Source organism: Erinaceus europaeus, chromosome 13 (genome assembly GCF_950295315.1).
Source record: "Erinaceus europaeus chromosome 13, mEriEur2.1, whole genome shotgun sequence".
NCBI classification, from domain to species: Eukaryota; Metazoa; Chordata; class Mammalia; order Eulipotyphla; family Erinaceidae; genus Erinaceus; species Erinaceus europaeus.
In genome coordinates this window covers 57693290-57765378 of record NC_080174.1, presented here as the reverse complement: position 1 = coordinate 57765378, position 72089 = coordinate 57693290, and the positions used below count along the sequence as shown (strand labels likewise).

Below are 72089 nucleotides of genomic sequence, written 5' to 3'. Positions count from 1 at the left end.
AAAATATGAAAAAGAGGTACTGGGTGGTGGCTCATCTGAAAAAACACGGGCTATTATGTTCAAGGACCCAGGTTTGAGCCCCTGTCATCACCTTTAGAGGAAACTTCACTAGTGGTGAAACAGTGCTACAGCTGTCTCTTTTTCTCTCTCCCTTTCTAACCCTATTTCTTTCTGTCTCTATCATCAGGTTTAAAGGAATAATGGAGAATTCCTCATGCTGGCACTGATCCCCAGCAGTAACACTGGTAGAAAAAGAAAAGAAAAAGAAATATAGTTATAGTTTCTTCATATTTCAGCTTTAAACTCATAAGGACATTTGGTATCTACTGTTTCCCCTTCAACCTTACCTACTACACTCAGGTTCATGGTGGCTATACCATCAAAGTCATTTGCTTTAAATGAACAAAGGTATATTCCATTATCAGGAACACTGGTATTATGAATCCTAAGAGTTACTTTGCCTTTCCCAATGGCCTCTTTCAAAAACTCTGTGCGACCCACATATTCTGGAGCAGCTTCTTCATTCACCGTCTGGCCACCTCTGTATAGGAGAACAAGCTTGGAATTGTCTTTTCTGAACCATTGCACCTCCATGTGCTCTGCATTTTGTGGAGGGGACAACTGGCAGCTGAGTTCAGCTTTTCCTTCTGCTGTAGCCACCAAGTGTCCTGTGGAAATGGTCACTGTCTGCTTTTCTGTGAAGGAAGATTTAAAAATAGATAAATCTGAAATTATCAACATCGATGTTTCTAGATATTGAAAAATACACTGAATTCTTCTTATCTGATCTGATCAAGTTAAATGTCTGTCCTCTTTGTAAAACTTCTTCAGCTTAAATCAGTAATTTATTTTTTAAATGATACTGCTACATTATTCATTTAAAAAATAAGTTCACATGAAGGATTGTGGGGAGATGAAAGAGTTAAAAATCACCAAGAATATGTCTCTCCTCTTCAGAAGCAATTTGATTATAGAATCTATCTGGTGTGGGGGGTTGGGCGGTAGTGCAGCAGGTTAAGCACAGAGTAAGAATCCTGATTTTAGCTCCCCGATCCCACCTGCAAGGGGGTCGCTTCACAAGTGGTGAAGGAGATCTGCAGGTGTCTATATTTCTTTCCCCCTTACTGTCTCCCCCCTGAATTTCTCTCTGTTCTGCCCAACTATAACAACAGCAATAACAACAACAGTAACAACCACAACAATAACAAAAATATTTTTAAAAATCTATCTTGTGTAATTATTTTGTACTCTAGAATCTGTCAAGGCTTCCAGCTTCAGGAGGGAGCCTTGGATAGTAAATTACATTTATTTTAGCTCTTAATATAGTGATGTCTGTCCCAGTTACATGGTAGGCTGTTGGCATACAGCCCTTAGCTATTATCACACAATTTATAGGGGACAGAGTAAGAAAAATGGACCCTGTCCTCCAAATATTGGAAGTTGATGGTCTGGTCAGTGAATGTTGCTCTGGTCACAAATGTGTAAACAAAGAGGTCATTGTGTGACACTCCCCTGTTGTTAGAAGGTTCTTCCCTTCTAGGTACAATAACCATCATAGATTGAAAAGGCCAATATCATTTCACTCTTCCTTTCATCTTTCCTTTTTCCCCTCATTTACAGATAGACATAAAAGTTTGGGACATTCTAAATCAACTAAATAGATAGCTAAAATTAGACAGTGACCATATATATCCAAGAAAAGATTAACATTTACACTTCAGGCTTATGTCCTCACATAGTCTACAATGTGAAAACAAATACATAATAAGAAAATAGCAAATCCTTGAGAAGGAGGGAAAATCATTTTTGAGTTAATACATTGTTATATTTAAATGTCTAGTTTTAGGTAAAAAAAAAGTCAGAAAGCATATAAACAAAATTAAAAAGTACAACTTCTTCAAACAGTTACATCAAAAGAAACGGTTTCTGAAAGTACTGAATAGCAGATCTGCAATAAAAATTTTAAAATAAATGTTTTAAAGATACTTGGTTAAAAGAAGATGTAGAGAAATCAATAAAATGTCGTATGGGCAAAATTAAGTAATAATGAAAAGATGGAAAAACCTAATAAAAAGTCAAAAATTCTGTAGTTGTAAAGCACAACAACTGTTTTTGAAAAACTATACTAGGAGTTTCCAAAGGAATACTTGAACAGGTAGAAAAGCAAGGGTACAAGACAGTATAAATTATGAAATCTGTGAAATACAAGCTCTAAAAAGTGAATAGAACCAAAGGAATCTGTGTGATACTGTTAAATAATAGATCAACATAGGAATTGTGAGAGTTGTAGGAGAAAGATAGAAAGGAACAGAGGCAATATTTGAAGATACAGTGTCTGGAAATTCATCAAATTCTATATAAAAAAACCTATTTGAGGGCTAGGGACATAGCATGGGGTGATGCAAAAGGTTATCATGCTGTAGCCTCTGAGGTCCTAGGTTCAATCCCCAAAACTACCATAAGCCAGAGCTGAGCAGTTCTCTGATTAAATAAATATTAGAAATATCTAGGAGTTCAATAAATTCTGAAGATAAATTCAAAGAAACTAGACACATAATAGTCAAACTTCTGAAAATATTTTGAGACAAAGAAGTAATTCATTACGTATGAGGACCTTCAATAAGATTATAAATTTATAGTGCATCAAAGACATTGGAGGCCAGAAGTTAGTGAATAGATATACTCTAAGTGCTAAGAGAAAGAGAGGGAAAAAACAAAACTACCCTACCAATAATGATATATTTGGCAAATGGTATTTTAGAAATAAAGCAAAAAATTAAGGAATTTCCACATAAAAACTGAGTAAAGGCTTTTACTACTGATAACATCTGTCAGTCAATATCTAAGAGAGGTTTGTAAAAAGAACAAAAAATGCATGGGACAGCAATTTGAAACTTTATGAAAATGTAAAGTATTCAATGGAAGTGAGAGATTTTTTGCAAAACAAGCTTTAGTTTTTATAAAAGTTTTCATAAATGCATTTTCTATTGGGTATGCATGGTGCTATAACAAAGTAACTAAAAATAATTAGAGCTAAAATATTTTTATTCATATTGAAAAAGTAATATTTTTTATTATAGTGACAATAATTTACAAGACAGTTGTCACATGAGTACACATGCTACAATGTACAAGGACTTGGGTTCAAGTCCCCAGCCTCCACCTCCAGGGGGGAAGTTTTACAAGTGGTAAGGTAGTGCTGCAGGTGTCTCTCTGTCCCTCCCTTTCCATCTCCCACTTGCCTTGATTTCTGTCTCTATCAATCAATAAATAAGCATGTAAATCTTTTTTTTTAAAGGTATAGGGGGAGAAGAGGTATTCCATGTCTTGGACATGAATTTTACCAGTGCTTCTAAGTTGGAGCACAGTGTGTAGAGGGAGTTGGAGTTGAATATTTCCCTACCCACAGGTCACCCAGGCTCTGATCATATATTGTGGGTTAGAATCTAGCCAAAATAAAATAAAATAATTTCTTGAGAGTGGACCTTGTTAAGAAGAGAAAGTTTCAGTGGTGGTTCTTTTCTTCCTCCCTGCCAAATAAGATGGGGAAACTTTCCAATATATTCACTATTAGAACCTAGAAATATTCTGAAGGCACTACTCATAAAATTGAGTTCTCCTATGACTGATTCCTGTTGGAATTTTCAGATTTTGTGCTTATCCTCACTGAGCCTAAAATTCAAAAATTACAACCTATTGGATAGAATTTTGTACTCTAGTACTGGTTCCCTCAGAGGTTTCTGGTTTGAGAAGTTGTGAGCCTCTAGTTCTGCTTGTCTCTTTATTACCTGATTTACTTATTTTTACCAGAGCACTGCTCAATGCTGACTTATGGCAGTGCAGAGGATTGAACCTGAGACTTTAGAGCCTCTGGAATAAAAATCTCTTTGCATAACTAGTATACTATCTTTCCTGCCTATACTATCTTTCCTGATTTATCTGTTGAGCCAAAGTAGAATTGTTGTTGTTGTTTTTTAGCTTTTTAAAAAAATATTTATTATTTTTATTTATTCCCTTTTGTTGCCCTTGTTGATTTTTTATTGTTGTAGTTATTATTGTTGCTGTCGTTGGATAGGACAGAGAGAAATGGAGAGAGGAGGGGAAGACAGAGAGGAGGAGAGAAAGATAGACACCTGCAGACCTGCTTCACCGCCTGTGAAGCAACTCCCCTGCAGGTGGGGAGCCGGGGTTGGAACCGGGATCCTTATGCCGGTCCTTGTGCTTTGTGCCACCTGCGCTTAACCCGCTGCGCTACAGCCCGACTCCCCCTTTTTTTTTTAGCTTTTTACTAGAAGTTGTGGAAGCCTGTGTTAAGTAATTTTGCTAACTCTGACTCAGCAAGAAAAAAAAGGGAATGTTTTTACCTGAATTTGATCTCATTATTTGTGGAAGAATAATGGTCACACAGTATCCATAAAAATAAGAGTTTTTCAATATCATCATGCCTGTAATGAAGGTATGAACAAAATCATAGGCTACTATGATGTAAGATATCAATTATCAAGATACACAAATTAAGCAAATACTACTAGAGTCTTGAAACTATTTTCTGTCACTCTATCTCCCCTCAGTGATCAACAAAATTAAGAATGTTCCTACACATTACTCCACTCAAGAGAAGCCTTCTTAGTCCTCCTTTCCACAGATTCATACTCTGAAGCCACTCACTTTCTGAACTTACTAAATAGCAAGTGGAGAGAGGGAACAAAAATTGGCAATGAAAAAACAGGAGTGTCTAAAATGTTCATAGTCAAATACAGAATATTTCTTTTTGTATTTATGTGCTTATGCAATTAAGATGAGACTGAATTGTGTTGATATCAAAATATATTGATAATCTTGCATAATGTTTGGGAAACAAAAATGAACTGGAATAGTTTAAATATTAAATCATATTTATTATATTTTTATTTAAAAATATAGGAACAATTTTATGACCTCTGTTTAGAACAGTAAAGCTGGAAACAATGAAACTCTCTTACAACAAAATAAACCTGGATAAATTGCAAATGCATGACTTTTTTGAACATATCAAGGAACTAATTTCAAAAGGCAAGCATTTAACTTGAAAGTGGGAAATAAGTCTAGCCAAGATGTGGTAACCTTTCAGAGGCACTGAAGAATGTCACCTAGATTGCAATAAGATTAACCTGGAATCTTGAAGCAAATTGCTAAAGGTTGCATATGTCCTGATGAATGAATGTGAAAACTTGGAGACAACAGATAACAGAATTTTTTTCATTCTCTTTGAGATTTTTCCTCCAGAAATTTCAATAGACACCAAGAGAGACAATTGGAGAAAATACTGAACAGTTTTTCTCTTATTACTGTTGGTACTCTACCTAGAGCCATCTCTTCTATCTTTTCCACAAGACTAAAGCCTTAAGATCTGGGGAAGAGCCACAAAAGCTGCAGTTTTCACACTTGGAAAAGCCTACTGGACAGAGGAAGAGAAAGATCTCTCCCTCTTGGGAAAATAAGTGTATGCTGAGCTCAGCATGACATCTTCAAGGAGAGCAAGAACTGTATCCCTAAAACACAACATTTGCCTAAAACTGAAACTTAAACAGCTAGTCTCTTAAACTTAAACAGCTATACTCTCCTACCTCTCCCACCTTCTCAATATTATTCATAAAAATGAAATACTGAGAGGTAACTTCAAAAGATACATACTCTGGATATCAGAGCACAATGAAAAAATTGAAATGCATCAGGAGATTTAATCCTTAGAAATGAAATAGGATCCTCTCATGGTAATATGGATCCTCTACCAGGTGAGTCACCACCCAACTGCTGATCCACTAGCCAAGGTAGCCATGGTGATCACTATGCTTCTGTGTCTCATGGAGACAAGTCCTGTTAGTTTTCAAAGTTATATATTTTGAGGTTCCATCTCAGGTGAAAATTCTAAAAGTTGAGGTGCCTAGTGTGGGGTCTAAGCCTTTTACTTCTCAGGGAAAGCTCTCGTTTTTCTCAAAAAATGAGTCACTACCTCCTGGTGTTAAGTCCATAGTAACATTGTGTCTCAGTCTATTCTGTGTACTTCAATGCATTTTTTTTTCATTTGCCATATGTCAGTTACTAGTTTTTGGTCATTTTTTTAAGAGGGAATCAACTATATATGCAACCGTAGATTTATTGTATCCATGGGACATGAGTTCAGTACATTGCCTTATTGAACTCGACACTCTAGTAAGCATTCTATGATTATCAATAAAAGTTATTTAAGACCTTTCATGATTAGCAAAAAAAAAAAAAAAAAAAAACATAATTCTCCAAAGCCCCAGGTTCAATCCTTGGCACCAGTATAAGCCAAAGTTGAACAGTGCTCTTTCTCTCTCTCTCTCTCTTTCTCTCTCTCTCTCTTGCTTTCTCCTTCTCTCTCTCTTTAGAGTTAAATAAATATTTTTAAAAGAAAAACAACAAACTCAGAGGACTTATATTTTTAGTTTCAAAACATACTGTAAAAAATAAAGTAACCAAGATAGTACAGTATTGCCAAGAGTAGACAAATAAGAAGAGCATAATACTGGGTCCATACAAATATAGATAATTCATTTTAATTTATTTTATTGTAAAATTAATGGTTTACAATAAAAAGTTGCTGGAATATGAGTACAGTTTCCCATCTCACTAAGATATTTGTCTGCAAAACGATGTCACCCACAACTTAGGTACTTTTTCCTCAACATGTACCAGGTCCTCAACACAGCTGACTCCTCTCTCTTCCTCCAGGGTCCTCCTTCCCCAGGGTCCTTTGTTTTAGTACAGTACACCAAACTTACACAAAACCATTCCCAGGTTTACTTTGTGTTTTCTCTTTCTGTCCTTGTTTCTTAAATTCTGTCCATGAGTGAAATTATCCCATGTTCATTCTTCTCTTCCTGGCTTATCTCACTTAATATGATCCCTTCAAGTCTCATCCAAGATGAAGTTAAGAAGGTGAATTCATCATTTTAATAGCTGAGTGTATAGTAGCATCATATGTTGGAGAGGTTGTTAGGGTAAAAGAACCCTTTTACGCTGCTGTTGGAATTATACACCATCTAGAGAACTCTCAGATGGCTAAAAATAGACCTACCCAATGACCTGACAATTTCTCTGCTGAAGATATATCCTAAGGTAACAAAAGCTCCCATACAAAAAGATCTGTGTATACTTATGTTCTTAGCAGCACAATTTGTAACAGTCCAAACTGAGAAGCAGCCTTGGTGTCCAACAACAGATGAGTGGCTAAAACAGCTGAGGTATAATACATAATGGAATACTAAACAGAGATATTTTCATATACAAAAGCTATTAAATTGATAAAGAATAGTCTTTTGAAAATATGAGTGTAGAACAATTAAGTTTCATACACAAAAATTGAAACTCAACACAAACCTTGCAATTTATAAACTACCACCAAATTAACAGATTAAACAAATTAAACACATACATGTAACATTTAAATCTATTTCAAGAATAACATAAAATAAAATATGCATGGGGGGCCTGGCAGTGGTGCACTTAGTTGTGCACACACATTACCATGCTCAGGGATCCAGGTTCAAGCTCTTGCTCCCCACCTACAAGGGGATGATTCAAAGTGGTAAAGCAAGTATGTGGGTCTCTATTTTACTCTCTCCTTCTCAATCTCCCAGTCCTCTCAATTTCTGTTGTATCAATTTCTATTTTATCAGTCCCCTCTCAATTTCTGTCTTATCAGACAAAGAAGGATAGGCAGAGGGAGAGGGAAAGGGAAAGCAGAGGGAGAGGGAGAAGGAAGGGGGAGGGAGAGGGAGAGGGAGAGGGAGAGAGAGAAGAAGGAGGAGGAGGGAGAGGGAGGAGAGGAGGGAGAGAGAGAAAGGAAGGGAGAAAGAAAGGAGAAAAGGATTTTTTTAAAAAAGAAAAAAACTGGCCATCTGGAGTGGTAGATTTGTAGTGCTGGCACTGAGCCCCATTGATAACTCTGGTGGAAATTTAAAACAAAAAAACAAAGAAGATGAAGAAGAAGAAGAGAAGGAGGAAGAGGAGGAGAAGAGAAGGAGAGGAGGAGGAAGAGGAGAAGGAGGAGGAGGAATAAGGAAAGAATGAAAAGAAAATATGCATGAATTGTGAGTAAGCAAGAAGCTTCTGTCCCCACCTACAGGGGGGAAGCTTCACAAGTAGTACAGTATCGCTTCAGGTCTCTCTTTTTCCCTCTTTCACTCTTCTTATTTCTCCTTGCCCTCTCAATTTCTTTTTATCCAAATGGAAAAAAAAAAATCTTCTGAACATGTTACCAAGCGAGTAACCATAATTTTGTGAAGATAAACTAAAATATCCAAAAAAATCTAATAGTTCACTGTGTAAAAGACACTGTGGAGAAAAGAAAAAAATAAGCTGCAACTATAGAAAGTATGTGCAAATCACAAATTTCATAAGTGGCTTCTTCTATCTAGAATACATTATTAAGAACTCTTTAAACTAAAACAGGGTCCACATTTTAGATATGGGGCAAAAAAAAAGTTAAATAGGCACTTCATCAAAGGGGATATGGATTTACCAATAAGCATGGGGGTGATCCAAAGTACAAGTCATAAAAGAAAATCAGATTGAAATCATACTGTGATAATCCTCCATACCTGTTAGATGGGTGAAAATAATAAAGTACTGGCAGTGACGACTGATCAACTGATGGAAACAGTGTAAATCCAACAGAAATTTCATGCAGTGTTGATAAGAATGTAAAATAGTATAGTCATTCCTCAAATAAACGAACAGTTTCCTTTAGTTTATTTTTAATTAATTAATTAATTAATTAATAATTACTTACTATAACACTGCTCAGCTCTGCTTCAGTGTGGTATGGGGGATTGAACCTGAGGCATTGGGGACTCGGGCATGAAAGTCCTTTTGCATAACCATTATTCTGTCTCCCCTACCCCTAGCTGCTGCTGCTGCTTGTCCTCTTCCTCATCCTCCTCCTTCTCATCCTCTTCCTTCTTTTTCTTTTCCTTCTTATTCCTCTTCTTCTTTTTCTTCTTCATTTGAGATATTGTAATTTTTAAAACATTTTATTAGTGATTTAATACAGATATATAAAATTATAAGATAACAGGGGTACAATTCCACACCTTTTCCACCACCAGAGTTCTGAGTTCCCATTCCTTCCATTGGAACTTGCATTAGTTCTGCCAAGAAGCAATCTCTTTTAAAGTACTGGAATTTTGGTGTTGGTGCTGAAAATCATGTGTGTGTGTGTGTGTGTGTGTGTGTGTGTGTGTGTGACTGTCCACCAAAATGTATAGTTCTATAAATAAATGTTAAGTATAATAAATAAAATATGCACTTACTTTCATCAATATATTATCTAGAAAAATGGAAACAGGTTCACACATAAATTTTTGCATATATCTAAAAAACAGAACAGTTAGATAAAGTGGACAAATTTTTAAAAGTAACAAATTACCAAACTGATTCAATAACTAGGAGCTTCAATAGAACGATATAATAGGCAAATATTAAAATAACAACCAGAAACATCTAATGACGAGGTCCCAATATATGGTTTCACTGGCGAATTTTATCCAACATTTAAGAATACCAATTATTGAAATTATCTCACAATTTTATACACAGATGAATGAACAAAATAGTTGTGGTATGTTCTTATAATGTAACATAATTAGTAATTTTTTCTTACATAGAGTTATGCTTGTTTTTATGTCAAAAATTGGTTCACATGGTATGACTTCATGTATATGGAGTTTAATAAAATGCAAATACTTAATTTAATTTAATTTTATCTTATTTTGAGAGAGAGAGAGTGAGACAACAGCACCAAAACTTCCTTTTATGCAATGGAGGCTGGTCTCAAAGCTGGGTGGTACACACCATCCAAGTGAATTGATGATTGTCTGTGGATGGGAAGAGGAGGAGGAAGAACCCAGTGTATAAGGACATTTTTTTTTCTGAGAGATAAATGTGTTTATTATATTAAAACAAGGGTAGATAAATATGTTTATACATATATGAAACAATAAATTATCCAACACACACACATATATTACAATTTAAAATACCAGTTATAATCTTTTAAGGAATTGTATTTCACAAATGTATTATATGCATTTCAAAAGAGATACTGGATATTTTCATCACTGGGACACTTCCTATTGCAACCAACTCTATTATCTACTAAGTCTAAATCATTGCCATCATTACTAGTTTTCCCTGGGTTTTGAAAAAGAGACTTGGGACATGCTACCATTTCTGGAGCATAGGGCATATAAGTTCAAATCTTAATTAACAGCAACCCAACACTGAAATTTTAAAGCAGAACCTCTCTTTCAAAAAGTATTCTTTTTCACATAATGTTATATAAAAAGACTTTAGTGCCTGAGATTCTGAGGTCCCAGGTTCAGTCCTTAGCACTATCATAAGTCAGAGCTGAGCAGTGCTCTAGTAAAAAGAAATGAATAAGATTCCTTATTGTCTGTCCAAATTCTAAATACTAATTTATTATTATTCAGTGGAGAAAGCATTTGGTACAACATAAAAAAAGAGACTGGAATCCCTAAATCCAGACTATGGAGATAGAAGCCCTGTCCCCAGTTGCCATTCACAGTTTGATCACTTACTTGAGCTCAGATATCCAGAGAAAATAACTTTCAGGTCCTTCAGAAAGTTGCTTTGTTAACACAGCCAACAGGTTTTTTTTTTAATTTTTAATTTATTTTTATTTTGTATTTATTTTCCCTTCTGTTGCCCTTGTTGTTTAACATTGTTGTAGTTATTGATGTCATTGTTGTTGGATAGGACAGAGAGAAATGGAGAGAGGAGGGGAAGACAGAGAGGGGGAGAGAAAGATAGACACCTGTAGACCTGCTTCACCGCCTGTGAAGCAACTCCCCTGCAGGTGGGGAGCCGGGGACTCAAACCGGGTCCTTCCGCTGGTCCTTGCGCTTTGCACCGTGTGCTTAACCAGCTGCGCCACCGCCCAACTCCCAAACAGTTGTTAAGGAGTACATTGCAGTTAGGTGGATACTCTAATCATCATGATGTTCATTTTTTCTCTGCAACATCAATTTGTTTTCTGGGCTAGTTTGAAATGAGTAGTCCCTTCAAAGAGGAAAGCCAACACAACGTCTGTCTTGCACATTATAAAATCTCAATTCCATTTGCAGCTGGGCGTTGTGTCACCTGAAAAGACTCTATTATATTTGCAATAGACGTGCTCCAACATGACATGACTTGGCCTCAGATGCTATCTGAATGAAATAAGAAGTCTTTATATTCCCATGAATCTCTCCTTGACATAATGAGAATCCTCGGGAAATTTCAAGGAGATGGTTTACTTCTATTAACAGTTAGGTGGTCTTCAAATTATCTTAGCAAATACAACTTAGAGTCTCATTGTATTCATCTAACTTTACACAATACCATTTTTCCCAGATTTTATTTTTATGTGTGAGTGAGAGAGAGAAACTAGAGCCTCTCTCTGTCACATGATGAGAGATATCTGCAGCAAGCCGATTTTTCGAACACATGGATACTTTTCTTTTTACTTCTCCATAACAATTCCATTTTCTTCCTGAAAACCATATTAAATTTGGAGGTACGGGACCGGTACTTGGAAACTGCCTTTGAAAGTATTTTTATTGATCAAACAATGGAGTTTAAAATTGTAAAGAACCTAGCTGCAGTTTAGGTAGTCCTACAGATTATCTAATGCAGAGAAGATTTTCAATGGTTGTGCTTTTAAAAGGGTAACATAGTTAAATAATAATCATGTTAAAAAGTAGATGAGACTTATGGACGAAAGGATGTACAAGCTGATAAATAGAGGATCTTAGACCAAACACTGAATTCTCCTTAATCCCCAGAGGCTATGTTTAGGGTAGGTATAACTAAATTACAAGTATCATGACCTGTTCAACAGAATGAAGTCCACTCCTCTTGGAGTGCATTCGAAGCTGGATGGTGCTTATAACCTTCCTGAGTACACATATTACCACGTACGAGGATTCAGGTTTAAGCCCTGAGCTCTAACCTGCAGTAGGAAAGCTTTATGGATGGTGAAGCAGGCCTGCAGGTGTCTTTCTCCTTATCTCTTCCTTCCCTCTCAATTTCTGTTTCTCTGATCAAATTTTAAAAATAATAACTTGATAAAATAAATATTTTAAAAAAGAATTTATTTAACAGGTGACAAGTAAGATGATTTATGTATGGGCCAGTGAGATAAGCAACTTGGATGGTGTGCTGCTTTGCCTTCTGTGCAGGACCCTGGTTCAAGCCAAGCCCCAGTGCACTGAGGGAAGCTTCAGTGCTGTGGTCTCCTCATTCTCTCTCTGATATCAAAAAAGTCATTATAAAAAATGTTCAAGCCCAAGGGTCTAAAGTCCCAGGTTCAGTCCTTCTCAGTACCATAAGTCAGAGCTGAGCAGTGCTCTAGTAAAAATAAATAGAAAATAACAAGTATGTAACTTGTATGATTATGAATTAAAACTAGATTTCAGAGTATAAAAGTGGCACTACTTTTAGCTTGAACTTCTGTTGAACTAACTCAGACCTTCAGCTTTCTCTTTGCTGAAGCACACAAGTAGAGACTTGAAATGAGATCCCAGGGCCACATAGATTTCTTTTTTCTTTTCTTTTTTCTTTTGGCATTATATTTATTTATTTATTGGACAGAGACAGAGACAGCCAGAAATCAAGAGGTAAAGGGGTGAGAGGGAGAAGGACAGAGAGACACCTGTAGCACTGCTTCACCACTCACAAAGTTTCCCCCTGCAGATGCAGATAGGGGACTCGAACCCAGGTCATTGTACATGGTAACATGTGTGCTCAACCAGGTGTGGCCTTACCCAGTCCCAGCCATCTAGAATTTTTTCCCAGTGTTTCTTTAACACTTGAAAGATTAGTAATTATTTCTTTCTATTGTAAATCACTTCCTGGGTAAAAAATAGAAGATTGTTTGGGACATGACTCAATTCTGTGATAAGGAAAGAGAGCTGGAAAGTGGAGTGTGGAGGCAGAGAAGACCCCAAGTATAACAGCACCAGGTGCAGGTTGTGGATCTTCCTAAGAGAAATAAACAACTAATTTCTTTCTTTCTTATTAGATGTGACAAAAAAATGAGAGGGAGTGGAAGATAGGTAGATAGATAGATAGATAGAGAGAGAGAGAGAGAGAGAGAGAGAGAGAGAGAGAAACAAGAGATGCCTACAGACTTGCTTCACTGCTAGTGGACTTCTCCCCCCCACACACCCTATAGGTAGAGAGCAGGAGTTCAAACAAGGGTCCTTAAGAATAGTAACCTGTGCTTTATTGGGTGTGCCAACACTGACCCCTCACTAATTTATAAACATGATTTCTTTATAAAAACTCATAACATTCCAATAAAATGTAAACTATTATTAATGATAATTTATGGACACAAACATAGTCCAGAGGAAGTTAAAATACTTTCAAATCACATAGATGAAACTGTCAAAGTAGAAATTCAAATTTAGAATGTTCTGGCTCCATACATTATGCTTTCAATCACAGGTAGTTTTTAAAAAAGATTAGAGATTACATATAGTTTAAAGTCACATAAAATGTAAAAAACATGAGTTACACGGTAGTAATTTGAGTTAAATTGTATTTTTTTAGGACACTTTGAGAGGACGTGTTTATTTTTAAGTCACTCATTCACTGATACTACGATTCTCAAATGAGGGTTAACTCACACAGAACATAGTCACAGGAGGGTAGATGACTTCTTAAAACAGGGTGGAAATTTTCTTACCTCCCTCAGTTTCATCACACCCAAGAAAACCACTTCTCTCCCCCACCTACTCATTGACCTCACACCAGTGGCAGATTTCCAGTCATGATTCAAAAGTAGAATCCACCCTTATTCTATTCCAAGAAATTAATATGGAAGATGAACATCACATACTTTTCCAGAAGCAAAACATAGCAAGGGGTCAAGATGGTGGCACACCCAGTTGAACACATACATCACCATGTTCAAGAGGGGAAGCTTCACAATCAATGAAGCAGGGCTGCACACATCTCCCCCAACTTTCTGTCTCCCCCCCCATCTCTACTCTTCCTTCAATTTCCCTCTGTCTCTATTGACAAAACACATACACACTACCACCATCACCACTCCTACCATTACCATCACCACCATGAAGATATTTCACTTGAGAAATGAAAATTCATTCATTCATTAAAAAATTATCTTTATTTATTAGATAGAGACAGAAATTGAGAGAGTGGAAGGAAATAGAGAAGAAAAGAGACAGAGAGACAGAGAGACACCTGCTGTACTACTTCACCACGCTCAGAAATTTCCTTCTGCAGATGGGGACCCAGGACTTGAATCTAGGTCCTTGTGCATTGTGCACTCAACCAGGTATGCCACCAACTAGCCCTGAAAATTCATTTATTCTTTTAGTACTTAGATATTTACTGTGTCTAACATTATACTGGTGATAATATGATGAGCAATATCAGATTATTCCCTAATCGCTTAAGAGTATGGGAAGAACTTGAATCTATGAAAGCAGATAGCAAGGGCTTGATCCTATGGTGGAGGGAGATGATAATTTGACAGAAGGCGTGGTGTGCTGAAACATACAATGGGGAGATTTGAAGCTATATCCCTGTGACAAGAGCATTCTTATAAATCAACATTTCCCCCAACAGATACTAAAAAAAAGAAAGGACTTGGTGAAGGAGAATATATATATATATATATATATATATGCAAATGCCCTACAGTGATAAGGAGCACAGCCTATTACCAAGAGATGAACGATCCCAGTGAGTGGTATGTAGAGTGCAAAAAGAAGAAAACTTCGAGGCAAGATGGATCTATAAGGACAGATCATGTAGGAATAAGTTAGCTCTACTAAGAAATCCCAGACACATTCAGCTATCACCAAGAAACCACTGAAAGGTAATTTTATTGAGGCAGTACTGTTTTATATGACTGCTTGTATTTTATGGGTGCAACTGCACGTCTCTGCAAAATATGTTAAACACCCAAATGCCAGTCCTTCTCTACTGTAGACAATTAGATATCAAAACAGAGCATAAGATTTCAGAGTGATATGCTCAGATTTATAGTTGAAAAGTTTTCTCTGGCTTCAGTGTGAAGAACATATGGAGACAGGGTAGGAAAAGCTAGGATGTCAGTGAAGCTACAGACCTTTCATCAGTTAAGAGAGGCTCCCTCTGTCCTGCTATTTGCTGAGAGCACTTGACCTCCCAAAGCATCTCACTGTTGCCTTTCACTTATTCTGCCTCTGTACACAGATATTTTGGGAGATAATCCTTTCTTCTCTCTTCAAATCTCCAAGGCTGGGCAGAGAAGTAGATAGCATAATGGTGATATGCAGGTGGGTCCAAGTTACTGTCTGGAAAGAGGATGTCATGGCTGGAAAAAGGACCAGAAATCTGGATCAGGGAAGGGAGTAGCTCCAAAATATGGGAAAGGTGACTGTAAACCCCATAGATTTGATCTGATCCAGGTCCCATATTCAGCTTAGGAACCTTCCAAGCTATCCCAATTTCAGGACATATCTTCCTCAGGTGGAACATAGAGGTATATATATATATTGTATATATATAATCTCAACTAATCTTTATTTAAAATCCTTTTCACAAAAGAAAATTCAGACTAACATTGGTTTATTCTTTATATTGTAAGTCAATATAGTTTCTGTAGACACATTTCTCTATCATGTCCCAAGAGATTTGGAAAAGGTCTCTTTAAAAACCAAGAAAGAGAAACTAGGTATATTGTGCCCACCACATAAGTAGTCATGTATGGTTAACTGTTCCTGTTTTAGACAGAACAAGCACAGAGCATTTCTGTCAATGCAGAAAATTTGACTGGATTATAATGAATACATGTGAAATGATTTTCAGCTGGTTAAGCAATCTGATTCAAAGATAAACACAGTAGGAAGATAAGACCACAGTGCCTGAAGTGCCATTAACTTTTTGTTTTTAATTTTATTAGAGTTAATTGTTTACAGTACAGTTGTTGATACATGTGTAAAATTTCTCATATCAGCATAATAGCTGTCTGAAAAACACTCTCACTCCTAACTTAAGTCTTTTTCTACCATCATATATCAAGACATACTCCCCCCCCCCCCACACACACACACACAATGCCCTCTCTGGTCTCCTTTTCCAGAGTTCTTGCCTTGGCATAATACACAAAACCCAGTCCACGTTTTACTTTGTGTTTCCCTTTTATGTTGCTGTTGTTTAAGTTCTGCCTATGAGTGAGATCATTCACTCATGTGAAAATGTCATACATCATTAAGGACAGTAACAAAAATTGTTGGAGAGGTTGTGGAGGTAAAGGAAGACTATACTATTGATGTTAATGTAAATTGGTGGTCCAACCCCTGTAACTGAAGTCTGGAGAATTCTCAGAAGACTAGTCTATGATATGTGTCCTGGGTATATAGCATAAGAAAATAAACACATCCATCTGGAGACACTCACCTACCCCTGTGATCACTGAGTATTTTACTCATCTACAGATGAGATGATGTTGAAATCTGTCAATTCCTCCACCTTGTGTTCAACTCTTGGTATTGCACACTCAAAGTCCATAACTTCTACCAAAGACCCTCCACCTATTTATAACTTAACATCATAAGAAGGCAGAAAAAGAACAAAGCTCAAAGTTAGTCAAAGAAAAAAATAGCAAATATTATACAGAAATAAATGAGAGACTAGAAAATAATATCAATAATCACTGACAAGACTAAATCAAAATAAAATTAAAATTCAGAGAATTTAATGACAAGTAAGAACATTAAACTGATAGTCAAAAATCTTCCAACCTAGGAAAAATTTAGAACTAGAGGATGCCACTGATGAACCTTATATATTATTCAAGTAATTAATATCAAACCTCCTCAAACTCTGGAGAGCAGAGAACATTTTCATTTCCAAACTCATTTTTTACTAAGTCAGCATTTATTACTTGGAAGTTAGATACATTATAAGAAAATATAACATTGGGATAATATTCCTGATGAATACAAATGCAAAAAATCTTCCACACAAATATTAGCAAATTTAAGTTAGTACTACATTAAAAAGATCACACATCATGATTCAGTAGGGTTTATTCCATAATACAAAAATATTTCAATATGTCTAAGTCAATACATTTGATATATTCTAGTGACAGAATTAGAAATAAAAATCATGGATTATCTATTTGTCCACAATAGATGTGGACAAATATGTGTTAAATATTGACCTGGCAATTTAATCTAGAGGAGGGCCTACCCTATGACCCTGCAGTTCTTCTCCTGGGAATATAGCCTAAAGAACCAAACACACCCATCCAAAAAGATCTGTGTATACCTATGTCCATAGCAGCACAATTTGTAATAGCCAAAACCTGGAAGCAACCCAGGTCTCTAACAACAGATGAGTGATTCAGAAAGTTGTAGTATATAGACACAATGGACTACTACTTAGATATTAAAAATGGTGAATTTACATTCCTCACCTCATCTTGGATGGAACGAAGGAATCATATTAAGTGAGATAAGCAAGAAAGAGAAAGATGAATATGGGATGATCCCACTCATAGACAGAAGTTGAAAAATAAGAACAGAAGGGAAAACACAAAGCAGAACTTGGACTGGAAATACTGAAGATAAAAGCATAGAAGGAGCTGAAAGAACACCCAGGGCTTATAACTCCAAATGGCCAACAGCACAACACATCACTGTAAGATTTTAAAGAGGGAGAGAGACAGACAGACAGAGAGAAAAGCTAAGAGGCCACTAAAGAATTTGATATACAAAGGCAGAATTATCAGGTTGTCTTTAGATTTCTCACCACAAGCACTAGAAGCAAGAAGAGAGTGGAACGAGACATTTACTATACTAAAGCAAAAGATTACCAGACATGAATTCTCTGTCCATTCAAGCTACCTTTCTTGTTGGGGGGAGAAACTAAAACCTTCCCAAAGATATAGAAACTGAAGGAATTTACCACTACCAATCTTTCCTTGCAAGAATTACTGAAAGGAGTCCTACATGAAAAGAAGCAAACATATTCCAATTTCTAAATGAATTTATCAGTAGCAATATAGAAGTGGAAACAGAAACAACAGAAAAAAATACATCAGAAAAAAAGACAAAGCAATATGAACAAAGTATATGAACAAAGCAATATGAACAAAGTGGGTGAACCAAGGCCAAAAGTCAAAAGGCTACATATAAAATCCCAATAAAAACCCCATTATCTTGCTTGGAACATGAAGGCAAAATGTTGATTGGGAAGAAAGGAAGGAAGGGGGGAATGCCAATTGGGGTGCAGAGTCAAAGAGGGAGACAACATGGTGAAACTTGAACTGGAGGTGCCGCACAGTACCAAAGCAAGGAACTCTGGGAAATGGACAGAAGAGTAGTTGGAGGGGGAAGGCCCCTATTTTGGGGGTGTGAGTGTATTGAAGACACCCATGATATGGAGCTGGGAAATGGAGCCCATGTGTAGACAATTGTGCTATAAACCAATTATCTCCAAATAAAATAAAATAACAACAAAAAATTGAAAAAAGAAACAAATAAGTAGAAATAAATTCTGCTTGTGAAATATAAAAATATTTTACACCTATGTTCATAGCAGCACAATTTATAACAATCCAAACTTGGAAACAACTCAAATGCCCAGTGACAGATGTGTAGCTATTAATGTATGATTATATATATTTCAACTTAAGAAATGATGAAATCTTCTTCACATGTCTTGGATAGAACTTGAAGGAATCATGTTAAATGAGATAAGTCACAAGAAAAAGGTTTTATACCAGATGATCTCACTCCCTTATAGGTAACAAACAAGGACAGTAAGGTTAAATACAGAATGAAGCTTGGATTGGATGTGGTTTATTGCAGCGAAAAAAATTCTAGGGCATCTGGCAGTAGTGTACCGGGTTAAGTGCATGTAGTATAAGGCACAGGTACTTGTGGAAGGATCCCGGTTTGAGCCCCGGCTCCCTACCTGCAGGGATGACTCTTCACAGGTGGTGAAGCAAGTGTCTTTCTCTCCCTCTCTATATTCCCCTCCTCTGTTAATTTCTCTCTGTCTTATCCATAAAATGGGGGAGTCTGTCAGAAGCCATGGATTCTTAGTGCAGTCACCTAGCCCAAGTGAAAACCCTGGAGGCAAAATAAAAATATGAAATAAAAGAATAAAATTCTAGAGGTGGGGGTAGAATGGGTATTGGACACCCTGTGTGCAGCAGTGGTGAAAGTGTAAAGATTTAAGTTGGTGGTGGAATGGTTTGTAGATACTTACTGATGGGAGATAAAAAAATATCTTATCTATGTATCAACAACTAGTTTGTGTACCATTATCTCACCAGTACAAAAAAATAAAATAATATTGTTAAAATACATATATTCTCAAGATGATTTATTGACTAATGGAACTATAAAATTCTTGTGACAGTCTCCACAGAAATAAAAAATAATAATCTTAAAATTAATATGAAATAATTCATAAAATGTCTATAGCAATGTTGAGAAAGAACAAATTTATAGTCCTCATGAACCCTGATTTCAAACAATACAACAAAGCTATAGCAACTACAATAGTAAAATTTTAAAATAGAAGCAAGCACATTGGTCAGTGGAACAGAACACAACTGAATAGAACTGAGAGCCCAGAAAGAAGTTCACATATATACAGTCAAATTAATTTTTTTGTGAGGAGCCGAGAGTGTACAATGGCAAAAGAAAAAGTCCCTTAATTAACAAATGATGTTTAAAAACTACTGGATATCTAAATGTTAACTAGAAAAATTAACTCTTATCTTATGCCACACAGAGAAACCAACTCAAAGTAAATTAAATACTTAAAAACAATATCAAAAACTATACACATATAGAATACATAGGTGAAAGTTTCCTTTATATTAATCTTGGCAATGAATTCTTTCATCTAGTACCAGAAGACCCAAAGGTGACATTCTGGACCTACAATAACATTTCCTTTTTAAAATATTGTACTTATTTATATAGAATAATATAAGAGAAATCAAGAGGGAAAGGAGAGATACAGAGGGAGAGAGTGAGAGAGGAGAAAAAGAGAGAGAGACTTGCAGCACTGTTTCACTACTCATGAGGCTTCCACCTGCAAGTGGGGACTACGTGCTTGATCCCAGGTAATGTGTGTGCTTAACCAAGGGTGCCACATCCTGGCCCCTAAAAATGTTTGATATAACAAAGAAGTTTCTGTGCTACAAACATAAGAACCAACAAGACAAAAAGATAGCCTTCTGAATGAGAGAATATTTGAAACTATTTGCAATGAAGTGAGTGGAAGAGAAATAAATAAAACAAAAGTCACCTCTGATAGCTCTCTACTCAGGTTAGTTGGATGGAAGATGTAGACATTAGTCCTATTCCTCCACCCTGTGGCCATCTCTTGAACTGCACATTCTGAAAAGAGTCAATTGCTCATCACCTCAGAATCCCGGGGTCTGAATTGCCTACTGTCTAAACCAAAGCTTTATAAGGCAAATTAGATATGAGTATCTCCCTTCTCTGAATTTCTGTCTCACTTGATATAGTTATGGTGTATTCTTTTTTAAAAAAATATACTTTTTATTTATAAAATGGAAACACGTACAAGACAATAAGATAACCCATCCCCTCCCTTGATAGCTTTCCTATTCTTTAACCCTCTGGGAATATTGACTCAAAATGAGTTGCAGAAGGTGGAAGGTCTGACTTCTGTAATTGCTTCTCCGCCGAACATGGGCATTGGCAGATCGATCCATACTCCCAGCCTGTCTATGCCTTTCCCTAGTGGGGCAGGATTCTGGGGGAGCAGGGCTCCAGGACACATTGGTGGGGTTGTCTTCCCAGGGAAATCTGGTTGGCATCATCATGGTAGCATCTGGAACCTGGTGGCTGAAAAAGAGTTAAGATATGAAGCTATCCAAATTGTTGAGTAATCATGAACCTAAAGGCAGGAATATTGCAGATGAGATTTGGGGTCTCCATTTTGGAAAATCTACTAAGTAAATCTATTTTAGGTATGTTCCAAGGGGCTCATAACTTTACTAGTTATGGTGTATTCTTTCTACATTTGACAATTACTACCAACAGAGCACTTCCCAGGGATCCAGTAGTGGACAGTTTCTTCTTCAATATTCACACCAATCAAACCAGGTAGCTTCGCACACAGACCCTAAAAGAAGCAACCAAGGTCACACAGCTATGATGTTGTCATTGAAACCAACATCTGTACTTCAAAGTCATCATTCTCCATCTGTTCCTATCTCTACACTCTCCAGCTAAGTGTATACAAAAACAAGGGGGCTATCCAGTTACCACTTTATGTTTTCCAATTGCAAACCAAACACAGTAGAAGTTTAGTGAATAATTATACATATAATTTAGTTGATGCTTAATTGTTTATACTTTATTGTTCAGTCATTAGTTGATCATTACTGATTGTTGCCTGACTGGAAATGGTGAGTAGCTAGGAATTCAACCCAGGTGATAGCAGATAGTTTTCCTTGAACCTATTGGGCCTGGTTAGACCAATGGGCTAGAATACACCTGCGGGGACCTGGCAGCAGAACGTTATGATAACAGACAAGTTATGATAACATAGATGACAGGAATTACAATGGGGAAAATATAAGCAAAGGGTAGTTCCATATAACCTTGGCAAACAGTGGTCTGCCTCATGTCACTTATCCCAGATTCCTCAGAATCCCCTCTGCTGACTACTTGTTTGAGGCAGCAGGGAAATCATAATTACAATCTGTTGATTTTCTTCTCAGTAAGGATGTGTGACTCATTGAAGGATTCTCCAAAGTCTTGCTCAGGTAGCTGAAGAATCCATTTCCTAACAAAGATATATCAAGCAGAGTTGATAATAACTGATGCATGAAGCCACCACTCCTAACACAACTTGAAACCACTCAGAGTTCTGGTATTTGTCCAAACCAAGGAAAACTGCAAGTGACTTGACTATTGTAAGGTAAATGCTTGTGCAGAGCCACACAGAGGTATCTGTGCACATAGGAAGTAACAGCAGCCATTATTACAGTCCTAGTGGTGGAACAGGATGGCTCATGAAAGGGAGCTGGGGTGGTAAGAGGGAGTGCAAGCTGCCCAACATAGACAGCTAATAAGGACTGGGGGCAGGTTTGATTCCTGGGGTTTCTGGTCTTTGGCTTTTGAGCTCTCACCCTCCTCATGTTTATTTTAGTATCAGCTATTTCCCACTTCCACCACAACTCAGAACAGAAAGACTGCAGGGGAACCATTGGAAAAACTACCATATAGCCAGGATATTAGAGCTCTGGGGTCCTTAAAGATGGTTTCAGACATCTCACTTCATATGTGAGAGGACAGGGTTCCACAAAGACATGGAGATATGAGGATTCAAGTGTCAAGGATCACAAAGGTGTCAGAAGCAAAGGTTTTCTGTCTCTTAGGTCTGATCTATTTCCCCCAAGCCTCTGCTGCCTCTTTCACCTGAGATCAGCTATATGATGACTGTGTAGAAGATATCTGATGTTAGGCATTCCGATCATTCCATTCTTTTGACCTTTCTCAGAGTCTTCGAGGAACTTGAAATCTCACAGGGGCCATAGGTCACAAGAACTCTACGTTAGACACCTCTTTCCCTAGTTGGGGATGGAGCAGACTGGCGCCTGTGGAAATAGAATATATGAAAACATGTGCCACAACACAGCTGCTACTCTGTTCTTCTCATTATTAAGAAGGATGTATGTTTTAATATGTGTCACCTTGTTTGTTGCTTTAATATAAAGAGAAGAAGAAGAAGAAGAAGAAGAAGAAGAAGAAGAAGAAGAAGAAGAAGAAGAAGAAGAAGAAGAAGGAGAAGGAGGAGGAGGAGGAGGAGGAGGAGGAGGAGGAGGAGGAGGAGGAGGAGGAGGAGGAGGAGGAGAAGGAGAAGAAGAAGAATGGAGAGAGAGAGAAAGATAGACCAGAGCACCTCTCTGCTCCAACATAAGCCATACCATGTATTGAACCTAAGGCCTCATGCATGCCAGTCCTGTGTTCTACTGTTGAGCTACCTCCCCATTCAGTGTGTACTATGCTTTCATTTGATAGGTGTAGAATTATAGATTACAAGGATTCAATAGTTGGCCTGTTAGAATGTAATGAGTTAGCAGCACAATCAGGACACTATGATACTGATCTCTAGGCCTTGAGAGCTGGAGTGAGATGTCAGGACCCCTCCACATCTCCTTCAAGGGAGGGGCCAAGACCCATCTTATGCCCTGAAACCAGGGCAGAAAGATGGGGCTCCAGGAAGTTCTGCTCTGCCCAGGTTGTTAGCAGTCATGGTACTCCCCAGACCCAACCTCCTGTGATCACCATGGGGGTGTTGGCCTACCAGGAGCTCTGGGAAGAGTCATGCAACCTAGTAACCTTATACTTTGTAGTTTATAAAACGTCTTCATATTCACTATTTTATCTCATCCTCCCAACCATTTGTGAGGAGAGTTATTATCTTCATTTTATAAAAGAGAAGCAGGGGGAGAGGGGAACTAATAAATACTATCTGTTGTCACTCTGTGGTGAGTGGAGGTACCCAAATGACTCTGAGGTTCTCTGCCTTGAAATTCTGTGTATTCATTATCAGTGGTGCACAGCACTTCCTGGGTAAGCTGTTTGCCATGAGATTGTGTGACAGCTACATATTGCTCGAGCCATGGCCCACTGCCAAGACTGGTAGACTTTACCTCCAATACCTAATAGACTCCAAACAAGTCTCAGGTTTCTAGTGTCAGCTCCTCCCTATCCTCCTCAGGTCCTGAGAAACCTGTTTGTCCAGGTGTGTGGGGGGTAAGGCCTGCTTCCTGAGCTAGCAGAGCAGGGATCTTCCAGTTCCCACTGAAGGTCCCTGGGGAACCCAGAACTTGGAACCAGTTCTCATGTCCCCCAGACAACTATTGGTTATAAGGACAAGCATTGTCCTTCTGATCTCAGGGTCCAGTGGGCTGGAGTGACGTTTCAGGGTCTCTCCACACCTTGCTCAAGGGAGGAGCCAGAGCCCATCCCATCCTCAAGGTAAGCTGTCAGAGGTCAGGCAGAGCCACACCAGACTGGAGAGCTGCAGTTTGGAAACCAGGATTGAGACAGGAAGCTCTGTTCAAGACAGGCTGTAAATGAAGGGTCAAGCAGGGTGATTTTCTAGTAATTAAGATTTATCACTTCTTTTTTTTTTTTTCTTTTTTACTGTCTCTTCTTCATCCCTGAGTTTCTGTTGTCAGTTTTATCGGGCTCACCCTTCTATATAACAACCCTTCCCTACTGCATATCAGCATTCAGACTCACCACTTTAGGGCACTCTTTCCCACCTTGATCTTTGAGTGGCCGGGCTTGGGGAGCTGCCTTTCTCCAGTCCTGCACAGTGTGGTTCCTATACCAGTAGAACCTCTTCTCTAGGACCATTCTTAACTAACTTCTCTCCCTCAGTACAGAAATCTCTGCTTTCTCCCATTCCAAGGTACCCTCGTTGTATTGTTGAGAATACTGCCTCTGGAGTTGTGCAGTGGGACAGCTCTGACAGAGTCCAGTACAGAGAGCTGCGTGAGTGACTAGAACTAATTCAAAGGAATTGCATTTGGATTGTATTTGAGAGGAGCATCCGTACATGGGAAAATATTATCAGATCACAACAGGATGAAAACTAGAAGTGGGTAGGGGAGGCTTAGAATACAAATAGATCAGAGGAAGTGAGGGAAAGAAGGGTGTCTGAGGAAAAGGGTAGCAGAACAGAGTACTGGAACTAGACTTCAGACTTCAGTGGGGCATTACCCCCAGAAAAGACATGTTTGTGCCTTACTCAGAGCTCCCTTTAAAGAGTTCATTTCTTTTTTTTTTTCTATAATTTTTATTTATAAAAAGGAAACACTGACAAAAACCACAGGACAAGAGAGGTACAACTCCAGACAATTCCCACCACCAGAACTCCATACCCCATCCCCTCCCCTGATAGCTTTCCTACTCTTTATCCCTCTGGGAGTATGGACCCAAGGTCATTATGGGGTGTAGAAGGTGGAAGGTCTGGCTTCTGTAATTGCTTCCCCACTGAACATAGGCATTCACAGGTCAATCCATACTCCCAGCCTGTCTCTCTCTTTCTCTAGATGGGTGAGATTCTGGGGAAGAGGGGCTTCAGGAAACATTGGTTGGATCATCTGCCCAGGGAAGTCTGGGTGGCATCGCAGTAACATCTGGAACCTGGTGACTGAAAGAAAAGTTAATATATAAAGTCAAATATATTGTTGACCAATCATGAACCTAAAGGCTGGATTAGTGCAGATGAAGATTTGGAGGTCTTCATTTTGTAGATAGATAGTAGGCCTATTTTAGGTATATTTCAAAGGGCCATAACTATACTAGTGTTATGTTGTTGTTGTTGCTTTGAGTCTGACATCTGATATACAGATAGACCCAAGTTATTGTCTGGGGAGATGATGTCATGCCTGGGAAAAGGATCAGAAAGCTAGATCAGGGAAGAAAGTAGCTCCCAAATATGGGAAAGGTATATAACTATCACTGACTATAAATCCCATTGATTTGATCTTATCTGGGGCCCATATTCAGCTTAGGAGCCTATGTGACCTCTGCATCCATGCAGATCTGAGCTCACATTCCGTGGTTATGAGTAGGAACATTCCAAGCTGCCCCAATTTGAGAACCCATCTTCCTTAGGTGGAAGATAAGAGTATGTTGTCCAGCCTCCCTTCAGAGGATGAAACATTCTCTACCGTTGTTGATCCATGTTGAGGGCAAGGTCCTATGGGGGCCCACAAAGGGATCTATTGTATTTTTCCTGATAGAGATGACCAGTGACAATGGAGAGAGGGATTTATTCGAGGTCTAGGCCCATCTTGTCTGTTTGGGAATCTCAGGACTCCCTGACTAGAGCCCCAGCTGATGGGGTGGCCTGATAGTGACTTAAGACTCATCATTAAATTATGCCAGTCTCTTGTCCTTATTCAGCTTTTGCAGTCCTTACATTGGTAAGGTTGGTTTTGGAGTGACTGAGGGAAGTATAGTAGGAGGTAGGTGAGGAGGTTATCTACTTTTTTTTTTATTTAAGAAGGGATTAATTAACAAAACCATAGGGTAGTAGGGGTACAATTCCACACAATTCCCACCACCCAATCTCCATTTCCCACCCCCTCCCCTGATAGCTTTCCCATTCTCTATCCCTCTGGGAGCATGGACCCAGGGTCATTGTGGGTTGCAGAAAGTAGAAGGTCTGGCTTCTGTAATTGCTTCCCCGCTGAACATGGACGTTGACTGGTCGGTCCATACTCCCACTCTGCCTCTCTCTTTCCCTAGTAGGGTGTGTCTCTGGGGAAGCTGAGCTCCAGGACACATTGGTGGGGTCTTCAGCCCAGGGAAGCCTGGCAGGCATCCTGATGACATCTGGAACCTGGTGACTGAAAAGAGAGTTAACATACGAAGCCAAACAATTTGTTGAGCAATCATGGATCCCAAGCTTGGAATAGTGGAGAGGAAGTGTTAGGGAGGTACTCACTGCAAACTCTAGTGTACTTCTGCTTTCAGGTATATATTTTGCAGTAGTTTACAGATACGTGTGAACATATGCTCTCTCTCACAGAAACTGGTGTATATCTAGGTTTTGGGACTTTGTTAGAAAGTGAACCACCTGAGATGAAGTTAGATGAAATTAGACCTTTCCTATGAAAGGAAAGGTCTCACCCAAGTAATGAAGTTGAAGGGTTGTCATTCCACATGTGAAGTCTCTGGACACAGTCTGAAGTGAAGCATGTTGAGGTGGCAATCATTGTGTTGGTTAGGTTGTGATTGGCAGATGCAATATGTACACTCCTAGTAAAATGTAGTCAGTCATATACATCACTAGTTAATTAATACGAGAGGGGGAAAATTAATTGTATGTCTCGAAGTTTTTCAAAACACAAACTGAATCTTTTCAATATATAGGCTGTGTAATTGATATGCAGACTCTCTCAAAAGCCTAGACCAAGTAGATCAGAAGCAACCAATAGCACAGCTATATACAAGATACTGGGTACTGTACAGCAAACCCTAACAAAAGGACTTTTCAAAGTTAACCCAATTACCAAAGAATGTGATGATAACATTAATTATTGATTGTCTTTTTAAACCCTAAGACAGCAGGAACCTCACATCTCCACTATAGCCTCTACTTCCCCCAGTCCTGGAACCATTAAATAGAGGTTATCTACTTCTAAGTAGACACTATTTCATTAGGAACTTTATGGTGTCTTTTTAGGTCTTCCTACTTGCTTGATGCATATACTGACTCACTGCAGACTCCAGTGTACTTTTGCTTTCAAGTATACATTTTACCCTAAATTAGGGATACAAGTGAACACATGCCCTATCTCATGGGACCTGGTCTATATATAGGTTTTGGGACTTTGTTAGGAAGTTAAACACCTGAAATGGAATTAGAGAATCCTATGAAAAGAAAGGTCTCATTCCAGTAATGAGACTGAAGGGTTGGCATTCCACGCCTGACGTCTCTGGTCACAGTCTGAAGTGAAGCTTGCTGATGTGGTATGTGTTGCATTTATTAGGTCGAGATCATCAGATGCAATATCATTTGGTATGAATTGAGAGAAGCATGTAGGAAAGTGAGCCCCACTCTAGAGATTCCTGGACTGGGGGAAATATAGGCTCTATAGAGAAAGCAGGAGGTTCCTGCTGTCTTAAGGTTTAAGAAGGCAATAGATAGTTATTGCTGTAATCAAATTATTTGCCAATTGGGTTAACTTTGAATATCATTTTGTTATAATTTGCTGTATCATACACAACATCACCGTAATTTATGTCCTTTGACATAAATTATGTCCTTATGACATTATTTTTATATAGCTGTGTCTTATAGAGTGATGCCACCAGTTGCTTCTGTTCTTCCTGGTCTAAGCTTTTTAGAGAGTCAACATTTGAAAGACTCAGCCTATGGTCTGTGCATTAAAAAGATTAAGACAATCAATTTTTCCCCTCTCATAATAATTAAATAGTGATTTATATTACTATAAGTTAATAGGAGTGTACATAAACACCATTCCCACCACCAAAAGACTGTGTCCTATCCCATCCCCCTATCTCCACCCCCACGCCAGTGAAGCTGAACTACCACCCTCACTCTCAACCCAGAGAATTTTACTTTGGTGTCCTACTCTACACAGTCAAATTCTGCTTTGAGTTTCCCTTTCTGTCTTCTTTCTCAACTTCTGTTGTGGGATCACCACATATTCATCTTTCTTTTTCTGACTTAGCTCACTTAACATAATTCCTTCTCACTCCATTAAGATAGGTCAGAGAAAGTGGGTTCATTGTTCTTAATAGCTGCATAATACTCCATTGTGTTTATATACCACAGCTTTCTCAGCCATTCATCTGTTGTTGGTAACCTGGGTTGCTTCCAGGTATTAGCTATTATGTATTGTGCTGCTATGAACATAGGTGTACACATATCTTTTTGGTTGGGTGTTATGGAGTCTTTGGTGTATGTCCCTAGGAGATGAATTACTGGGTCATATGGAAGGTAGCCTCATGAGAGTTCTCCAGACTGCTCTCCACAGAGGTTGGACCAATTTACATTTTCACCAGCAGTGCAGCCTCTCCCACATTTGTTGCTGCTGTCCTTTTTGATGTATGCCATTCTCATAGGGGTGAGGTGGTATCTCAATGTTGTCTTTCTCTGATACTCAGTGACCTGGAGCAATTTTCCATGTGTTTGTTAGCCTTTTGAATCTCTTCTGTAGTGAATGTTCTGTTTATATCCTCTGCCCATTTTTGGGTGTGGTCATTTACTCTTTTGTTGCTAAGTTTGCAGAGATCTTTGTATATTTTGGTTATTAGCCTCTTGTCTGATGTATTGCATGTGAAGATCTTCTCCCATTCTGTGAGGGATCTCTTGGTTTGTGTGAGGTTTCTTTGGCTGTGCAGAAGCTTTTCAATTTGATATAATCCCAATTGGTTTGTTTTTGTTTTAGTCTTCCTTACAATTGGGTTTGAATCATCAAAGATGTCCTTGAGGTTTAGGTGGGAAAGTGTTCCATCAATGTTTTACTCTAAGTATTTGATAGTTTCTGGTCTAACAAACAGGTCCTTGATCCATTTGGAGTTGACTTTTGTTTCTAGTGAGATAAAGTGGTTCAGTTTCATTCTTCTGCATGTTTCAACCCACTTTTCCTAGTACCATTTATTTAAGAGATACTCCTTCCTCCATTTAGTACTTATCAAAGACTAGATGTCCATAGGTGTGGGGGTTTAGTTCTGGGCTTTCAGTTCTGTTCCACTGCTCTGTATGTCTATTTTTGTTCCAGTACCAGGCTGTTTGGATGATAATAGCCTTATAATATATTTTAAGATCTGGGAGTGTGATGCCTCCATTTCTGTTTCTTTTCCTCCAGATTGTTTTGGCAATGCTAGGTGTTTTCTGGTTCTATATAATTAATTGTAATCTTTGTTCTATTCTCTTAAATAACTTGGTGGAACTTTGGTGGGTATTGCATTAAAATTGTATAGGCTCTGGGGAGAATATTCATTTTCATGATATTATTTCTTCTCATCCATGAGCATGGGATATCTTTCCATTTATCATTTTTCTATTTCCTTGAATATTGACTCATAGTTTTCAGTATATAAGTCTTTCACTATTTTTTTGTTTGTTTTGCCTCCAGGGTTATTGCTGGGGCTCGGTGCCTGCACTATGAATCCACTGCTCCTAGAGGCTATTTTCCCCATTTTGTTGCCCTTGTTGTTGTGCTTATTGTAGCTGTTACTGTTGTCATAGCTATTGTTGTTGTTGGATAGGACAGAGAGATATGGAGAGAGGAGGGTAAGACAGAGAGGAGGAGAGAAAGATAGACACCTACAGACCTGCTTCACCACTTGCAAAGCGACCTCCTGAAGGTGGGGAGCTGGTGGCTCAAACCAGGATATTTAAGCCAGTCCTTGCACTTTGCACCATGTGCACTTAACCTGCTGCGCTACTGCCTGACTCCCCGGTCTTTCACTTCTTTGGTCAGCTTTATTCCTAGGTATTTTATTTATTTTGCTGCAACAGTGAATGGAAGTGATTTTTGGATATCCTCTTCAGATTTAGTGTTTGCATAAAAATGCCACTGGTTTTTGCACATTGATTTTGTAGCCTGACACCTTGCTATATTGCCTATTAACTTCCTGTAGTTTTCTGCTGGATTCTTTAGGTTTCTCCATGTATACTATCATATCATCTGCAAATAGTGAGAGCTTGACTTCTTTTCCAATCTGTATTCCTTTGATTTCTTTCTCTTGCCTGATTGCTATGGCAAGAACTTCCAATACTATGTTGAAGAGTAATGGTGATAGTGGACAGCCCTGTCTAGTTCCCGATCTTAGGGGGAATGCTTTCAGCTTCTGTCCATTGAGTATAATGTTGTCTGTAGGTTTGCTACATATGGACTCCACTAACTTGAGGAATTTCCCATCTATTCCCATTTTTGTAGTGTTTTGAGCATGAATGGATGTTGGATTTTGACAGAGGCTCTCTCTGCATCTATTGAGATAATCAAGAAGTTTTTGGTTTTGCTTTTATTGATGTGGTGAATTACATTTGTTGACTTACATATATTGAACCAGCTTTACTTTCCTTGGATAAATTCTACTTGGTAGTGATGAACAATCTTTTTGATATACTTATGTATCTGTTTGGCCAGGATTTTGTTGAATATTTTGGCATCTATGTTCATCAGAGATATTGGTCAGTAGTTTTCCCTTTTGTTGTGCTCCTACCCTCTTTTGGTATCAGGATGATGTTGGCTTCACAGAAGGTGGAAGGGAGTGTTTCTGTTTCTTCAATCTTGTGGAAGAGCTTTAGAAGTATAGGTATTCGTGGCACAAAGCACAAGGACTGGCATAAGGATCCCAGTTTGAGCCCCTGGCTCCCCCAACTGCAGGGGAGTCACTACACAGGCAGTGAAGCAGGTCTACAGGTGTCTGTCTTTCTCTCTCCCTCTCTGTTTTCCCCTCTTCTCTTCATTTCTCTCTGTCCTAACAACATCATTAATAACAACAACAGTAACTATAACAACAATGGAAAAACAACAAGGGTAACAAAAGGGAAAATGAATAAATTTTTTTTTTAAAAAAAGTATAGGTATTAACTGTTTTCTAAAGATTTTGTAGAAATCATTTGTAAACCCATCTGGTCCAAGACTTTTGTTGTTGGGAAGACTCTTAATAACTGTTTCAATTTCTTTGTCTGTGATTGGTGCATTTAAATTATTTAGTTCCTCCTGTTTCAGTTTTGGAAAGGTATATGTTTCTAGGAATTCTTCCCTTTCTTCCAGATTCTCTAGCTTGAAGGCATATAGTTCTTCATAGAAGTTTCACATGATTTTCTGGATTTCTGTGCTGTCAGTTGTGATATCTCCTCTATCATTTATAATTCTTTTTTTAATATTTATTTTATTTATTTATTCCCTTTTGTTGCCTTTGTTGTTTTATTGTTGTAGTTATTATTGTTGTTGTCATTGTTGGATAGGACAGAGAGAAATGGAGAGAGGAGGGGAAGACAGAGAGGAGGAGAGAAAGATAGACACCTGCAGACCTGCTTCACTGCCTGTGAAGCGACTCCCCTGCAGGTGGGGAGCCGGGGTTTGAACCGGGATTCTTATGCCGGTCCTTGTGCTTTGCGCCACCTGCGCTTAACCCGCTGCGCTACATCCCGACTCCCCTATCATTTATAATTCTATTTATTTGAGTCTTCTCCTTTTTTTATTGAGCCTGACTAAGGGTTTGTCAACTTTGTTTAATTTTTCAAAGAACCAACATTTGATTTCATTGATCTTTTGTAAGGTTCTCTTATTTTGATGTTGTTTATTTCTGCTCTAATTTTAGTGATTTCCATCCATCTGGTTGCTTTAGGGTTCCTTTGTTCCTCTTCCTCTAAGCCCTTAAGGCATGTAGTAAGGTCGTTTATTTGAGCTTTTTCTTGTTCTCTAATGTGTGCTGTATGGCTATGAGTTTCCTTCTCAGTACTGCTGTAGCTGTGTCCCAAATATTTTGGTAGTTTGTATCTCCATTTTCATTTGTTTACAGGTACATTTGAATTTCTTGCTTGAGTGCATCTTTGACCCAGTGGTTATTAAGCACTATGTTGTTGAGTTTCCAAATTTTGTGACTTTTAGTAATTTTCTGTTTGTTGTTGAATGTTAGCTTTACTCCATTGTGGTCTGAGAAGACAACTGGGATGATTTCAATGCTCTTGAATTTGTTGATACTGTCTTTGTGGCCTAATATATGGTCCATCCTTGAGGATGTAATGTGTGGATTTGAAAAGAATGTGTATTCCAGTTTTGGGGGTGAAGAACTGTTGTTTTCAACGAGTTATGTTGTTTTCGCCGGGCTGGCTTCACGGGCAGGTAACAGACGACCAGGGACTCATGGTTGAGCTGTAGGCAGTATCTCTTTATTCATTCAGGACGCAGCACAATCTAAGACGAGCTAAGCTAAACTCAAGGTACCGTAAAACTCACAATGCTGTCTTTATATATATTTGCCAAGTAGGGTGGAAACAGGATGTGACATAGAGAGGGTGGAGAGAAAAGTGACTGGTGAAAATCAGAGTGTGACAAGGAGGGGATCAGGGTGTGACAAGGAGAGGGGGTGGAGCAAAAACATATTATGAAACAGTGGGGATTGAACCAGTGCCCTGGAGGGAGGGTGGTGCTTGTTAACAGCGGTTATGTAAATAGAATGAAGTGGTTATGTAAATAGAATGCAGTGTTAAGCAGGGGGTATTTAAACCAAATGAAACAGAAGGGGTCTCATGCATACCAACAAAGAACTTTGAAAATTTCCAGGAGGTCTAGTCCGTCCATCTCTTTGTTTACTTCTCTTGTTTCTTCGTACATTCTCTGCTTCATTGATCTGTCTAAGTGTGAGAGTGGGGTGTTAAAGTCTCCCACTATTATTGTATTGCTATTGATGTATTTTTGTAGTTCTTTCAGTAGGTATTTGATGTACTTAGATAGATCTTCATTGGGAGCATAGATGTTAATAATTGTTAAATCTTCTTGGTTGATTGATCCTCTAGTTATTATGTAATGGTTTTGCCTATCTTTTATTCCTTTATTTAATTTAAAGTTTATTGTGTCAGATGAGAATGACTGTTCCTTCCTTTTTTTGTTGTTGTCCATTAGCCTGTGTGATAGTTTTCCATCCTTTCACTTTAAGTCTGTGTTTGTTTTGCTGGATCAGGTGGGATTCTTGCAAGCAGCATATGGTTGGGTTGTGTTTTCTGATCCATCCTCACACTCTGTGCCTTTTAATGGGTGAGTTTAAGCCATTGAAATTTATTGATATTATGGATTTAAGGTATTGCAGTACCATTATTCAATAATTTTTTATTTGGTCTGATATATGCTAAGTATTATGGTGATGTTATTGTTTATAGGAGGTCTTTTAGAACCTCTTTCAGTGCAGGCTTGCTGATGGTTGCTTCCTTTGACTGTTGCCTGTCTGAGAAGGTTTTAATCCCTGCATCTAGTTTGAATGAAAGTCTAGCAGGGTATATTATCCTTGGTTGAAATCCTTTTTCATTGAGGGCCCAATAGATATTCCACCATTCTCTTCTGGCTTTTAGAGTTTGAGTGGAGAAGTCTGATGATAGTCTTATGGGTTTTCCCCTGTATGTGACTTTTTGTTTTTCTCTTGCAGCCTTTAGGACCCTTTCTTTATCATTACTTCTTTTCTTTGTAACTATTAAGTGTCTTGGTGTCTTCAGGTCTGGGTTTATTCTGTTTGAGAATCTCTGGGCCTCTTGAATCTTAATGTCCTTTCTGTTGTTTAGGTCTGGTAAGTTTTCTTCTAGGATTTCCTCTAGGATGTTTTCTTCCCCTTCCTCTCTTTATTCCTCTGGTAGGCCAATTATATGAATGTTACTTCTTTTGATATCATCCCATATGTCTAATTAGCGAATTTCTATCCCACTTAAGAAGGAATACAGCTCAGTGTTCTCTTCTCATAGATACAGTACTAGGATTAAAGGGATGAGCAATGTAGCATTGTTCTAGAGTGAGTCAAGTCTGAATCCCAAACCTAAATAACTCATGGTGATGCTACATCACCTGTGCACCTTTGTTTCCTTATCTGCATATAAGAAAATTAATACCAATTCAAAGAGTTCATATAACAAAGGAAATTATATTTGGATTTTTTTTTTAACCAGAGCACTGTCCAGCTCTTGCATATGTTGATGTGGGTGACTGAACTCGAGACTTTGGAACCCTAGGCATGAGAGTTTCTTTGAATAACCATTATGCTATCTACCCCTTTCTAGGAAACAGGACTTGGGAATGCAATGTTAATGCACCTTCTGGTGACTTTTAGCCCTTGCCCCTCATTGTTTTGAGATAAGTGCTCATCAGGAAGGTCACCCTAGAGTATTTTTTCAGGAAGAAACTGCAAGTTGCCAGGGTGAAGTCAGCCAAGATACACAATTGAACCTGCCCAGATTCTGAGGTTATGAGTTCCCAGGGTAAGGAGAAGAGTCACCTGGGCAGCAGTGTATAGTTTTTTCTTCTTCATGGATTCCACAGGGTAGGTTCATGGGGTCCAAAGGTTGAGGGAGCCACTGTATCATCAGCATTTCACACACACAATTTTACCATTAGTGCTTCTTCTTCTTCAGACACTGCCCAAAGTAATGTCAGTCCATTCAAACAAGACCAAGGCTGATTTGTACTCATGGCTCTACCATGTGGTAGGGCACTCAACATGGAGGGGCATATGCCCTGGAACCCTGTAGTCAGGGCAGGGAGCCCAGGTGGGGCCTACGGTACAGGACACACTAAGAGGATACTCAGGCACAAAGTCACCCAGAAACTCACCCAAGGTCACTTTGGAGTTCAGAGAGATGATCAGCAAGACTTGAAGCCAGGATGCCTGGGTTTGGGGGTTGATAGTCTTTCCTGTACTCAGGGTGTTTTGCATATTCTTTTTCTTTTGGACCCTTCATTTATCATTGTACAAGGAAGGAATATAGACCCAGAAGATTCCAGCTTAGCCTTATAACAGGGGATTGGTTCCATACTATTGCTTAGACATTTTTTTTCTTCTATACCCTCAGTTTCCTACATTGTTAAAATAGAAAATAATTCCTGTATGGTTCGGAAGTGGGAGTACGTGATATGGTGGGTGCTTTCCAGGGGGATTAGCAGACGTTACACCTTTACTTCTTTGGCCTTCTTTCCACTGGCTTACGGAAAACCAAGTAGAGGGATGAGGAGACAGAACACTGATTATGCAAAAAACCTTTCATACCTGAGGCTCCAAGGTTCCAAGCTCATTCCTCAACACCACCATAAGCTTGGAGTTCTCTCTCTCTCTCTCTCTCTGTGTGTGTGTGTGTGTGCGTGTGTGTGTGTGTATCGCCATCTCTCTTTCTCTATATCATTCTCCCTAAAATAAAATATTTTTTAGAAAACCAGGTAGAACTAACTGATAAGAATCCTGGACTCCAGACCCCAGCTCCCTCTTTAATCATCAGTGTGGATTCTCTTGCCATTGCCTCAGTTTCCCTTCCATACAACCTTGACCTCTAAAGTCCAAGACTCATGTTTCTACTCATCATCCAAGCATGTGTTGTATGCGTGTGCATGTGTGTATGTGTGCACAGAAGTGCATATGCCTGTGTGTCTGTATGTATTCATGGTGTATGTGCTGTGTATATGTATGTGTGTACTCACTTGTGAGTGTTCACAAGAGTGTGTATGTTTTGAGAGTGAGTTTGCAATGGAGGCAGGGAAATGGAGTCATGCAGAAGATGCAGGTGGCAGTTACAAGATGGGAGGTAGAAGTGTCTGCCAATTCATCAGAGCTTTCTCAGCAGGTAGTGGCACTTGAGGCTGTTTAATCATTAAAGGAAAGAAGTGAAACCAGGAGAACCTCAAAGTCCAGCCTGGCAGTGACTGACTGACAGAAGAGCCTGGAGCTGACAGAAATGGGGTCCAGAGCTTCAGGAGATGGTGACAGGGAGGGCACAGCCCTGGCCTCAGCACTGGGCTCAGGAGCCAGCCTGCACACCTACGACATCGTGGTCCTGGTCATCTACTTTTTTTTTGTCATCGCTGTGGGGGTGTGGGTGAGTAGACCCAGTGGTCCAGACCCTGCAGGAGAGCCAGAATCAGGCTTTCATGAACTATTGCTCAGGGGAGGTGGAGGGGCTGTTTAAGGAAGGCAGATCAAAGTCAGATAAAAGCCTATAGGACTCATTTTTCCAACCCCAGGTTTATAGATCAAGGAGTCTGTGCTCAGATTCTAACACCAATAGAGCTGCTTAGCTCTGGGAATAAAGGAAGTCTCTCTGAGCCTCCATTTCTCATCAGGACAGTGAAGGTGACAAGGACAATGTTGTACAGTGATAATGGCCATTCAGTAACATGATGATCTCAAATGCCTTCCCCAGTGTCCGGCACACAGCTAGCAGCACATGGCAGATTGAGCCTCAGAGGTATGTAACTTGCCTGAGGTTACACAGTAAGATAGACACAGGCATGGCCCCATCTTACAGTTCTCTCTCTCTCTCTCAATCTCTCTCAATATCTCTCTCTCTCAATCTCTCTCTCTCTCTCCTCATTTTATCTGCCACCTTTGACCCTAGCCATCTAGTGACTTTCTAAAGTCTCAACTCTGCTCTCTTCCCATGCCAAGATTCAAACTCTGAATTTTTAATTCCTGGCCCCTCTGCCACCCACTAATTCACATTTTGGTAAGGAGTGTGTCTGTCAAAAGAGTCCAGGTTCATGTGCCAGAAGAAGGAGCCAAGTAAAGCCAAGGCCCTTCTAGTCTCAGAGCCTTGGTTTTGTGGACAGGGACCAGGCTTATAGATCAAGGAGTCTGTGCTCAGATTCTAATACCTATAGAGCTGCTTAGCTCTGGGAATAAAGGAAGCCTCTCTGAGCCTCCGTTTCTCATCAGGACAGTGAAGGTGACAAGGACAATGTTGTAGAGTGATAATAGCCATTCAGTAACATGATGATCTCAAGTGTCTTCCTCAGTGTCCGGCATACAGCTAGCAGCAATGAATGACTGCTGTTATCACGGCAGCATTCCAGAGAAATGCCAGTACCTTTAGACCCACTTGCCAGGTGGAGGGCGATTTACATCCCAGGTGGTCACATAGTGGGCTATGATCTCAATTGCATTGCCTGTAAAATTGATTCAACAGTCCCACCTCCCAGAGTTGATGTGAGAAAATTGACACAGATGACGGTGTTCTGCTTCCTAGGCAACTTTCAACAAGTTTATTCCTGTCATTGGGCCTCAGTTGCAGATCTATAGTATGAGTTAGTTCAACCAAGGACCAGAGATGATCATAGAAACCAAAGAGAGGCCTCCCAGCCCCTACACACTGATGTTCCCTCTGACTGATTGCTTCTTTTGGGGAAGAGCTTTGTAAAATTCTCCTTTTCTCCTAAGAGGCTACTGACTTCAGAATCTTAATAATTTCCCCAAGTTCATGTTTTCTAGAAATGCTTTCTCTGTCTTTTTTCTTTTTTAGACTTTAAGATGAAAGGCCTTATTAGAGCTAATCATGGAAATTTTATGATAGAAAGGTCTATTAAACAAGAAGAGATACAGTGTCTAACTGAAATATACCAACCAAAAGAGCCTCAAAATATATGAAACTAAAACAGACCTTCTGGAAGACAGAAACAGATAGTACAATAACAGTAGTTAATATTTTAGTGTTATACATGCAATACTGGGTAGAAAAACTAAGATAAAACCAACAAAGGTGGAGAAGACATAAATAATGCTATCAGCCATATCTTCCTAACAGAAATCTATAGAACCCTCTTCCTATTGACAGCAGTATCTATGTATTTTTTTCACGTGGATAAGAAGCACTGTCCAAGAGCTTTCATCTGCACTGCCATTTGATTATTTTGTTCTTGGTGTTGTGCATAGGGCTTCATATTCTGAGTTAAATTTTTCAAATAGCAAGAGAAAGACATAAATAGAGAGCCATAGTGGCAAAGCTTCCTCCAGTGTGGTGAGGAAAGTTCTAACTGACCACTTGCAAATGTTGACAGGTACTGGTTCTAGGGCCCAAAGCAGCCCAAGTAGTGGGTCTGATCAGGCCAAGGCAAAAGAAGCCCTCCCCCCAAACCAGAGCCCCACCTGCTCCCCACATTCCAAATCCTAGTGCTTTTTGCCCTCCCAGGCTTTGGATGGGGGTCCTGAGGAGAGGAAGAGACAAGATGGGTTCCTATAAGCCACTGTCACCCAGGAAAATGATGCTAAATTATTTCCTGGAGCAATATGTGAATGAAGAGCAAGATGGGGAACCAGAACAGGTGACAATAACAATCACAGGAACTTGCACTGCTCTGTCCTGAAGGCTTTTCCTCTCTAAACTCCATATCAGTCCTGGGGGGAACAAGGATCTGAGGGAGAAGACTCCTAATGTCTGACTGTCTCTGTTATCACTTTCAAGTCCCCAGTGAGGACAGGAAGTGAGTCTGGGAGATGCTCAGGAGATCCTCATCTCTCACCATTTCCCTTCTAGTCCTCTGTTCGTGCCAGCAGAGGGACAATTGGCGGCTATTTCCTGGCGGGGAAATCCATGAGCTGGTGGCCAGTAAGTTGACCTTCCTCTCACCACTCTAAACACCATCTTACCTTCTTTCATCTCAGTCAAGGGAATAGTACCCCAGCACACACACACACACACACACACACACACACACACACACACACACACACACACACACTACTTGATTTTGGACTCCTCAGTACACAAAAGCACCACTGAGAGATTCTGCTTACCTACAATAATTTACCAGCCACTTGTTACTAAGTGTAGGCTGTAGGCTAGACACTGTTCTGCAGAGAACTATCTAGAATGTTCCTGCTATAGAGAAACTCAGAGTTAAGTGGGGCACCATAAGATTAAGGCTGAGCTACAGCAGCATGAAAGGAGGGATCCAGGTAGTGGCACACCCGGCTAAGTGCATATTACCAAGGACCCAGATTTGAGCCCCTACTCCCCACCAGCAGAGAGGGTCCACTTCGGGAGCAGTGAAGGTGTCGTTCTAATAAAATGGTGGGTGGGGGGAGAAGGGAATGGGAAAAATGGCCTGTGAGAGCTGTGGATTCATAGTGCCAGTACCTGGAGGCAAAAAGAAGGAAGAGGAAGAAGAGGAGGAGAGGAAGAGGAAGAAGGAGAATAGGAAGAAGAAGAAGCACGAAATAATAGGGGACTAGGTAGGGGGTATTGGGGGTGCTGTACAAGTCTAGAGGAAGTCTCTGCCCCCCCACTCAGTGAGAGTGGGATGAGAGGAGATTTTCCTGTGAAGGTGACATGGAAATTCAATACTGAAGAGCAGTGAAATGAGGGAAATGCTAAGTCAGTGCATATAGAACCATACCTGATACTGGCAATGGTGAATTTTAGTACTTACGTCCACAATTATTTTCTATTACTGCTAATACCTCTTAACTGTGTATGAGCAGTGGGCTGGACTCCAGAAGAAAGCATAACTCTGCCCCTTCAACTCCTCCTTTTTCCTGGCCTTGATTGAGGCCTGCAGAATCTGGAATACAGAAGGCTTCCTGTTCCCATGCCCCAATCATTGTCCTTCTCTCTGAAGACTCCTAGATATATGGTCCCAGAGCAGAGTCATAGCTGCCTTGCATGGTCCCTGCTTCTCCTTGGCTTCCTCTTCTTCATATTATCTCTCTCATTGAACCCCAAGCAGTCAGATACTTCCTTTTTCCTAACATTAATTCCTCCCTATGTAAATTGAAAAGATTAACACATATCCCTCAAAATATCACTGGAGCATAAATGCATTTATGCATGTAAAATGCTTGGTACTGTGCTTGACACACAGTCTGTGCCTAGTCTATGTCAGTTTTGATCCTTTCCTTACTCCCACCCCCCTTCTCAACTCCATTTCAGATTTCCTGAGTTCCTTCTCTCTCTATCTCTACTCCAGCTCTTAAAACTTGTGCTCCTGGGAGTTGGGTGGTAGTACAGTGAGTTAAGTGCAGGTGGCGCAAAGCCGCAAGCACGGCTGTAAGGATATTAGTTTGAGCCTCCAGCTCCCCACCTGCAGGGGAGTCATTTCACAGGCGGTGAAGCAGGTCTGCAGGTGTCTATCTTTCTCTTCCCCTCTCTGTCTTCCCCTCCTCTCTCCATTTCTCTCTGTCCTATCCAATAACAATGACATCAATCATAACTACAACAATAAAACAACAAGGGCAACAAAAGGGAATAAATAATAAATAAATATTTTTTAAAAAGAAAAAAAAACTTGTGGTCCTAAGTCCAGAATGATTGAGATTACAACTGACCTCTGACCCTTGATCCCACTGTATCTTGCAGATTGGAGCATCTCTGATGTCCAGCAATGTGGGCAGTGGCCTATTCATGGGCTTGGCTGGGACAGGTGCTGCTGGAGGACTTGCTGTGGGTGGATTCGAATGGAACGTAAGGAAGTTGGGCTGAGACTTATTGGGGATAATGGAGTCTGAACTCAATCCATTCTACTCTATTCTTAGCACCAAAAGACTCCTCAGAGGTCTTTTGGGGGACAGGTATTTGGGGGGCAGGGGTTGATTGGAAAAGTGAGAATCAGTTTTTGCAGATGAAGAAATCAAAGACCGGGGGCTGGGTGGCAATGTACTGGCTTAAGAATGCAATAGTGTCAAATGCAAGGATCCCAGTTCGAGCCCCCCAGGTCCCCATCTGCAGCGGTGTGTGGGGGGGTTGCTTCACAAGTAGTGAAGCAGGTTGGCACGTATCTATCTTTCCTTCCCCCTCTCTATCTTCCCATCCCCTCTCAATTTCTCTTTGTCTTATCCAAATAGCCTCCAGGAGCAGTGGATTCATAGTGCAGACACTGAGCACCAGTGATAGCCCTAGAGACAAAAATAAATCAAAGATAGGAGGACCAGAGGAACTCATCAGATTTGCTAAGTGACCAGAGGTCACCCAAAGCAACATCAGATTTCAGGTCCCTTAGCTCTCTGCTCAGGGCTCTCTCAGAGCACAGTCATGCCCCTGGGAAGGTAGCTGGCCCTCCACCTGTGTCTAAGACCCCAGTGTCTTCTTTTCTCCTTTCTCCCAGGCAACCTGGCTGCTTCTAGCACTCGGCTGGATCTTTGTCCCAGTGTACATAGCAGCTGGTGTGGTGACAATGCCTCAGTACCTGAAGAAGAGGTTCGGAGGGCAAAGGATTCAGGTGTACATGTCTGTCCTATCTCTCATTCTTTACATCTTCACCAAGATTTCAGTAAGTGCTCATTCAAGTGTGGCTGTCTTTTCTGAAAATTCTGAGTATAAGGCATAGTGTGGTTTGTGGATGGATGGATGGATGGATGGATGGATGGATGGATGGATGGATGAATAGGTGGACTGAAGGAGGATGAGGAGAAGTGAGGGGGAAAGAATGAAGGATAAAAGGAAGTAAATGAGGCAGGGAAGAAGACAAGGAGGAAGGGGAGAAAGAAAGCATAAATCCACATGCTTTCAGTTCCTGCTTCCCTGCTGCAGCAGTGGAGTCATCAAAGAGAAATGATAAATGTGACTGAGTGAATGAGAGTCCCTCTATTCAAAGAGCTCATGATGTCGCACCAGGTAGAATGCATACATTATAATGTGTTGAAGGCCAAGTCAAATTCCTCAGTGCCTATGTTTGGGAAGAAGCTTTATGGGTGGTAGGATATAACTACAGGTCTCTCTCTCTCTGTCTGTCTGTCTGTCTCTCTCTCTCCCTTCCCTTCTCTATTTTTCTATGTCTCCATAAAAAAAAAAAGAAAAAGAAGAAAGAGGGAAAGTAAAGAAAAAAATGGTCCCAAGAAGCAATGGATTCATAGTATAGGCAGGTCTGAGAACATGATGATGGAGGAAGACCTAGGCAGGGAGTTAGAGAGTTATGCAGAAAACTGAGAAATGTTTTTACACATGTACCAATTACTGTATTTTACTGTCAACTGTAAACCATTAATCCCCCCAATAAAGAAAATATAAACAAATAAATAAAACTGTTGCCAGTGGGGCTAGACAATGGCGCACCTGATTAAGTGCCCACATTACAGGGCAGAAGGACCCAAGTTCAAGCTCCTGGTCCTCACCTGTAGAGGGAGAGCTACACGAGTGATGAAGCAAGACTGCAGGTGGTTCTCTGTCTCTTTCTCTCTCTATCTTCCCCTTCCTTCTCAATTTATTTCTGTCTTTATCCAATAATAAATAATTTTTCAAGTCCCCATGCTTCTTTAGCATCAGTGAACTCATATTAACTCATATTTTTCAGCTTGACACTTAAGACTTGTCTTGTTCTTGTCCAAACCAAGAACACTTGGCATTGCTGAGCAAGCAGGTGACATACTCTGGTAGCTATGCCAGGAGCCTTGGGTGAGCTGGGCTTTTGGGTCCTGGCTTTCTACAGACAGACATCTTCTCTGGAGCCCTCTTCATCCAGTTGGCCTTGGGCTGGAACCTCTACCTCTCCACTGTGATCTTGCTGGTGGTGACAGCTGTCTACACCATTGCAGGTAGGGCCAAGGGAAGGACACATAGGATGCAGTACAGAGGCAGAGACTGAAGAACAGGGAGTTGTGACTGTGGGGGCTTCTAGCTGTAGAGACACTGAGGGAAGAACTGGAGGAGGTATAAAGGGTTATAAAGAGGAAACAGCCTGAGAGAGGAGACACAGAAAGAGTGTCATAGAAGCAGAGTCATAGAAGCAGAGAAGTAGGATCAAATGGAAAGACTAGAAGAAAGTAACAGAGAAAAGGGAGAAAGGACAGAAATAGATGCAGAGATAGAGATGGGGCAAGAGACATTTAAAATACTGAAAAGACTGATTTCATAGGAAATAGGGTAGCAGCTAGAGGACTATTAATGTGAGATATTCCAGATAAATGTTATAAACCCACCTTCCATAGTCATGTCTGAAGCACCTCTCATAGGCTTAGAATCACAGGCCTTGGCCCATGGGACTGGGCCCTCAGGAGGATGGCTGGAGTAAAATCAAGCAAGGCTAAGTTAGGCTGGAAAGATGGGGAGGTAGCTCCCCACCTGCATGGGGCAAGCTTCTTGAGTAGTGAATCAGTGCTGCAGATATTTTTATTTGTCTCTCCCTCTCTTATCTCTCCCTCCAACTCAATTTCTTTCTGTTCTATAAAATAAAAAAGAAAATAAAAGGAAAGAAAAGAAGTGAAGAAGAGAAGATAGGAGAGAAAAAGAGAGGAGAGGAGAGGAGAAGAGAGGAGAGGAGAGGAGAGGAGAGGAGAGGAGAGGAGAGGAGAGGAGAGGAGAGGAGAGGAGAGGAGAGGAGAGGAAAGAAGAGGCCCCCAGGAACAGTGTATTTGTAGTACAGGCATCAAACCTCACCAGCCCTGATGGCAAATAATAAATAGCATAAGACAAGAAAAAAAAAAGAAAAGAAAAGAAAAGAAAAGAAAAAGAAACATGATGAGGAGATAACACTGCATGGGAAGGAGAGACCTGTCCTTGAGTTCATAGCAAACTAATTGACTTCGGATACTGAGACAACTGACAACAGCAGAGTGGAAGCTGTAGTCAGAAGCTATTGGAACAGAAAGGTTAAGCTAAATGGCTAGGACTGTAATCAGCCTTGACCCTTCTGAGGCAGGCAGAGGAGATCACTCCTTATGGAGAAAGGCAGGTGGTTGGAGTATACCTACTAAGTGGGCCCTGTGTCTCCTCTGCTCTCCTCAGTGTGGTTAAGCACAGGGCAGGTGGGCACCCCGAGAGGATGCTCCTGTTGAAACTGACTGATGAGTCCTCTCTTGGATTTTCAGGGGGTCTCAAGGCTGTGATCTACACAGATGCCCTACAGACAGTGATCATGGTGGGGGGAGCCCTAGTGCTCATGTTTCTGGGTAAGTTGGAGACCTGAATGTACCCCATTTGTACCCTTAAATTCCCATCTTTATCTATCTTTGTTCCTTTTATGGTGGACTAGACCTTTCCAAAATACAGTCATGTAACCCCCTCCAGACAGAGCTTCTCAAAGAATGGGACTGTCTCTATTCCAGACCAAGGGACTTGAGCTTGGTCCTGAAATCCACTCCCCATTCCCAGTTTGTATTTCAGTTCCAAGCCCAGTGTTCTCACATGGAGATAGAAACCAGCTGTGGGGTGTTGTGACAACTCCATGGGGTCTCTGAGCTCTTTCACTCACTTGTAGTCTCTCTTCACAGGCTTTCAGGAGGTGGGCTGGTATCCAGGCCTGGAGCAGCGGTACAAGCTGGCCATCCCCAATGTTACAGTTCCCAACACCACCTGTCACCTGCCTCGAACGGATGCCTTCCACATTTTCCGGGACCCTGTCAGTGGGGACATTCCTTGGCCAGGCCTCACTTTTGGCCTCACAGTGCTGGCCACTTGGTGCTGGTGTACTGACCAGGTAATCCCCAGCCATGGTTGGCTAGGTTCACTACAAGCAGAGGGACTCTCTGTGGGAAAATCTGACTTCTTGATATAATAGGGGTGCTTCAGAACCATTCTTAGCACTCATTCCAGGCCCTGTGTAAGGGAAGAAGAAGCTGAGTTGAGCTGAGCAGACATGGTCAGAACAACACACCCTACTGCTGCCTTTTCAGGTCATTGTTCAGAGGTCTCTTTCTGCCAAGAGTTTGTCCCATGCTAAGGGAGGCTCAGTGCTGGGGGGCTACCTGAAGATGCTGCCCATGTTCTTCATTGTCATGCCAGGCATGATCAGCCGGGCTCTATACCCAGGTGAGAATCTGTCTACCTCCTGGGTAGTGTTGAGTGGGACTGAGAGCCAGTTTCTATTAAAGTATATTAGACTTTGTGTATCAAACATTCAGTAAGTATTTTCAGTAGAAGAAAGTGTCAGGATGACTGAGTAGCCTAACATGTATGACTGTGTAAAAGAAAACTATATCTGAATGCCATGTTTAAATTCCACTTTCCTTTATGAAACAAGACACATTTCTTTTATTATTAGTATTTATTTTTTATTTTTTACTACTGTACTTATCAGCTCCAGCTTATGGTGGTGCTGGAGTTGAACCTGGGACTTTGGAGCCTCAGGCATGAGAGTCTGTTTGCTATTATGCTATCTACATTCTTTGCTTTCCCTTTTGGGGGGAAAGACTAACTAAGACATTATCTTCTGAGGATATTTTTTTGTTATCAAGATATATCAAGTTCTATTTCGAGAGAGAGAGAGAGAGAGAGAGAGAGAGGAAGAGAGAGAGCACATATTGAGCTGATAAAATAGATAACTTGTATAATGTAATGCTTTACCATGTGCATCCACCAAGTTCAAGCCTGGCCCTCACCACATGGAATTAAGCTTTGGTGCTGTGATCTGTTTCACTCGCTCTGCATCTCTGTTTCTTCTTCTTCTTTTTCTTTTTCTTCTTCTTCTTCTTCTGAGAGAGAGAAAGAATGAGAGAGAGAGAGAGAATGAGAAGGAGAGAGAGAGAGAGAATGAGAGGGAGAGGGAGAGAGAGAGAGAGAGAGAACATACTTTGCCATGCATAAATCCCAGATTATGAACCCAGGACCGTATGGGAGGTGCTATAGAACTAGGGAAAGTTCTGCTGATGCATGTGCATGTGGATGTGTATGTATCAAAGACTTGTATTATTTACCAATTAGGTTTTACAAGTGGCACAAGTTTAAGAAATTAACCAGATAGATTCCTGGTTGCTCCCAGTGTCTACCAACCTCTTGGCCTTATGGATGCCAGTCCCAACTGGTCACTAATGAGCACTGCACTATGTAATCCAAGCAAATAGTGAACCAGCCTTTGAAATTTCTAACTTCTACCACTTTTGTACAGATGAAGTCGGCTGTGTGGATCCTGACATTTGCCAGAGAACCTGTGGGGCTCGAGTGGGATGTTCCAATATTGCCTACCCCAAGCTTATCATAGCTCTCATGCCCATTGGTGAGTCTGTCTCTCCCAGCCACCCTCCACTCCTGCCTCCCACCCTGATCCAGTCCTCACTGCCCAGGAGAGTATGAATATGGATTCAAAAAAAAAAAAAGAGAATTAAGTATCTCACTTTTTTTCATTAGTGATTTCATAATGATTAACAAGATTGCAAGATAACGGGTTCAATTCCATACATTTCCCACCACCAGAGTTCTGTGTCCCATCCCTTACCACTAGAAGCTTCTCTAATGTTTATCCCTCTGGGAGTATAGACCTAAATTCTTTATGAGATGCAAAAGGTGGAAGGTCTGGCTTCTATAGTTGCTTTCCCACTGGACATGGACATTGGCAGGTTGATCAACACCTCCAGCCTGTTCCTATATTTCCCTAGTGGAGTAGGGCTCTAAAGATGTGAGACTTTGGAAAACAGTGAAGTCAATCGCCCAGGGATCAGGATGATGTGATGGTAGCATTGGCAAATTGGCATCTGAAGAACTTCTTCCCTGCTTCCCCAACACACACACACACACACACACACACACACACACCACAAACACATACCATGCACATACACCACATATACATACCACACACACAATCCCATGCCTTTTACAGTTACTCATGAGGTCCCTGCTGTGAGTCCTGGTGATGCAGGGACAAAAGGGAAGTCCTCATCTCCCTAATCCCATGCATTCTCCAAGGAACCCAGGAAGAGAGGAGCCCTAAAAAGACATCTGACCCAGCTTGGGGAGGGGGTATCAGGAGAAAGCTAAGTCTCAAGGACATGGTGGACAGACAAAGGAGGAATAATGTCATTCCAGGGAGGGGTCCTGCATGTGCAAAGTTCTGGGGTTGAAAGAGAAGGAAATGCAAAGTGAAAACAGATGGGTGTGCAGGAAAACACAGAGCACAGCCTTTAATTTCAAGGCAATGACTGGTCCAGACGTGGGACAGTGGGCAGTTTATTAGGCAGGGGCTAGCAGTCCAAGGGAGTGATTTTGGTGGCTTGAGACAAGCTGATGATTTTAGAGAGGAATGGAAGAAGTTTAAAGTTTGAAAGACATTCATGAGGCATAGTTGGAAGAACTCAGTGTCCATTTGCATTTGAAGGACAAGAAAAGCAGAGAGATTAAAGAGGGCTTCTGGGGGCAGAGGGAGAACAGCAGGTTTATGAGAGAAGTTGATGAGAAGAGAAATTGATCAAAGAATATGTGGTTGTGTATGTATGTGGGGCAGGGGGGAACTAGACCAGAGAATCTCAGTGAAGCTGGTTGAGGGAGGCAGGCAGGAAGGCAGGAGGGACACAGAGAAAGGGTACTAACAAAGCTGTGCGTGTCTGGTGTGGAGGCTGAGGGGAATCACACTAAACAAAGGAAGGAACCAAAGGGCCTGGAGGAGGATGGTCAGTTAAATTTGGGACGTCTTGAGTGTCTCAGGCAGACATCCAGAAAGTAGTTATAAATACGTAAATCTGAAGGGGAAAGGTGGCTGAAATGGAGATACGCAGGGTAATCATCTCCCTGGGGGTGACAGTCCTGTTTCTAATCTTTGCTCTTTATACTCATAGAGACCTCAGGTGTCAGTGTTTCCATGAATTCTTGCTGCAGGAGGGAAAATAGAGGAGAGAACTAGTCCAAAGATCACCCAGCAGTTATTTGTAACCAGGAAACAAATCAGGGCTTCTACCTCCCAGGTTGGCTTAACTTGACTTTAACCCCAGTGTCTATGAAAAAAAAAAAGCACAAAAGTCACTGAAACACTTGGCCATTGTTTTAACTGAGATGCACATGTGACTCATTCATTATATTATATATTAGTTTCAGGTGTCCAACATGATTTGGGACCAAAATAGGTCTCGATAACATCCATTCCCTATACATAGTTATACATTTTTCCTTGTGGTGAAGACTTGTAAAATCGATTCTGTTAGTGACTTTCAAATATTTAAAAATGTACCATTAGCTACAGTACTCAGAGTGTGTACTAAATCCTCCTGAGTTAAATACTTTCTAAACAGAAATGTGCTGCCCTGGCACATAACTCTGACTCCTCACCCAGGTGGCAATCAATCTATTCTCTGTATCTGTGAGGTTGGGAGTTTTCTTTGCTTGATTCAGGGGTTGATAGGGCTTTCACACTGAAGAAAATTATGAGGTGTTTGTCTTTCTCTGACTTTTATTGCACTTAACATAATGCTCTCTATTCATTGTCACAAATTGCAAAACTCTTCCCTTCATGTAGCTTTATTTCATTTATGTTGCATGAGACAGAAGAAAAACAAAGCACTTCTCTGGCATGTGAAGCAAAGGGGATTATACTAGGAGCCTCAAGCATGTGAGTTCCAGGTTCTACCAGCTGAGATATACCCCAAGTCACGAGATTTACTTTTTTAAAAATGTCTGAAGTATACTCCATTTCATATATATGTGTGTTCATAGACACATATCTCTATAGTTGCTTTTCATTCTCTTTCTTCATTCACCCTCTAATAGACACTTTGGTTGTTTCTATATCCTGAATATTTTACATAACACTTCAATAAATATGGGGTGCAGGTTATCGTCCTGTTAGTGTGAAGATGCTAAGCTATGAATAACCTCTCTCCCTCCCAAGGACTCACAAATAAGTATCTAGAAGCATTGGATCCCAGACTGAGATGTCAAAGTGGCAGGAGAGTATAAAATATATCCTTCTATAATTAAGTATTATTATTTATAGTTTTATAATGTGTTAAATGTTAGATACAGGAAAAGTGTTCAATGCTATAGGTTTTAGAGCAAGAAGGAGTGCGGAAACTACTCTTCTAAGGATCATTTTGATATTTATAGCATCATTTGTGGGTCATAAATGATCAATTTCAAAATTAACATTATTGCTAGGATAAAAGCTTGGTTGCCTTAGCAGAGCCAGACTTATTCCTGATTTGGGGCATTGAAGAGTCTACTAGTGTGTGCAATTTTATGGAAATGCACAGAAGAAGGATGTATATAATTATAACTGTGCCAATAGTGTGGTGCCACTTTTTTATAAATGTTTTTATTTATTTATTATTGGATAGAGACAAAGAAGAGAGGGGAGGGGGGAACAGAGAGGAAGAGAGACAGAGAGACACCTGCAGCCCTGCTCCACCACTCATGAAGCTTTCCCCCCTGCACCAGGGACTTGAACCTGCAACCTGGCACACTGCAATGTATGTGCCACCACCTGGCCTTGAGTGGTGTCACTTTTTCTTGGATTTGGGCCAGCTGTGCACACACATCTCTGCTCTCTCCAGGTCTGCGGGGCCTGATGATTGCCGTGATCATGGCTGCCCTAATGAGCTCACTCACCTCCATCTTCAACAGCAGCAGCACCCTGTTCACCATTGATGTATGGCAGCGCTTCCGCAAGAAGGCGACCGAGCAGGAGCTGATGGTGGTGGGCAGGTGTGCTGGCCCCTCCTCCCAGAGCTCCCTTGGCTATAGGCAGTACCCCACCTGCTCTTCCCACTGCACTGGGTTTCCCTGGGGAGAGGAGCTTGCTTTGGGCTCTCAACAAGCCTTCAGAGCCCCTGAGTTCTATCACAATCTTCCTACATGACCTCAGGTAAGTCCCTTCCAACTTTTGATTATTCTTTCCCCTTCAGGGTATGGAGAAAAAAAAAAAATCTCTCCCCTGCCCACTAAGTTTTCTATTGGATTTGATCAATTGGATAAATTAGAAAATAGGAGGTAATGGAGAGAACTGGTGTGCAGAACATTTTGAAAGAAATGTCATTTTGTTTCAGCACACCTGTCCTTTTTTACTGCGGCTCAATTCATTAATCTGTGGTGTATGGACTCCATCTACTGGTCATCATTATTATTGCATCCAACACATTCAAGAAAATTTTTTTTATCACCTTGTTTATACACATGCACAATGAAAAAAAGAGAATGCACCTTCCCCGAGCCACAGTCAGCTAAGAGAAATCATAAGAAGGTGAAACTACTGATATGATTTAAAAGCCACTATAAGGGACTATTAGAGCAGCAGGAGCCTAAATAGGAGGACGTCCCTAGAGACTGGCATCATCCTAGGTTTGAGCTGCACAAGCTGGTACCAAGCATGGCCAGAGTCATTTACTGAAGTGAGTGCTAGGATTAAAGGTGTGAAATTTTTCACCTGCAGGTGGGCTGCATGGCTTCAAAAGCATCTAATTAAACATTCTGGGCTCCTTGGAGTCTTGAATTTTGATATTCTGGAATCTCAAGAGTTTAAATTTCTGAAATCTTAGCCTTTGGAATTCTGGAATTTTAGCATACTCTGATTTAGTGGCTGTCCATGCATTCCCAGCTGTCTCTTTTTCTGGTTCCTGTTCATCATCTTCACCTCACCCCATAGTTAACTGCCCTGAATACTCCTCACATCCACCCTGTGCTCTCCCTTTAGGGTGTTTGTGGTTTTCCTGGTCATTATCAGCATCCTCTGGATCCCCATCATCCAGAGTTCCAACAGTGGGCAGCTCTTTGATTATATCCAGTCTGTGACCAGCTACCTTGCCCCACCCATCACTGCCCTCTTCCTGCTGGCCATCTTTTGCAAGAGAGTCACAGAGCCTGTGAGTATAACTGCACACATTGCACACCTGTATCTCCAGGCACCAGAGAGGTGAAAGCTAGACCATCCATGACCTGGTCTCATGGTCTGGTGTCATTTCACTCCTCTCTCTCTCTCTCTCTCTCTCTCTCTCTCTCTCTCTCTCACACACACACACACACACACACACACACACACCTTAGACAAACCCACTACTCCTTCTAGGCTTCCATCCTCCTGTCTATAGCACCTAGTCTACATATATTTCAGTCAGTCACAAAACACTTATTATTCCCAATGGAGCTTCTAATGATGCAGGGGTCTGAAAAGACCAAATAGGTCTGCTACCACTGAATCAGTAGGAAAGAACGTGATTCAACCGAAATAATGACTCTAATCCAACTGCTGCTCTAAGAGTAAAGTCCAGTAACATTTCAGCCTAATGGAGGTAGGAGGGGGGTTGTGAGTCTTCCTGGGTGAAGCAAATCTAAGCTGAGACATAAAGAATTAAGGGCAGTGGGGAGAGCTTTCTGGACATAAGGAATAGTGTCTGTGAAGGTCCAGGGCATACTAGAAGGTATTTAGGGTCTGTTCTACCCCTAACCTACAAACTTCTATATCTAAGCAAAATCACAGCAATGGTGATGATGCAACAGTGAATTTATGGGTGCAATTACCAATATGGCATTGCACTGAATATAAAAATGCACTGAATTCTAACAGAAGCCCGAGAGGAGTTGGAGTTGCCAGAGCTCTAACCTTGGTTATTCCCAGAAGAGCCTAGAAAAGACAGACCCAAATCTTCTGGCTGCATCTTGAGAACACACTTCCACAGGGACCATGTAAAAGTCAAGATTACAGAAAAGTGATCATAGACACCTCTCCCCAGTGAATCTAAGAAAGGTGTCTACTGCTAGAAGAAGCCTAAGCTCCCTGCTAAGAACTACAGTGCACAGTAGAGCTCAGATGAATCTGGGTGTATGCATGTGATTGCTTCAGAAATGTTAAAACCAGCATCAGAAACCCAGTGTTTCAAATGTGAGCCACCAAACTCTAAAATGCTGAGAATAAAATTAAGTAATACTAAAACAGTGCTTTAGCCCTGGTGGGAAACTGGGAAATGGACTTGAAAACACTGTAGCAGACCAGGCAGAATAGTGGGAAGTAAACAATAAATAAATAAATAAACCCACAAAGATGGGAAAATAGAAGCCACAAACGTGATTCGTCTGTTCTGTTTTCCCCTTTATCGTAACATAAGCATGGAAGAGAGTTTATTCCAACAGTGTATCCCATCCTAATGGAATATTAAGTATCTATCTATATTTAGTGCTTATTAATTTCACCATGAAAAATTGAGTCATAACTCATTCATTCTGGAGTAGATCCAGGATCCCAATTCTAGTCTGTTGGAATTTGGAGCCTGGGCCCCTATCCCCACTCTGGCTGTCTTTCAGGTAGGACATTGCTTCAACATTAATGGGGAACTCAGGAACATGGGCTTGCAAACCTGAGGACAAACCAGGAAAGAGATTTAGAGCAGAGTGACTCTTGGTTTTTCAGGGCTACCCCTGAATCTCATGCCTGCCCCTTCTCTGCTCTTTCTCCACAGGGAGCTTTCTGGGGCCTCCTGTTTGGCCTGGCAGTGGGGCTTGCACGCATGATCCTGGAATTCTCCTACCCAGCCCCAGCCTGCGGGGAGGTGGACCGGAGGCCTCCTGTACTGAAGGATTTCCACTACCTCTACTTTGCGATTCTCCTCTGTGGACTCACTGCCATTGTCATCGTGACTGTCAGCCTCTGTACCACCCCGATCCCTGAGGAAAAGGCAAGCACTGTGTGCATCTGTGCACCCCCCCACACACACACACACACGTGCACCCCATGGAACTTTTCCACTGAGCTTGAGATTGCTCGGTTATAGCTTCCCTTATTGCCACACACATGTTCTGTTCTGGAGAGGGGTAGCTCGTTGCACTATGAATGCCCTAATGAACAATGAGTAAGTCCATTGGCAAACGACTCAGCGAGCATCTGCTGTGTGAAGACCACTGTGCTGGAGTTACAAAGATGAATGGTCCCTACTAGTGATTGTCCACAGGGATGGAAACAGACACTAGCACAAAGTGCACTGCAAAGAGAAAGTGCAGAATAATCAAGCTGAAAGAAGGGGAGAATACAGGAGAGGCAGAGTCACTCCAGAGTATGGGATAGGGTGCAGGAAAGGTGAGGAGATCCCTGAGAGGGTCACCTTAGCTGAGCCTTGAAGAATTAAGAAGCATTTGTGGCCTGGTCAAACAACAGCTCCTTATAAGCAAGCAGGCCATTCATGGATGAACAAAGAGTGGCTGACTTCTCCAGCAGTTCACTCTAGAAAGCATCTCCTCCTACTTGCAGTCTCACTTCCTCACAGAAGTTTTTCCCAATTAAAAACGTTCCCTGGGATCATGTAGGGGTGCATCCAATTGAACACATACATTCCATGTGCAAAGACCTGGGCTTGAGCTCCCACTCCCCTCCTGTGGGGGTGGGGGTGGGGAGGCTTCAAAAGCGATGAAGCAGGTCTGCAGGTGTCTTATCTTTCTCTTTCTTTTTTTTAAAATTTATTTTTTATTTAAGAAAGGATAAATTAACAAAACCATAGGGTAGGAGGGGTACAACTCCACACAATTCCCACCACCCAATCTCCATATCCCATCCCCTCCCCTGATAGCTTTCCCATTCTCTATCCCTCTGGGAGCATGGACCCAGGGTCGTTGTGGGATGCAGAAGGTGGAAGGTCTGGCTTCTGCAATTGCTTCCCCGCTGAACATGGACATTGACTGGTTGGTCCATACTCCCAGTCTGCCTCTCTTTCCCAAGTAGGGTGGGTCTCTGGGGAAGCAGAGCTCCAGGACATATTGGTGGGGTCTTCAGTCCAGAGAAGCCTGGCTGGCATCCTGATGGCATCTGGAACCTAGTGGCTGAAAAGAGAGTCAACACACAAAGCCAAACAAACTGTTGAGCAATTATGGACCCAAAGACTGGAATAGTGGACAGGAAGTGCTGGAGGGGTACTCACTGCAAACTCCAGTGTACCTCTGCTTTCAGGTACATATTCTGCACTTGTTTATGGATACATGTGAACATATGCTCTCTTTCACAGAACCTGGTGTATATCTAGGTTTTTGGACTTTGTTAGAAATTCCACCTGGGGTGGAATTAGAGAATGCTATGAAAGGAAAGGTCTCACCCAAGTAATGAAGCTGAAGGGTTGTCATTCCACACTTGAAGTCTCTGGACACAGTCTGAGCTGAAGCATGTTGAGGTGGCAATCGTTGCATTGATTAGGTTGCGATCAGCTGATGCAATATTATTTGATATGGATTGGGAGAGGCATGCGGGAAAGTGGGCCCTATCCTAAGGTTCCAGGACTGGGGGAAATATAGGCTTCATAGTGGAGATGTGAGGTTCCTGCTGTCTTAGGGTTCAAAAAGACAATGGATAGTTAATGTTATCACATTATTTGGTAATTGGGTTAACCTTGAAAAGTCCCCTTGTTAGGGTTTGCTGTATAGTACCCAGTATCTTGTAAATAGCTGTGCCACTGGTTGCCTCTGATCTACTTGGTATAGGCTTTTGAGCGAGTCCGCATATCAAATACACAGCTTATATATTAAGAAGACTCAGTATGTGTTTTAAAAACTTTGAGACATACAATTAATTTTACCCCTCTCATATTAATTAACTAGTGATTTATATGACTACACTTTACTAGGAGTGTACATAAACACCATTCCCACCACCAAAAGACTGTGTCCCATCCCTCCCACCCACCCCCACCCCCCACCGGCCCAGGAAGCCGCATGTCTACCCCTCACCACAGGGTTTTTACTTTGGTGCCCCACTTTCAATTCAGTCAGATCCTGCTTTTAGTTTCCCTTTCCCCAGGTACCCAACAACAGATGAGTGGCTGAAAAAGCTGTGGTATATATACACAATGAAATACTATACAGCTATCAAGAGCAATGAACCCACCTTCTCTGACCAATCTTGGACAGAGCTAGAGGGAATTATGTTAAGTGAGCTAAGTCAGAAAGATAGAGATGAGTATGGAATGATCCCACTCATCAACAGAAGTTGAGAAAGAGTATCTTTCTCTTTCTATCTCCCCTTCACCCTTTCAATTTCTCTCTGCCCTAACAAAAAAGAAAAAAAAAAAAAAAGGAAAAATGGCTACTGGAAGCAGTGGATTTGTAGTGCTGGCACTGAGCCCCAGCAATAATCCTAGTGACAAAAAGAAAAAAGATCCTTCCCAGGAGTCAGGCTGTAGCGCAGTGGGTTAAGCGCAGGTGGCGCAAAGCACAAGGACCAGAGTAAGGATCCCGGTTTGACCCCCTGGCTCCCCACCTGCAGGGGAGTCGCTTCACAGGTGGTGAAGCAGGTCTGCAAGTGTCTTTCTCTCCCCCTCTCTGTCTTCCCCTCCTCTCTCCATTTCTCTCTGCCCTATCCAACAATGACGATATCAATAATAACTACAATAAAATAAGGGCAATAAAAGGAAATAAATAAGATAAATATTTAAAAAAGAAAAAGATCCTTCTCTGGATCCTATTTTCCTTAAGTTACAGCTGCCTCTCTCTGTGTATTTCACTGTAAACTTTTCCACACTGCACTATCAGGTTTCACGTCCACCTGTACAGTCTGACTGTTGTGACTTCCCATTGAAAATTGCTCCCACTAAGACTCCTGCAAACAGCCTTCTTGTTGATAAAGGTCACTGCTCAGGGACTGGGTGTCTGTCAGCATTGCCCCCAGGTTTGAGGTGTCTATCAGGGTATCTCCTAGGCGCGGGGTATCTGTCAATGTCACCCCCAGGTGTAGGGTGTCTGTCAGGGACGCCCAGGTGCGGGGTGTCTGTGGGGTCACTCCCTGGTGCGGATTGTCTGTCAGGTGCTCCCAGGTGTGGCTGTCTGTCAGGGTCACCCTGACACCTGGCTGACACCTGGCTGAGCACAGTTCCAATGTGCAAGGACCCTCTTTCTAGCCCCCAGTCCCCACCTTCAGGGGAAAATCTTCGCAAGTGGTGAAGCAATACTTCAGGTGTCTCTCTCCCTCTATACTCCCCTTCACCCTTCAATTTCTGGCTGTCTCTATCCAATAAATATTTTTAAAAATTTAAAAAGGTCATGTCCCCATTTAACCTTAGTGAATTGTGAGGACAAGCAGACCCCACTGGCAACTTACTCTAGAGTAAGACTCTCTTCTGTTTATTTCCATGACATTTTTCTCCTATTTCTTTCAGTTTTCTGATAACTCTTCTGCCTTGTTTTTGGGGTCTTCTTCTAGCACTTAAATATCATGGTTCACTAGGGACACACTTACATCCTCTGATCCTACTTAGCAACACATAGTTAAAAGTTGTCCATATCCATGCTGATGTATTCAACAACCTCTACCCAAATAAAGATAAAAGTATTTCATTCTCTGTCCCTAGTCAAAGCCTTTCTCTCAAAATTGAAGGACAAAATTCTGAGTTCTGGTTAATGACATAGAGATGCACAGTCCTTAGGCAGCTTAAGAAAGATATGCAGTAAGTATAAATATCATTGAGAGATACATAGGAGGAAAGCAGTAGCCTAGGCTCTCACAACTCTGTTAGAAACACAACTGGATGCTCAGTGGAATGGAGCCCTGACACTCCACACTATGCATTCCTGTAAGAAATCATGGGAAAGGCAGAGGGAAACATAGTTCAATGTGTAACAAAACCAACTGTCTGGAGAAAAAGAAAAAGTCTTGTCGGAAGATAGATAGTTCAGAGCCCAGGTGGTCATGGATAATCTACCTGCCATCAGTCATAAATTTGCTGTCTTCTTTTCCACTGATCCCCCAGAATCAAGAAGAGGGAAAGCCACTATGGCTGTATCCTCATTGTAGCTCTCTACTCGAGTTCTACAAATTAATTATTTATTTATTACAAAGAGAAATTGAGAAGGGCAGGAGAAATAGAGGAGAGAAACAGAGAGAAACTAGCAGCACTGCTTCACTAATCATGAAGTACCACCCCCCCCCCATAGGTGGAGATGGGGCCTGAGCCTGGGCCCTTGCTCATGGTTACATGTGTGCTTAACCAGGGGCACCACCATCTGCCTCCCCGAGTTCTATGAATTCTTCAAACTCAGGCCAGTTGGTGGTGCCCCTGGTTAAGCACACACATTACAGTGCACAAAGACCCAGGTACAAGCCTCCTGGTCCTTATCTGGAGGGGGAAAGCTTCACAGATGGTAAAACAGGGCTGCAGTTGTTTCTCTGTTTCTTACCCTATCTTCCCGTCCCTTCTCAATTTCTGTCTCTATCCAATAATAAATAATAAAAACATTTTTCATACTCATCTCTCTCTCTCTCTCTCTCTGTGTGTGTGTGTGTGTGTGTGTGTGTGTGTGTGTGTGTGTGTGTGTACCTTCTCCCCTCCAACTCTAGCCTGAGGAGCTTATGCTCTTTAAAAAAAATAACAACAAAATAACACTCTCTTCTCATTCCAGCATCACCAAAAAATCATTACTTCTTCCCATTCTGTGAGAGAACAGTCTAAGGCAAGAAGCTGACAGCCATGTCGCCTGCTTATCTGAGTATCTATCTATCATCTATCTATCTATCTATCTATCTATCATCTATCTTTCTACCTATCATCTATTGTCAATCTATAAGCTCCCCATAATTTCACTTCTATTTCTTGTAGTCTTGAATAGACCCCACTGGCTACAACTCTTACTCTCCTATGAGTTCCTGCCCTTAACCTCAGCTGCTCATTTCTTTCACTTTTGCAGCAACCTCCAGACTGGATGGTCTCTATTCACTCTGAGAGATCTTGGTGTCATGCACTGGTCTCTGTCTCTTTTTTCATACTTCCCCACCCCTTTCAATTTCTATTTCTTCTACTAAATAAAATAAAGCAAGAAATGTCTTATTGGGAAATGAACTTGCCATGCAGACACCAGCCCCGGAGGTAACACTAGTTGCAAAAAAAAATTCTAGGGGGAATGATAGATAGCTCATCTGGTACTTTACCATGCATATGGCCCAGGTTCAAATTCTGGCTCCACATATTCCTGGGGAAGCAAGAGTCCTCAGTGTGTGTGTGTATCTGTATCTGAATCAAAATGAAATAGTCTGTGATCCAACAGCAACAACAACAAAAAGTATCATTCTCAATCCAAAAAAATTATTTCTATGCACAGGAGCTGCTGTGTGTAGATAGGGCTGTGTTTGATCAGATGTATTTTCCAGTGCCTCACACAAGTCTGGCATGGAGTGAATGCCAAGGGAGTGCATGTCTCCAGTAATAGAACAATAGGGCCTAAGACATCCTGATTTTCAATTCTCTGCTTGTGCCTTGAACCCCTTGTTGCTTTGATGAACTCCCACAAAGAAGGTTCTTGTGTTCTAGAGTAGGACTTCTCTCCAAACGTAACTGAGCTATTAGTATTTTCTTTCCCTCAGCTAGCCCGCTTGACTTGGTGGACGCGGAACTGCCCCTGCTCAGAACTGGAGAAGGAGGCCCCTGAGCACACCCCAGAGGCTTCAGAAGTATCTTCTGGAGAGCACCCTGCAGGAGATGGAGCGACAGAGAATCCTAGCCAGGATCCAGAGCAGCCCCAAGGTAGGCTGAAGATGTGCTGGGGGCACTGATCAAGGAGAGGAGCTCTGGGAACAGACACCATGTCATGGAGCCCCTAAAACCCTATTTGGGGTCATGGCGGCTAGGGTGTCTGAGGAAACCCCAAAAATATCACACCTCCCCATGCCTAGGTGACTATTAAATGATTGCTTCATTTAAATAAGATCAAGAATATGGCAAATGGAAGCTGAAACATTGTCTTCATTACTGAAAACATGTAGGTGGAGAGGTATAATTTATATCCACGGAGAGGTATACTTCTTACTACTGAACCTCAACTTTAAGCTGTCACTCACCTATCACCGTGAGCGCTGCAGCTGACAAGGAGGAGGGAAGACTGAGCCAAGCATGACTGTTTTATCTTCCTCAAATCTACCAACAGGGAAATCCATTATACTGAAACCCCTCCCCAGGACAAATGAAGTTGGGCAGAAAAATCAGTAATTGAGTTCTCATGTGGAAGGAAATTATACTGTGTGACAGAGAAACAACCTCTCCTCTGCCATTTACTATTTCCTACTAAGTTTAACAATCCTGTCTATAGCCACACAGAAGTTCTTCAGGTACAAAGGCACTCACTTGCCCATATAGTTCTTTCTTCATTAGCTTCCCCCAGACCAACCACTATTCCTATAAGTAACCTCCCAGAGCTGTACTGGACTATACACATTTTGCTTTCTGGTGGTTATTATAAGTGTTACAATAGCAGATGAATTAAACTTACTCCAAGACCATATACTATCTGTTACAGTATACAAATTGTCCTGTAGCATGAATAACCACATTAAGATATTCTGATATAATAACAAACATCGTAGAGTTTCCTAAATTATAAAACTCTCAAGATGGTCAGAGAGCTAGAGCACCAGGTAGAGCATATGCCTAACCAAGGTACTTAGCCCAGGTTGGAGCACTAGCACCACATGGGAGGTGCTGTGACATCAGAAGCTCTGGTACTGTGGTATTAGTAATGTCTCACATTAAAGCCTCAGATCAATTCCTCTTGGCATTATGAGCTAAAATTCAATTCTTAAATGTACTGCCTGCTCATTTAGAAGGAGTGCAGTGCCTGGGCAGAGTTAAGGTATCTTTGACATCTGTTATCGCCCATTGTGTCAGGAAGAATGCCTTTAGTACTTTTTTTAAAAGTGCTTGTGTCCTTATATGGTGTTTCCAACTTGTAACAATGATCACAGCATAAGCACATCCCACTAGGGAAGAGAGAGAAAGGCTGGGAGTATGGATTAATCTGTTAACACTCATGTTCAGCAGGGAAGCAATTACAGAAGCCAGACCTTCCACCTTCTGCATCCCATAATGACGCTGAGTCCATACTCCCAGAGGGATAAAGAATAGGGAAGCTATCAATGGAGGGGATGGGATATGGAGTTCTGGTGGAGGGAATTGTGTGGAGTTGTACCCCTCTTACCCTATGGCTTTGTCAATGTTTTCTTTTCTTTTCTTTTCTTTTTTATTTATAAAAAGGAAACATTGACAAAACCATAGAATAAGAGATGTACAACTCCACACAATTTCCACCACATCTGTTTTATAAATAAAAAATAAAAAAAATAAAGGGTCATCAAAATGCATTTACTGGATTCACTTTAAGCCACTCAGCCCTGTGTCCATGCCACATATCAAGAGCTCTGACCTCATGGGGAAGCCATGATTCTACACTAGGGGTGGAGAACGCCAGCCCCAAGGGCCATATACAGTCTGTGAAATCATTTGGTGTAGCCCTGCCAAAGTAACTGCAGTTGGGGCTGAAAATTCAATAAATCTAATTTTTTTTCATAGCAACAGTAAGTGCTAACTTTTTTTTTTTTTTTTGCCTCCAGGGTTATCACTGGGGCTCGGTGCCAGCACTACAAATCCACTGCTCACGGAGGCTATTTTTCCCATTTTGTTGCCCTTGTTGTTGTGTTATAGTTGTTGCTGTTGTTGTTGTTGGATAGGACAGAGATAAATCAAGAGAGAAGGGAAAGACAGAGAGGAGAAGAGAAAGAAACTTGCAGACCTGCAAAGTGATCCCCCTGCAGGTGGGGAGCTGGGGGCTTGAACTGGGATCCTTACACCAGTCCTTGCGCTTAGTACCATATGCGCTTAACCCACTGTGCTACCGCCCAGCCCCAGTGCTAACTTTTAAGTTGGTAATTTTGTAAGGCCTGTGAATGAGGTTATAAATATCCAATGGCCATTGACAGAAACATTTTCCCCACCCCTGCTCTAAAGACACAGCCACTTGCCCAAAACGAATAACATCATAAGCCCTAGAATACCACCATCATCTACCTCAGACTCCAAGCTTCTTGCTCAAACTGTAACAATTAAAAGACAGTGACTGGCAGAGTTCGCTTCATAAAGTGCAGCTAAAGCTCAGATTCACTCTCCTGATTCAAACCAGCCGAGTCTCATTAGTTCTGGTGTGTTTTGCTTAGTAGCAACACCTGGCCTTTTCTTTAAGTGTTGTGGTTCATATACCAGATGTTGTGTTTTCAAAATATTTCTGTCCCCAGTCCTGTCATGCAAAGGACCAGCTTATGACCCATAAAAATCTTATGGCACAGAAGAAGCATCTGAAAGCATGAGCATGTGTGTGAAAGTAGGGAGGGGAGAGAGAGAGAGAAGAGGAATGATATAAAGTGGAATGAAACCCCCAAAAGAAAACATGGAAGGTCATACTTTGTTCTATTATGACTGAACCCCATGACGTGCCAATCCACCTTTTATTTTATTTATTTATTTATTTATTTATTTTTGCCTCCAAGCTTATCATTGGGGCTTGGTACTGGCACTACAAATCCAGTGCTCCTGGAGGCCATTTTTCATTTTTTACTGGATAGGACAGAAATAAATTGAGAAGGGAGGAGGAAATAGAGAAGGGTAGAGAAAGAGAGACACCTGCAGACCAGATTCACCACTTGCGAAGCGAACCCCCCTGCAGGTAGGGAGCGGGGGCTGGAACCTAGATCTTTGCACAGGTCCTTGCACTCTGTACTATGCCAACCCACCTTCTTTTAAGCTTAGTTTTAAATTAACTGCTCTCCCTTTTTGCCTCAGAGAGACCCAGATCTACCTGTCCAGCTTATGAAAGTTTTGGCACTGTCTCTTGATATTGAGAACATTAGGCTGGCTCCACGATTTGTTACACTTTAGAGCTATCAATTCTCCATGCACCTGAGATGCATCTCAAAACAACCTGGAGAAAAACAACACACTGATTTGTTTGGGACAGAACTCACAATGGTAGCAGATGAGTGAGGTTTGAATCAGTCAGGTGATGGCAGAAAGGATACAGGAGAATATCACTGACAACCAGCTCTCTGCCCTTCCTGGGCAGTGCAGCAGTCAATCTGGCTCAACTGTAGCTTCCTTCCTGGATGAAATGATGCTCCCTACTCCATTCACATGTCAGGGGTGTCCTCTGAATTATGATGCACTGCACTACCCCTCATCCTGAGCATTCCACCTCCTCAAGCAATGAACTGTCCAGGGTCCAAGCTCAGTCTACACTCGCCAGCTCAACACCTGTCTGTGTCATGCAAACTGGGAGAGGAGGGGGATCACCACTTTCTTAGGTTTCTCATCATCTCTCTCTCGTTTTCTTTCTTCACTGCCCTTTCTCCAACCTTGCCTCTCCCTTCCTGTTTCCATTCCCCTTCTGGTTTATTTCCTTCAGCTCTGTGCAGGTCCTGGGGGAAGCTGATCTGGGGCTGGTTCTGTGGGCTCTCTGGAGCCCCTGAACAATCACTGAGCCCAGAAGAGATGGCTGCACTGCAGAAGAAGCTGACCAGCATTGAGGAGAAGCCTCTTTGGAGGAAGGTCTGCAATCTCAACGCCATCATCCTGCTAGCTATCAATGTCTTCCTTTGGGGCTATTTTGCATGAATGCACATCAGCAGAGAGAAGAAACACAGTCTCCTGCCACAGAGGCAGGTTTTCTCCCACCTTGCTACTTGAACTGGAGGCCAAAGAGTTGGAGACTGCAAAAGCCTCTAAGAGCATTCCATGCAACCTCCACAGCAGCCGTGTGTGAACAAATAGAGACCCAAAAAGAACAGAGTTTGTTCAGGCCCCAAGCCAACATGTGCTGGCTCTTCTGACTTAAGTTCTCTCATTGCATTTATGTTAGATCCAAATAAGTGACCAGGGTGGGATGTAAGCATGGTGACAGGAGGCAATTGAGGACAGGCAGCTCTGGGGGTAGGGTCTCATCTAGGTGCTACACAAAACCTGCCTCTTTGGGTGACTGAGGGAAGGGAAATAGGAAATAGGTGAGGATGGTATCTAGGTCTAAGTAGAAAGGGAGATTGGGTCAACGTACTCTGCCACTTGAGGAAGACTAGTCCTAAAATTGATGCATCCTGGAATGGTCCTAACTATGATCATGGAATGCAAGCTCAGACCTATAGGAATGCAGAGGTTAAACAGGCCCCTGATCTGAATATGGGTCCCAGATCAGATCAATGGGGTTTACAGTCAACAATATTTATATACTGTTCCCATATTTGGGAGCTACTCTCTTCCCTTATCTAGCTTTCTAATCTTATTTCCAACTTTGACACCATCTCCCCAGACAATATTTTCAGCCCACGTGGCATGTTAGCTGTAGGGCTCAGGCAAAAATTAGTAAAGTCATGGGCCCCTCAGAATGTATCAAAAATAGACCTACTAGCTTTTTCCAAAATGGAGACCCCAAATCTCATATGCTCTATTCTTATCTTTAGGTTTCTGTTTATTAAACACATTGTTCTGCTTTATATCTTAATGCTTTTTCTGCAACCAAGTTGCAGATCCTACCATAATGCCATTATGATTTCCCTAGGCAGATAACCTCACCAATGTACCCTGGAACCCAACCTCTCCAGAGCCTTGCCCCAGTAGCGAAAGATAGAGATAGGCTGGGAGTATGGATCAACCTGCCAACGCCTATGTTCAGCAGGGAAGCAATTACAGAAGCCAGACCTTCTACCTTCTGCACCCCGTAACGATGCTGGGTCCATGCTTCCAGAGGGATAAAGAATAGGAAAGCTTCCAATGGAGTGGGGGGGGTGGTGGGACATGGAACTCTGGTGGTGGGAATTGTGTGGAATTTTACTGCTGTTATCCTACAGTCTTGTTGATCATTATTAAATCAATTAAAAAGAAATGCCTCTTCCCACTTTCACATTCAAACTTGTGTAGTCTTAAAGGTTTTGAGGAACTTGAATGTCTGGTTGCAGAGACATGATTTAAACATTTGCTCCATATTTAGCAGTAGCCTATGCAGAGGGACAGCACAGATAGCCTGGAACTACTGCCACCAGGCCTGTGACCTCTCCCTTTGCTTGTCAAGCACCTGCCTGCTCTGAAAAACACCATGAGCCTGCTTAGGTTCTCTACTCCAAGAAGTTGCTCGTATGGCCACACTGGGTCAGGGTACACTTCTGTTCCTACACCCTCTGGACTTCCTCTGTGCCAGCACCAGTCACTGTACTGTAGAGCTTGTAACACCTACTAGATTGAGTACTTCAAGGGGCAAAGGGCACGGCCATGTCCCCAGTGCCTTTGTACTTGAGAAATAACAGGTGTTCTATAAATGTTAAACTGGTACATTCTCCAAAGATATCACAGCCTATTCACAGATGAGAATATTCATTTATCTCTCTGTCTTTCTCCCTCCCTCTCTTTCAGCTTACTCTTCTCTCTGTGTATGTGTGTGTGTGTCTCCCTTTCTTTCTCTCTACCTTTCTTTCTTTCCTCCTGTATCTCTGGGTTTTGATTACTTTGAGATGACATTTCAGACAAAAAGAAACAGAGACAGAGAGAAAGAGGAAAAACATCTCAGCATTAGTGCTTTCCCCAGTGCATTGGGGGCCAAACCTGAACCCAGACAGATCATGTACATGGCAAAGCAGGCACCTTCCTGGGTGAATTATCTTGGTGTCCCAAGAACATTCCTTCCTTTCTCTCCCAGTCTGTGCTGACCCTAGTCTCAATGGATTTTGCTTAACACCTTAGATCATCACTATGATTGAAAAGAACATTATAGTCCTTTAAGACTTCAATATCATTGATTTTATGAATAGCTCTTACTTCTGTTGTCTCTACATGCATTTTGGACCTCATTCTGTGTTATCTCACAGGGTTTTGTTCTTCTCCCTGGACTCCAATAACTCCTACTGGGAAGTCAGCTTTTTCCTCTGAGTTTTCTCAAAACTCCCCAATAAGGCCTTTTTGTGCACCAAGTTATATGGAAGCCTTGATGAAGGGAAGAGTTTTAAACCATGAAGCACCCTTTAAAAGTGATTGTTGAGGGACTGGAGAGATGTCTAACCAGGTAGGATATGTACCTTGTTATGTGCAAAATCCGGATTCAAGTTCTGGTGCCACATGGCAGGCATTTTAGCACTAGAGGAAGCCTCAGAGCTGCGGTGTCTTTAACGCTGCCTACAGTGGTGAATTTATACATGTTTGAGGTCCTAGTTTAGCTAAATAAATAAATAAATAAATAAATCCCATTTTATTTTAAAGGTTCTTCAGCACTCTTTAAAATTTTTTAAAATTTATTATTAGATAGAGACAGAGAGAAATTGAGGGGAGAGGGGAGATGGAGAGGAAGAGGAACAGAGAGACACCTGCAGCACTGCTTCACCACCCATGAAGATTTCCCCCTCCAGGTGGGGACCAGGGGCTTGAGCCTGGGTCCTTGTGCACTGTAATGTGGGCACTTAACCATGTATGCCATTACCTGGCCCCAGTTCTCTAGGGAACGTCCCATGGGTCTCTTCCACCTCTAACCTCCTGCTGCTCTCTATGGTTCTAAAGTCCCTTTCCCTTCCTCACCCCCATATTCTTGCCCCATCCTCCATTCTAGCCCTCCATCCTAAGGTTTCTTCAGTTTTGTTATTCAGAGTTTTTCTGGGCTCCAACCTACATCCTCTAGCACAAAGCAATCTGTCAACTCCAGCAGGATAGTAGCAAGGGAAGGCATACTCTTTCTCTGCACTCTGTCCAATCTGTGCATGTGCAGCATAAAAGAGATGGACGTCCCAAGGGAAGTCATATTGTCCCTGCCAGCTCCTGACCAAAACAGGTAAGTCTTCAGCATCCAACGTATAGTGGATCCATAATTTTACCTCCAAAGGAAGTATCAGAGTGACATATATACTTATTTAATTTTCATTTTATACACTACATGGCAAGCACCCCCCTCTGAGTCCCTATCATAGAAAAAGTCCTGGCACCTTGTGCACTAAAAGTAAGAAGTTGTAGAACTAAGTAAAGGAATGAATGAATAGGGCCTGCGAAACAACTTGCTTGAATAATTGTCTGCTCTTCCATGTGTACAACCCAACATCCAGCCAAGCCCCTTTGGTGTTGTGGTCTTCTCCACTCTCCCTCTCTCTGTCATTCTTTTCTGTCTCTATCAATAGATAAATTGGTACATAAACAGTTAATAAACAAATGTCTTTGACAGGAAACAAAATATTGAAGACATGGGATTGGGGAAAATCACAACACAGCAAGAAAAAGTGTTGGTGAAAATGTCTAGATTTTTTCTAGGAGCTGGAGTAGATAATGATTATGCAAAAATGTCTTTCACACCTGAAGCTCTGAGACTGAGATTTAATCTTCAGCATCAACATAAGCCAGAGCTGAGCAGTGATTTGGTTAAAAAAAAAAATGATAGTAGTAATCTGAAAAAAAAAAATAGATTGAAGGAAAAGTGGGCAGGGCCCCTGTAGTCCCTGTGGCATTTCTGTGCATGTAAGCAGAAGGCATTCTTTCTAGGTGTACATGACTTCTCACTAGAGCTCTTAGATAGCAGCCAGAGCTCAGGATACATTTCTGCCTCATGTGCCCTCTTGGTCAGTGCAATCTTCTGGGTGCAGCCTGCACACGCACGAGAGGCAAGCAGCTGGTGCAGTGTGGGACTAACTAAGTAAGCAGAGACTAGTTCAAGGAGGATGTTTCATGCTAAACTTGAGACTTCATCATCTCATACTCATGCACCAGTCTGTTGACCATCATTTCTGTTCTCAGTCTCTTTCCTCTTTCAATCCACCTTGTGTTCTAATAGTGAGAGTGATCTTTGTAAAACTCAATTTTGTGTCAACTGCTTGCTAATACAGTGTCTCCCAGCCTGGCATGAGGACCTACAAAAAATGTTAGGAACAACCAAAGGGCTTAGCCCTTGGGTCTCCTCTCCAGAGTCTGTGAGACTCTGTGTGGCTGAGCTATTCCATTCTTGAAAGCAAGGACTCAGAAGTCTGACCTTCTGTAATTCTAGCTCTATCATTTGCTGAATAAGTGAGACTGAAAATGTTACTTAACCTCACTCTGCTTCCATTCTACTAAATGGAGATGGTAATTACAGCTACTTCAAGAGAGTTGAGAGAAGTAAAATAACATTGATTCACATAAGGTGTTTTTTTTTCTACATAGTGCCTGGTAATAGTCAAAGTGGCAATTAAACACAAATCTTAGCTATTATTAGTAGCAGGTGCTTTGGCCCTTGTGTGTTATTTTAGATCTAGAACAACATGCTATAAAAGTTAGTGAAGCAATGAATTCTTCCTAAGGAACATGGGAGGATGGAACAGAAAAGGTCATTTTTAAAGCTGGAGTTTGGAGGATTAATAGGATTTTTCAAGAAGCCATACAGTGTAGAGAAACAGCACATGTTAAGATGGTAAAGTGCAAAAAAGTCCAAAGTAGGTCCTCATAAAACAGGGAAAATTTATTCACCTGCCAATACCAATCCTATATGTTTATTGTACACTTAATTTATGTTTGTGTGTGTCACTTGCCTCTAAGGAAGAGTTGTGAGGTTTATTGCCTAGGAACAGGAAAGGATATCTGCCCACTTTCACAGAGGTTATCACTGCCCCACCCAAGATCCCAAGGGCTCTCACTTGTTCTCTGCTGGGTGTGTTCCTACAACTCTTATATGAGAGTTTTCTCTGATTGCAAGATAAACACCCCCTGTATAAAGCAGGTTAAAAGTGTTGGGGAAAAGGGACCAGGTAGTAGCATACCTGGTTAAGGGCACATATTACAGTTGCAAGAACCCAGGTTCAAGCCCTGGTCCCCGCCTGCAGGGGAAATGCTTCATGAATGTTGAAGCAGGGTTGCAGGGGTCTCTCTACCTCTGTCTCTTTCCCTATCTTTATCCCCCTCCACTTTCAATTACTCTGTCTCTATCCAATAAAAAATAAATACAAAGGTTTTTTTAAGTGTTGGGTAAATAACGATTTGGTCACTCAAATAGTGATCAGAGGTGGGTACAAAGGCTACTGTGCTCACTGAAATCTAGGGAGAGTTCTAATATGTTTTATGCTTTAATCCAATCCCAGGTTTTTCTCCTGGGGGCATCAAGTGGATGGTGGCAGGAGAGGGTATCAAGAGAAAGAAAGTCACATGCTAACACACTTGAGTTGAAACGGTGAGAAGCATTTTTCATAGAATTGAAATGGGTTTGCCATGAGCAATAATAACATTAAGAAGTAGCTTTGGACCATGAAAGGATGATGTTTAAAAATAAATAGTGCTCTCAAAAATATCACGAAGTAGTCCTTTTTAAATTGATTTGCAATTGAGCTTGTATCACAAAAGCACTTATTTTAATTTGTGGGACTGGAACTGTGGCCCTGGTGTGAAAGTTCACATCACTTAAAAGGAGGTGCAAACTGCTAGAAGCTCAAGCAAAACAGAGTCAGTTTTCCATTAACCTAGAACTAGTGTCTCTCCAGACTTACAGCCCTAAGTAAGATTACTGTAATTTCTTTTTCTCCAGGGTGAAGAGTTGGAAGAACTTTAAAGGTTATATATAAATATAAATCCAAGAGACTTAAATTAAGGTAGTTACAGTTTACTTTCATATTTCAAAATCAAATCTCAGCTTTAGCCGGGACTCACAAGTAGAAATGTCAGATTTCCTTTTTTACTGTGCTCTTACATAAAATATGTAGCTTCCACTTAAAGGGGAAAGAACAAAACCCAACCATTATATTTTTACACTGTATACAATACACAAGCCTTGATCCACATCTCAGTGAGGTTTGAATGTAAAATTTAAAATTGTATAGATCCAGAATGGAAAGAAATCCCGGAATGCAGATAACTAACCCACAGGGAAAAGAATAAAACCCAGCCATTATACCTTTCCCTGAGTATAATGCATAAGCCTTGGTCCACACTCAGTATGGGATGCATGTAAATTTTAGAACTGTGCACTTTCAGGTGGGAGTTCTATATCACATGTCCTCCAGTGGAAGCTTCTCTATTCTTTATTCCTCTGGGAGTATGGACTAAAGTATGGGGTGCAGAAGCTGAGAGGTCTGACTTCTGTAACAGCTTCTCCATTGGACCTGGGCATTAAGAAGTTGATCCATACTCCCAGCCTGTTTCTTTCTTTCCTTAGTGGGGTAGGGCTATAGGGAGGTGGGTTTCCAGGACACATTGGTGTTATGGTAACATATGCAACTTGGTGGCTGAAAAGCATTAAGATATAAAGCATAACAAATTGTCTAGTAACCAGGAACCTAAAGGTAAAAACAGAACAGGTGAGATTTGGGGGTCTTCATATTGGAAGAAGTTAAGAAGTCTATTTTAGATATTCCAAGGGGCCCATGACTTTACTAATTTTTGCCTGGGCTGGACAGCTAACATGCTAGTGGGCTGAAAGCGTCTGGGAAAATGGTCTCAAAGTTAGGGATAGGACTAGAAAGCTGAATCAGGGCAGAGAGAAGCTCCCAAATATGGGAAGACTATATAAATAGGGATGGGAGACTTCTGAGACTATTTCATTGTCATCGGAAATGACTTGAGTCCATCAACTGGTGAATTTATAACTACAGTGTATATACACAATGGAATACTAAGTCACAGACAGTTACGGAATCTTGAGGTTTGCTCCAACATGAATGGACCTTGAAAATACTGTGTATTGAAATATGTCGTGCACAGAAGTACAAATACTGTATACTTCCACTTATATAGGGCAGCTAGAATAAGTAAATCTACAGTCACAAAGGAGAATGAAAGTTACCAGGAGTTAAAGGGAGGGGCATAGGGGGATGATATTGTTAACAGGAAGATACTATATACCAGTAATGTTGAAAAATATGGCATATCTATAGTGGTGACAAGTATACAGCATTGAAAATATATCAGTGTTGTGGAAGTGCACACCTACGTATGATAAAATCACACTGTGATGTAACATTGACAATAAGAAAACCAGGAATGATGAATGGACAGGTATGTGCTCACACACAGTAAAATGGTGGTTTGAGCATGCTGGTGTTGAGGTACCCATGGGATATCCCACTAAAATTGTCTAGTAACGTTTTGTACTTAAGATTCCAGAGCTTGGCAAAGAGATAAGAACTGCAAAATTCCCTTTCAGTTTCCTGGGGTACAGGGTGTGATATACTCTCAGTGAACCAGAATCAGAGGTCTGTTTCTGATCCAGCAGCAGTGCTGCTGCCATGTGGTACAAGTAATAATCGGAATAGTGAATTACTTTAGTGGTTATTTTGTTGAAAAACACTGGGAGAGACTCATCTCTTTGTTCAGCCATGCTACTGAAAACTGGTTTGGATCACACAAGTTGAAATAATACTTGGAAAGAGGTGGGAGGACATCCTTTCTCCAGGAGTTGGTTGTTCTGTGGGATCAGCCTTCAACAGGCAGCTCTATTGAAGAAAAGTACAGAAAGTACAGCAGCTGCAGAGCCTTCTTGCCTTGGAGTCCCACCCTTCTTTTTTTTTTTAATTTATTTTTTATTTAAGAAAGGATAAATTAACAAAACCATAGGGTAGGAGGGGTACAACTCCACACAGTTCCCACCACCCAATTTCCATATCCCACCCCCTCCCCTGATAGCTTTCCCATTCTCTATCCCTCTGGGAGCATGGACCCAGGGTCATTGTGGGTTGCAGAAGGTAGAAGGTCTGGCTTCTGTAATTGCTTCCCTGCTGAACATGGACATTGACTGGTCGGTCCATAGTCCCACCCTTCTAAAGAGAGCCAAGGGCTGCTCAGTAGAGGAACAGTTGTACTTTCCTAAAGGGAAAAGAATGTGATGGGCCATTTCCGCTCTTGAGCTCCCTGTGGGGTTGGCTAGGGCAGCTATCAGATCCACATAACCAACTCAACTTCTCCCTCCCTACCTCCTTTTTATTGGTGTGGATCCAAGAGTAGTTTCTAGCAAACATCCAGAACACTAAATTCCATAGTTAAGAGTGTTAAAAGATTTCAATTAATCCAGTTGGACAAGCAAAAGAAAATACAATAGAAGAAAAAACTAAACCTCTAACTTCAGGGTTACAGAATTGCACTAGAAAACATTTCCCAGGCAGGCAAAATGGTTTACTTGGATCATGTGCTGCTATATGATTATTAGCTGTTATCATTAAGCATTTAAATTATTTTTATTTATTGCATAGAGAATGCCAGAAATGAGAGAGTAGAGAGAGAGAGGGAGGGAAAGAGACAGATACCTGCAGCACAGCCTCACCACTTCCAAAGTTTTCCCCCTGCAGGTGGGGACTGGGACTTGAGCCCAGGTCCTTGCACTCTGTTAACATGTCCACTCAACCAGGTGAGCTACCACTCACCACCCAGGACCTCATTAAGCACTTTTGGATGATTTTCAATTCTGTGTAAGAAATAATAACTACCAGATGCCAAGAAGTATTACTAGTAAAAGGGGAAGATATGATTAATTCTTCTGGAATAAGTAAGGATCCAGGGGGAGTTTTAGACATTTAACTGATGTCTTAAATGATGTGTGGCATTTCGGTAGATCAAGATATATAGGACAGTGTTTGGAAAAGGAACAGTTGGGGGGGGAGAAGATATAGGCATTGATAGTAATAAAGATGCCATTATTGACTCAGGCCTGCGAAACATTTCACTTGGATAGGAGGTTTGTGCCTGTGTATAGCCCACATTCTAGCCAGTCTCCACCACACCGGTGTGAAGCTTTACCACTGCGTTTTTTTTTTCCTCCTTTTGTCTCTGTCTCCATTTTTCTACTTGTTAATGTCAGCCTAGAGCAATGAAGCCCCAGTAATGACAAAAAAGGGCATTATCCTGCTACAGTGAGTTAGTATATTGAACAGCAAAGGAGGAGCTACAATGTGATGTTAGAGACCTGACTTTGCCCAATCAGCTGTGCTTAAGGCTTGCCAGTTCTTAATACATAAACCCATGCAATGCAATTGACTACACGTATTGAAAATATCACAGTTAAGAGTATTTTATTGACCCATTTCAAGATAGTCCAGAATGCAAAATTCTGACTCTTTGTGATGTGAATGAAAATTTTCTATATAGAGATAAAATATCATAAGCTTAAAGACAATGTGTTAAAATGTCTATTTTGAAGCTGATGAATCTTGCATAATGGATTATGCAATACTGTTCCTAAAATCATGAAGTTTCTTCAATCTGGGGTGGGGAGAAGTATGTGGTCTACTAAATCATCCTATAAAGACATCTCAGTGTAATCTAAAAGCACTTAAGTTTCTCATATTAAAATCATGTGACATGGGAGTTGGGCGGTAGCACAGGGGGCCCCCATGGCGCAAAGCGCAAGAACTGGCATAAGGATCCTGGTTCGAGCCCCCAGTTTCCCACCTGCAGGGGAGTCTGCAGGTGTCTTATCTTTCTCTCCTCCTGTATTCCCAATCTCTCTCCATTTCTCTCTGTCCTATCTAACAATGATGACAACAATAATAACTATGACAACAATAATAACTACAACAACAATAAAAACAAGGGCAACAAAAGGGAAAAGAAATAAAATTTAAAAAAGTTTTAAAAATCATGTGACATTAAAATGTTAGGTCAATGTAGTTTTATTAGACGTTTAACTGAATCAGAAGAGGCAGGCTATTAATGTATATA

At 41.1% G+C, this 72089-nt stretch overlaps 2 protein-coding genes across 3 annotated transcripts in view; one reads left to right on the top strand and one right to left on the bottom strand.

Moving 5' to 3' along the window:
* LOC132542376 (selection and upkeep of intraepithelial T-cells protein 7-like) overlaps nt 1–741 on the bottom strand; it is a 10955-nt gene extending 10214 nt beyond the window's left edge. Inside the window, exon 1 of the mRNA XM_060204949.1 lies at nt 348–741. Coding sequence (XP_060060932.1) covers nt 348–741 — 394 coding nt within the window. The remainder of the gene's footprint in view (nt 1–347) is intronic.
* Nucleotides 742–23885: 23144 nt separating this feature from the next.
* SLC5A9 (solute carrier family 5 member 9) lies at nt 23886–62950 on the top strand. 2 transcript variants are annotated; one of them, XM_060205930.1, is made up of 15 exons: nt 23886–24071; nt 35914–36165; nt 38596–38667; nt 40417–40521; nt 41162–41326; nt 42482–42587; nt 43860–43940; nt 44262–44467; nt 44664–44799; nt 45875–45982; nt 49245–49395; nt 50381–50549; nt 52140–52355; nt 58010–58169; nt 61870–62950. In XM_060205930.1, the coding sequence occupies exons 2-15, from the start codon at nt 36025–36027 to the stop codon at nt 62076–62078; spliced, it is 2025 nt and encodes a 674-aa protein (XP_060061913.1). In that variant the 5' UTR covers nt 23886–24071; nt 35914–36024; the 3' UTR covers nt 62079–62950. The 2 variants fall into 2 exon arrangements, with proteins under 2 accessions (XP_060061913.1, XP_060061914.1); XM_060205931.1 differs by lacking the exons at nt 35914–36165; nt 38596–38667 and having other exon boundaries at nt 24025–24071.
* The last annotated feature ends 9139 nt before the right edge of the window (nt 62951–72089 follow it).

Coding starts and splice junctions, on each gene's coding strand:
- SLC5A9 (XM_060205930.1), top strand. CDS start 36,025: ATGGGGTCCAGAGCTTCAGGAGATGGTGACAGGGAGGGCACAGCCCTG. Junction 38,668..40,416: donor AATCCATGAGCTGGTGGCCA/GTAAGTTGACCT, acceptor TGTATCTTGCAG/ATTGGAGCATCTCTGATGTC. Junction 49,396..50,380: donor GAGCTGATGGTGGTGGGCAG/GTGTGCTGGCCC, acceptor CTCTCCCTTTAG/GGTGTTTGTGGTTTTCCTGG.